The 69,051-nt window shown below is 35.3% G+C and overlaps 2 protein-coding genes across 2 annotated transcripts; both read right to left on the bottom strand.

The window, feature by feature from the left end:
• Positions 1 to 19,423: 19,423 nt before the first annotated feature.
• Positions 19,424 to 24,303, bottom strand: LOC111047875 (histidine-rich glycoprotein-like). The gene is made up of 3 exons (XM_039439419.1): positions 23,999 to 24,303; positions 23,275 to 23,967; positions 19,424 to 19,700 (listed from the first exon to the last, which is right to left on the bottom strand). The coding sequence occupies exons 1-2, from the start codon at positions 24,301 to 24,303 to the stop codon at positions 23,295 to 23,297; spliced, it is 978 nt and encodes a 325-aa protein (XP_039295353.1). The 3' UTR covers positions 19,424 to 19,700; positions 23,275 to 23,294.
• A 15,364-nt stretch (positions 24,304 to 39,667) lies between these two features.
• LOC111047882 (DNA repair protein complementing XP-C cells homolog) lies at positions 39,668 to 66,958 on the bottom strand. Its single transcript, XM_039438646.1, has 7 exons — positions 66,744 to 66,958; positions 60,764 to 64,534; positions 58,724 to 58,974; positions 56,723 to 56,948; positions 53,935 to 54,103; positions 52,120 to 52,274; positions 39,668 to 40,297 (listed from the first exon to the last, which is right to left on the bottom strand). The coding sequence occupies exons 2-7, from the start codon at positions 64,508 to 64,510 to the stop codon at positions 40,106 to 40,108; spliced, it is 4,740 nt and encodes a 1,579-aa protein (XP_039294580.1). The 5' UTR covers positions 64,511 to 64,534; positions 66,744 to 66,958; the 3' UTR covers positions 39,668 to 40,105.
• Between the last annotated feature and the right edge of the window lie 2,093 nt (positions 66,959 to 69,051).

Raw genomic sequence — 69,051 nt, 5'->3', positions numbered from 1 at the left:
TATCTGGTTGAGAATTGAATGTCGTTTCTGGAAATCTATTTTTCCACTAAAGTAATCAATATTTGTTCCAATTTCCAGTATTCTTTTTTCCTGATTTATTCTATTCTTCATTGCTATAGTCTTCTGTAAAGAAGAGTTGGTTCACTCAACATTTATTTATTTCATTTTTATTTATTGTTTATAATTTTACAAAGTAGCACTGAATGGGAGAGAAAACTAAGGATACTCCTTGTACTATTTCTCTCCCAAATTTAGATCACATTTATTTGAGACTCGTTATGTAAGCATAATTATATAACTTATACTCCAAGTAAGATTGAGTTTACTATAAATAAATAAAATGTTTATTTCCCAAAAAAACTAAAACTACAACATCAATTACACAAAAAATTAGATAAATTACAGTATTACATACAATAGTTAGTTACAAAAAAATTTTTATAATGTGTCCTCTACTTGTTTAGTTTTCTGTGTGGAAATTGACCTACTCCACTATGGCGTACCATGTTCTAGAGTGGGTTTTGTTAGTTTTTTTGAGCGTATTATTAATTAGTTAGTGTTTGGTAAGTCATTAGGCGTTAGTTGTTATTTGAAATAATGTTTTTCTATGTTCTGTCTTCCTTTGCTATCAACCAATTGTGCCTATTGTTTTGAACTTCTAGGATGTAATCTGTTTAAAGTTTGCAGGAAGTAGATTATATAATTTCGGTGCTAAATGATTGAAATGTGTCTGGTATAGTGCCTTCCTTGCAACACTGGTGATGAGAAGATTCCTGTATCTGGTGTTGTGGTTGTGGTTTCTGGTTTGAAATGTGACAATACTATAATTTGTTCTTATACCTGAGCAATCAAAACCCTCATCAAATTGGAAAAATATCAAAGTCGATTACAAGTAACCCGTATTAGTGTCGTGCTTAATCATAACTGAACAATCATCTAGAAGTTGGATTTTAGAAGTTAGAAGTCTCAAGCTGAAACCCAAATGCTACACGTTTGAAATCCGAGCTAAATTTGATAACAACTCTAAAATATGAGAACTCAGAGATTTTCCACAGCTGACAAAGAACATGGTGTGTCACTGAAGATCTAATTTGAATGCTGGAAAAACAAGACTCAAAGAGTGAGAGAGAATGAAACGAGAGAGAGAGAGTGTGCAAGGGAGAGTGAGTGTTTGAGAGAAAGTCTTGCTGCCTCAAAGAGAAGGTGAACAGTGAGTACAAGAGAGAAAGAAACAGTGTTAGACGAAGAGAAGTGTCTAATGAGAGCTAAAATGATAAGAAGAGAGTCATGGACGGTGAAAGGAGAGTAGAAAGAGAGAGATATAGAATGAGTGAGAGAGCATGATAGTAAGAGAGATTGAGTCCTGCCATCTCAAAAAGAAAGCAAGACAGTGTGTAAGAGAGAGAGAGGAGAGAGAGAGAGAGAACAGTGCTAGACAGAGTGAAATGTCTAATAAGAGGTAATGTGAAAAAAGAGCCAAGTATGATGGGAGAAGGAAAGAGTGAGATTTGATTGATTGATTGATTGAATACTTTATTTATGTAGATTACAATATACTGGCTTATACACTTATATACAATAGCTTACAATACAGCAAAATTATAGATGAATTTACATAATATAGACTAAGAAAATAATTATTGAACTGTATATGATATGAAAAAGTAATTTGTAATATAATAAGAGAGAGAGAAAACGAGTGGGAATAATAAGTACGTGACAATGAGAACAACTTTTGTCTGGAGATGAGAGAATAGTTATAAGGGTGTGAGAAAGGCTCAACTGCCAAGAGAGTAAGTTGATACAAAAATTGAATTCAACCCTCAAAGCGGAAGGGTTTGTTGTGTTGCAAAGGGGTTGTACTTTGAGAAACAATGTCGTTATGTATTAAGGTTTCATAAGGGTTGAGAGCATCTTATTCACGCAAAGGCATGAAAAGAGCAACATCAACAAAATCATTACTGTCATCATATAGAACAAAATCATCATCAACTTCGTCATCTTCTCCTTATTTATCTTCTTCTTCTTCTTTTTCTTCTTTATCATCGTCATCATCATTATAATCAGCAGCATAAGTTTCCTTTGAGTAATAAATTTTGGGTGAAGAAGATTTTGAAACCTCACGAGATGAAAGACACAGTCTACGTTCGTGAAATAATGGCTTAAGTGTCTGATGAAAATTTTCTTCTTCAAAAATTAGGCATGTTTGAGTCTGAGTACTATAGTGGGGTCCACGTTATAATGGCAGTGAGGAAAGATAGAGGATCAGTGTTGACGATTCTCTGCCTTGCCACTGATTTCTATAGAGGACAGCTGATGCAGATATATCTTATGTAATATTGCGACAGAGGATCGGCAACGTTGTTCTGCTATCTTTCTCCACCGCTATTATAGTAAACCTCACTATAGTAAAATATCGTCAGCATTTTTTATGCTAAATAGAATGATTGCTACCCATCCATCATTTCATTTCATTTCATTTATTTATTGTCACATTACATCAATTTTTGAGTAACACTCATTTGACTGGTGACATGTCAATACTAGAACAAAATTATATCTAAAAGACTTAGTTCTAACTTCTTTAAAAGTAAAATAAATAAATACACTCTATGATGTATCTCATCAAATTCACATGGAAATGAAAGTCACAAAAAGTTAAGTTACATTCTACAGCCCCTTTTCACAAATTAAAATTCGGCAGCAGAGTATAGGGCTTTCTCTACTAGCAATTTTCTGACTGTTAGTTTGAATTTGTTTATTGAATCTAGATTTCTGATGGCTGCAGGTAATTTATTAAAATAACGCATTCCAGAGTAGAATGGAGTTTTTTCTAGAGCTGTGTGCCTATGTACTGGAAAAGCAATGAGACTACTATTACGTGTATTATACCCGTGATTATCTGTGCAGAATTAAAATTTATCTAAATTCTGTTTAACAAAAACCAACAATTGATAGATAAAAATGGATGGTAGCGTAAGAATGTTTAGGTTTTTGAAGAATGCTTTGCAAGAATCTCTTGATCTCAATCCACAAATGACTCTTATTATTTTTTTCTGGGTTATAAAAATTTTACAGCTATCAACAGAATTTCCCCAGAAAATGGTTCCATAGCTTAGATATGAGTAGACATATGCGTAGTAGACGGCCAATAGGGTGCTTTTGTCTAGTGAGTGAGAGAGGGTGAGAATTACAAAATAAGCTTGATTTAGTTTTTTTGCAAGGACCTGAATATGCTCCTTCCAAGTAAAACTCTGATCTATTATAAGTCCCAGGAATTTTGTTGAAGAGGACACTTTAACACTGTCTTCAATTATTGGAAGATGCACACAGTTTGCAGTGAATATCGGTGCTGTTTACAGTAGGGATTTGGAGACGCTTTGCTTTGCCATCTATTGTCAGAAATTTATTAATTGAAAATCGGTTGCCTCTTGCGCTCATATTGTTTTATAATGGTGATTGTATAGTGTCGTGGAGGGGGAGCATTTCATTTCATTCTTCAATATTGCTTTTTTCAATCTCTGATTGGAAATATTTTTTTCTATTTCCCCATTTTTTTTTCTTCTTCTTCTACTCTTTTATCTTCGCCTTCTTCTTCTCTTTTCTTTCTCGCTCCTCCACATTCTCCATTTACTTCCATATACATGTTTCTCTTTTTTCTTCATAATCGTCCTCATTTTAATAAAATATAAATTCTATACTACCACTACCATCGTTCTATTCACTCTCAACTTCACCTTGTCTCTTTTCCTTCTTCTTCTTCTACTTCTCCTTCTTCTTCTTCTTCTACTTCTCCTTCTTCTTCTACTTCTCCTTCATCTTCTACTTCTCCTTCTTCTTCTTCTTCTTCTACTTCTCCTTCTTCTACTTCTCCTTCTTCTTCTTCTACTTCTTCTTCTTCTTCTACTTCTCCTTCTTCTTCTTCCATTTCTCCTTCTCCTTGTTCTACTTCTCCTTCTTCTTCTTCTACTTTTCCTTCTTCTTCTTCTATGTCTCCTTCTCCTTCTTCTACTTCTCCTTCCTCTTCTTCTTCTACTTCTCCTTCTTCTTCTACTTCTCCTTCTTCTTTTATATCCTGACTTTTTTCCTTATTCTTCTCCTTCTTCTTCTATTTCCTTCCCCATTCCATCATATTTCCCACTAATTTTTTTTCTTCCTGTTTTGGATTCACCATCTCGTCCTCCCCTCTCTCTCCCATTCCTCTTACTCCTTCTTTCTTTCATCCCTTCTTGCTCTTTCATTTCCCCTCTTCATCTTATTCTTCTTTTTCGTTTCTCCATCTTCTTCACACCTCTCTACTTCGTCCTATTCACTTCTCTTTCTTCATCATGGAAAGTCTTTACTATGTATAATCATAGAGAAACAATAGCATAAGTAGATATCCCATGGTATAGGGCGTTTATGTCGCAACTTTTACTGTTATCTCAAGCCGATAGTTCATGTAATTCTTTCCCGTGAAGCTTTATGACGCTGGTAGTCTCTCATATTTTGCTGTTCATACACTCTCACCCGGTCAAAACAGTAAATATCGACAATAATCGACAGTAATCGGCTTGAGATAACAGTAAAAGCTGCGACATAATCGCCCTATACCATGGGATATCTACTTACGCTATTGTTTCTCTATGGTATAATCCTACTCGTTGTTCTATTATCACCTTCAACTTATCCTTATCCTCCTGATCATTCCTCTTCTTCTTTTTCTTCTTCTTCTCCCACTCCTTCCATTCCCTTCTCTTTCCGTTCTTCCTCAAATCCTCCTTCTCCTCTACTTCATCTCATTCCAACCTTATCCCTTTTCCTTTCTGTTCTCTACAATTCTATATCTTGTTTCTTACCTCTTCCATTCTTCATCTATGTTTTCTGTTTCTCTTTTTCTCCATCCTCTTCTCCTCCTTCTTCACTCGTCTTCCTTTCAGTCCTATAATACTTTGAACAAACTCATGGAATCTATTCTTCACCTATTAACTGGATTCGCACACAAGAGTCACAGTGAAAATATAATTCCTACAAGTTTCAATAGGACTATTCCCACTGAGCCCGGTCAGTTCAGTATGAATACTCCCATTTGGACTCATGGGAATTATATGTTCACCGTTCACTGACACTGTTGTGTGCGAATCCAGCTTTAATGCTCTCCTTATCTTGTTTCCAAGGCGATAGATGAGGGGTTATTATCGAAATCACAGCGAAAAAATAGGTATTTTTTCCGTTACTCTTCAATATAAAAAATCTGGTGTGGCGCACTCACACAACTTTCCTTGCCGTTATGAAAATTGATCACCTGACGCTAGTGTTCACGCGCATCTCAAGTCTACTATTCAAAGATCTGAGCCAGCTTGTGACAGGGCAATAACGCTAGACACACACGAGGTCTGCTATCTCTTCATAGTGAATCATTCAATAGAATCAACAGTTGCCAACAGTTTGCAATTGGATAATCACATTTTCTCGAATTTCGAGCTTATTTTTAATTTTAGGTGAAAATGTTACTGAACATTAATTGTAGATTTTCTCATGCTCAATCTTTTCCATTTTTTGTTTAAATTGTATCTGAAGCCTGATAATTGAGAATCCAAGATCAAACTTTGAATAGGTGGGGCAAAGCTCCTGAAATTTTTACAGATATAGGACTTGTTGCAGTTGATAGAGCTTATCAATGACTATTCCAGGTATAAAATTTGATCAAAATCGTTGGAGCCGTTTTCGATAAAATCGCGAAAACCCCTGTTTTTGACAACATTTTCGCCATTTTAGCCGCCATCTTGGATTGCATTTGATCGAAATTATTGTTCGTGTCGGATCCTTATAGTGTAAGGACCTTACTTCCAAATTTCAAGTCATTCCGTTAATTGGGAGATGAGATATCGTGTACACAGACGCACATACATTCATACACACCCACACACACACACACACACACCCACACACACACAACACACACACACACACACACCACCACACACACCCACCACCACACACCACCACACACACACACAACACACACACACACACACACACCCACACACACACACACACACCACACACCCACACACACACACACACACACACACACACACACACACACACACACACACACACACACACACACACACACACCACAACACACACACACACCCACACACACACAACAACACACACACACACACACACACCACACACACACACACACACACACACACACACACACACAACACAACACAACCACACACACACACCACACACCACACCACACACAACAACACAACCACACACACACACACACACACACACACCACACACACACCACCACACACACACACACACACACTCACACACACACACACACACACACACACACACACACACCCACACACACACACACACACACACACAACACCACACACACACACACACACACACACACACACACACACACACACACACACACACCACACACACAACACACACACACACACCCACACACACACACACAACACACCAACACACACACACACACCACACACCCACACACACACACACACAACACACACACACACACACACACACCACACACACACACACACACACACACACACACCACACACACACACACACACACACACACACACACACACACACAACACACACAACACACACCACACACACACACACACACACACACACACACAACACACACAAAACACACCACACACACACACACACACACACACACACACACACACACACACACACACACACACACATACACATACAGACCAATACCCAAAAACCACTTTTTTGACTCAGGGGACCTTGAAACGTATAGAAATTTAGAATTGGCCTTTCAGAAGTACATAAAATCTTCAAATTGTTGGTTATAGGTATCTGGTGAGATGTTTGTATTGTTGATGTAAACAATAAAACTTGAAACTTGAAATTATGATCATAGACATTATCATGACTCAATATTGGCATCATCCATATATATAAAAGCGAAATGGCACTCACTCACTGACTGACTGACTGACTCACTCACTCACTCGCAGTACTAAAAATCTACCGGACCAAAAACGTTAAAATTTGGTAGGTATGTTCAGTTGGCCTTTAGAGGCGCACTAAAAAATCTTTTGGCAATATTTTAACTCTAAGGGTGGTTTTTAAGGGTTTAAAGTTCGTCTTCTAGCATGTATATTCTTCTTATTCTCTTAATTATAATTGAAAAATGTCCATACCATATGTTAACATAGAACTATAATCTAGAGAGAGTACCTCTTCGAAACAGTTGTTAATTGGTAACTAAATTAATAATTTTGTCAGGTTGGCATTAATTTGAGTTGACTTTGTTAGGTTGGCACCAAGTTGAAGATTGATATGCATTTATCGCGGAAAAATTGATTGGGCACTGCTACTTCAATCAGAGCTATTCCTTGGAATATTATATTACTAGCAGTCAGGCTCGCTTCGCTCGCCATATCCGTTTAGCCAGACTTTAGTCTGGACCCCCGACTGGATCGTCCTAACATATGATAAAAATGCCCAAATGAAAAATGCAGGCGAGCGAAGCGAGCCTGCTGATCTCATTCTTGGACAATCCAGTCGGGGGCCCAGGGGGCGGAACCCCCTTGCTAGACGGATATGGCGAGCGAAGCGAGCCTGACGGCTAGTAGACTATATAGCCGAAACATTTTGTGAGCGGACAATTTTAAAAAGGGTAGGCCTACTTAGATTCCTATCCTTTTATATCCAAAACATAGGTATATTAACATTTATAGACTAATCATAATCATTATTGAACGATTCAACACTAATCTTGCGAGTATCCGTGGAAGAAAACTCCAGAATAATACTTTCATGACCTCTCGTTGATTCGTGAACTTGACAAAATCATTCCAGGATAATCACAGCTCCAGTAACAAAGCGATACGATAAGTACCAAATTCCACAACAACAAAAGAATTCGCTCCTCATTCATCTGTCGTCATTATCTCACAAAATTCCGACAATTCTCAATTAATTAGTCAAGCCATTCTTCAGGTTTTTAACGCTTGTTGAATTGAGAAGGGATAAAAAACGTTATGGGGGAAAGATATGAAAAAGACTGAATAAAATAAAAAGATTGAAGAGAGAGAGAGATAAAGAGAGAGCGAGAGAGAGAGAGAGAGAGAGAGGAATATGGATAATATAAAGATAGGAGGAGAGAGAAGTACGATTTCGAGAAGAAGAAGAAAGAGAAGAGATTGTAGATTGGGGAAACGTGGTAGAGATAGAATAAAATGAAAAGATGGAAGAGAGAGAGAGAGTGAGTGAGAAAGAGAGAGAGGAATATGAAATGATAGGAATATAGGAGGAGAGAGAAGTACGATTTGAAGAAGAAGAAGAAGAAGGAGAAGAGATTGTAGATTGGGGGAAAACGTGGTAGAGATAAAATAAAATGAAAAGATGAAAGGTTAGAGAGAAGTATGAAAAGAAGGAGAAAAATAGGAGGAGATGGTTGTTAAGAGGAGGAGACGTGGAAGACATACAATAAATAGAAATGGATGAAGGAAAGAGAGAGAAGTATGATACGATGAAGAGACATAAGAAGAGGTGGTAGAAAGTGAAGACATGGATGAATGAAACAAAAAGATGAAATGAGAGAGAGAGAAAAGTATTTGATTGGGAGAATAGAAAAAAGTACAATCGAGAGATAGAGAAAGAGAAGTCTGATTTGAAGAGGAAAGAGAGAAAGAGATTTAGATGGAGAGAAAGTTGAGAGAGGAGAGAAAAATAGAACTGAGAGATAGAAGTATAATTTGGAGGAAAACAAGAGAATGAAATGGTGATAGTTAAAGGTTAAAGACGTGAAAGAGACAGAATAAAATAAAAATTTGTAGAAAAAGAGAGAAATATAATAATTTGAAGGATAGAGAAGAATAGAATATAGATAGAGAGAAAAGAGAAAGAGTGTGAGTGAGAGAGAGATCAGATTAGATTATATTTCTTTATTTATGTATGTTACAATATTTACTGGCTTATACACTAATTTACATTAAATGACGATAATGCCAGTTATTCAACGAATTCCATAAAGTATAGATAATTAATCAATGAGAATAAATATAGAATGCAATTAGAATAACGATAATATAACAATGTGATGTAACTTCATAAATCGGCGGTGTTTCAACCAATAATTTCTGATTCTCTTAGAAGGATATAAAATATCCTTCCCATATCATTCCACAAGACCGGGTAGAGAGATTGATTGATTGATTGATTGATGGATTGAGTACTTTATTTATGTAGATTACAATATATACTGGCTTATACACTTATATACAATAGCTTACAATACAGCAAAATTATAGATGAATTTACATAATATAGACTGAGAAAATAATTATTGAACTGTATATGATATGAAAAAGCAATTTGTAATATAATAACTATAGATAATAATCATATTGTTATGCATCTACATAAATTGGCGGAGCTTTGGACATATCAATGTCCATTCTTCGCAAAGAATATTAAAACTATCCTCCCCACTAACTCAAAAAAAGAGAGAGAGAGAGAGCAGTAAGATACGAAGAAGAAACATAGATGTTAGTTGAGGGTAAATTCGTGAAAGATACAGAATGGGATGGGAGAGAGAGACGTATGATTGAGATAAGAGAAAAGATTAGAATCGAGAGAGAGAGAGGAGAGATAGAAAAAAGGATGAGATGGTATTTGAAGCGTTGAATACTTTTGTTTTCATTGAGAGCGATTTTGTCATCCTACTTAGCGCGGAAGTCATGCATTGTTCATCAGTGCTAAACCGTTTGGAATGGTTGAATTCTTTCAAATCTTCGCATTAATTATTCAATCTCTTGTTACTGGACTGAAACCGTTTTTCACACTAACTTCTTCCTTAGTATAGGTTAGCAATAGTAAACCAAGCTCTGCAAGGATCTATTTAGAAACTTGACAAACTGAAAACTTGACATGATGAAATTTTGAAGAATTGAAAATCGGCCTATAACCATCCTCGGTCAATTCAGAATGTATATGCAAAATTTCAAGTTAATCAGTCCAGTAGTTCAGACGTGATGATGCGTCAAACATGACTTTCCTATCCCGTACGTGTATAAGCCATTTCACTCCTTTATTATAGTATAATAGAAGAAAAGAGTGGATGAAGAAGGAAGAAAAATGAGAGAAGAAAGAAAAAAGAAGAGAGAAGAGAGAGGAGCAGAGAAAAGAAAGAAGATAGAATGATAGAAGATTAAATTTTGTGTTACAAATTTCAATAATTTATTGAGTAAAACATTCAGCGCCAAGGCTTGAAACCTATCTATAGCAAGGTAGTGGAGAAAAGATGGGTAAAAAGCGTGCGTGCTGATTCTCTGCCTTGCCACTGCCTTCTATAAAGGATAGCTGACACCTGTATATCTGATTTAATATTTCAACTGTTTATATTCGTTAAGCTTATTTCGGATCTGGAAAAGGATGGGGCTGTCTACTTTGTCGAATGATAGACAAGGATAGTTGATCAAATGCTGCCATTATAACGTGGACCTCACTATATTAATATTGTTTTCACTAGTAGGTGACTATGTTTCATACCACAGTGAGGTCCACGTTATAATGGCAGTGGAGAAAGTTAGCAGGACAACGATGCCGATCCTCTGTCTTGTCAATGCCTTCTATAGACGGTAGCTGATACAGTTTTATTGATGTAATAAAAACTGTACATTCTCGTTTGAAATAATCAATTACATTTTATTAAGCAGGAGACTATATTTTTTAATAATTTAAAATTTTCACAATTAAGACTAAGTATTTTGTGCTATCTTTTTCTAGCTCCACAACGTTGCCAGATCACTTTCTAACAATGTAGAAATATAACTTATTAACAACAAATTCAATCTAATTCATAAGAATTATTGAAACAAACTTATTTTCTCGACGCATGAAATATTTACTATCAATTAATCTCCAAAAGAATGAACAGTTACTATTACATCAATAAACCTGTATCAGCTACCGTCTATAGATGGCATTTAGAAGACAGAGGATCGGCAATGTTGCTCTCCTATCTTTCTTCACATTAGTTATGTTTCCGTCATTCAAGTTAAGTGTAGAATGAATGAATTTTGCAAATTTGAAGTCCAGTTTGAGAAACTTAAATCCACCATACCAATGTAGGAATATTTATTTTGTTAATTATTTATTAATTCTACTTTGTTGAAAGACGATCTGGCAACAGAGCAAAGCGAGAAACAGATAGCGCTGTCCGCTTTGTTGAATGATAGACAAGGATAGCAATACCATTGCTAATCAAACACTGCCATTATAACGTGGACCTCACGTTATAGAATAGAATAGAATGACTGTCTTTATTTTATACCTGTGAGGGCGGAGTTGCGAGAATACGTCCCCACCATAGCAGATAACCAGTGCTCCGCAAGGGTCAATATGAAAACTTGACGTACTGAAATAGTGAGGTCCTAAAGAGATACGTTTGAGACAGACTCTACTAATGATCCACATGAAAAATATCAACAAGAAATGCACCTAATCAGACTAGTCTCATCAAACTGAAAACCTTAATTAAAAAGCTTATCTTGAGGGCTAATCCGCTGGGAAAACAATGCCATGTTGAAAGAAAAAGGTAGAATGAGTGAGAGGGGAAAGACGGCTGAAAATAGAGCGAAAAGAGACAGAAAACATCTTTAAATTTGTCCTCTGACTTCTGCTGGTGATAGCCGTTCTAATTAACAGTCACATCCAAGAAAATATAGTCTGGATATCTCTGAGGTCCAAGTGGATTCCATCTGGCAAGTTATTAATAGGGTGAGAAGCTCGCTGAATATTCATGATTGTTGAAAAATTATGGATCATGAAGCTAAATAATTCAAAGTTAATTTAGATTGGAATGATTCCATATTATTGACATGGTTACAATTAATAATATAGAGCTGAAGTTGTTTGAACATAGATTAAAATGGAGTCTTGGATTTTGATTTTGAATGAATTAATCTCTTTTTACTTTCTTTGCCCTATTACCATAGGTAAGGAAAGTATTGCTTTCCGAAAAAAATTAAGGTACCCCAATTTCTAAATCTCTATACGTTTTAAGGTCCCCTGAGTCAAAAAATTGTTTTAGGGTATTGGTCTGTAAGTGTGTGTGTGTGTGTGTGTGGTGTGTGTGTGGTGTGTGTGTGTGTGTGTGTGTGTGTTGTGTGTGTGTGTGTGTGTGTGTGTGTGTGTGTGTGTGTGGTGTGTGTGTGTGTGTGTGGTGTGTGTGTGTGTGTGGTGTGTTGTGTGTGTGTGTGTGTGTGTGTGGTGTGTGTGTGTGGTGTGTGTGTGTGTGTGTGTGTGTGTGTGTGTGGTGTGTGTGTGTGTTGTGTGTGTGTATGAGTGTATCAATGTGCGTCTGTGTACACGATATCTCATCTCCCAATTAACGGAATCACTTGAAATTTGCAACTTGAGGTCCTTCCCCTATAAGGATCCGACACGAACAATTTCGAACAAATCCAATTCAAGATGGCGGCTAAAATTGCGGAAATGTTGTCAAAAATGTTGTTGTTTTCTCAAAAACGGCTCCAACGATTTTGATCAAATTTATACCTAAAATAGTCATTGATAAGCTCTATCAACTGCCATAAGTCCCATATCTGTAAAAATTTCAGGAGCTCCGCCCCATCAATGCAAAGTGTGATTTTAGATTCCCAATTATCAGGCTTCAGATAGAATTTAAACAAAAAATTTCAAGTGGAAAAGATTGAGCATAAAAATCTCTACAATTAATGTTCAGTGCCATTTTCACCTAAAATTGGAAATAAGCTCGAAATTCGAGATAATGTTATTATCCAATTGTAAACTGTTGGCAACTGTTGATTCTATTCAATCATTCACTATGAAGAGATAACAGACTTCGTGTGTCTGCAGCGCTATTGTCCTTTCACCATCTGGCTCAGATCTTAGAATTAGAAGACTTGAGATGCGCGTGAACACTAGCGTCAGGTGATCAATTTTCATAACGGCAAGGAAAGTTGTGTGAGTGCGCCACACCAGATTTTTAGACTACATACTAATATGTAAATAACAGATATTTTACAGAACATTGTCATTATTACGTAGACCTCTTTATAGTCTTAAACATTCACAACTCAACATTATTTTCATGATGTCATCTGCCAACAAATACAAGAAAGGTTATGTCACTCTGTCGATCTTCTACCTCCCAAACTTTCTATCAAAAATAATTTTCAACTTACTCCTGAAAAAAATTCTTGGAGCTCTCCCTCTATTCCCTTATTCCTTACAGCTCCTTTATCACATGCTTCAGGCACTTCGAAGATTTTTCATTGGAAAAACTAATTGGCAAAAGTTTCCTTGTTTTTCTTCTCATTGCTCATTTTCCTCTCATGTTTTCTCGTTGTGATCACTCTAAACTAGTCAGACATAATCTAATTTATTCAAATCCTTCACTATTTTCATGAAATACTTCAGACGGAGCACGTTATTTGTATCGTCTCTAATTCTAGAGAATCAGTGTCGTGTACTTGTTACGTTGTTGCTGCAAATTGCAATTATAATTCGAAAATGTTCTTCAGCTTGGAATAAGTTTGTTCTTTAGCTCTAGAGAAGTTATAAGTTTGTTAACAATGGAGTGTTTACTTGTTGAATCTGAGAATAGAACTAGAATTTCTTCTCTTTTATCCAACTCATATTTACTTTCATATAAACTTTAACTAGTTATTTACTAGATATTAACATGGGGAAACAATAGCATAAGTAGATATCCCATGGTATAGGGCATTTATGTCGCAACTTTTACTGTTATCTCAAGCGATAGTTCATGTAATTCTTTCCCGTGAAGCTGTGTGACACTGGTAGTCTCTTATATTGTGCCGTTCATACTCTCTCACCCCAAAAAAACAGTGAAATTAGACAATAATCAACAGTAATCGGCTTGAGATAACAGTAAAAGTTGCGACATGAACGCCCTATACAATGGGATATCTACTTACGCTATTGTTTCTCTATGATATTAACTAGTTATTTAATAGATATTACCTTTGTATTGTCATTGGTTGAGTGACTTCAAGACCTTGAAAAATCTAATTCAGTGTTATAAACTGCAATCAAGTGAACATTTAGCGTCAAGGGTTGAAACCCATTTATAGTGAGGTCCACGTTTCTCTGCCTTGCCACTGCCTTCCATAGAGGATATCTGAAACCTGTATATCTGATGTGATATTTCAACTGTTTATTTCCCTTGAAAGCTTATTGCGGAGCTAGAAAAGGGTAGCGCTATTTGCTTTGTCGAATAACAGACAAGGAAAGCAATACCAATGTTAATCTATAGAAGAGGATCGGCAACGTTGTCCTCCTATCTTTCTCCACTGCCGTTATAACGTGGACCTCACTATAGACACGACTTGACAACAGTGTGAGGAAAACAGTTGTAATCTTGTGATTTTGGAGAGTAGCTCGAAAAAGATAGCGCTATCTGATTTGCCGAATGGTAGACAAGGATAGCAACACCAATGTTGATCAAATACTGTCATTATAACAGGGGTCTCCAACCTTTCTCATCCAAGGGCCACATTGTTAATTCTTGGGAGGCTTAGAGGGCCAATAACAAGGATGTACGTGGAATTTGACTTGTGGGGACGCACACGACGGGGGTGTAGAATTATTATATTTCCATTAAAATGATATGAGGAGTTTCAAGTACGTTTAATTAAAGCACAGGAAAAAACAAACCAATTCATTTCATTTTAATACGAAGTCCAATTTATTGAGTGTAAAAAGGTCATGAGAAAACTTGACAACATACAAATTTACAAAAAGTTATTTTCGATGAGAAGATTGCATGCGTTTTCCACTTAAAATGTCCGCCCATTTAGGATCAAACTTTGTGGTTCCGATCATTAAAATTGATTACAAATGTTCATCTGACAAAGAAGCTCTGCAATTGGATTTAACAAACATCATTTTTGAAAATGTCTGCTCACACTTATAGGTAGATCCAAAAAGCTGCTTGTTCACAGCTAATTTTACACTAATTAAGGAATTTATTTATTTATTTACATACAAAATAATACAAATTACATACAAATGGAGTGGCTAGTGAGAGAAGAGTACTGAACTCACATTTGTTGTCAAAAATGTGGATCTATGTATATAAAAGCGAAATGGCACTCACTCACTGACTGACTGACTCACTCACTCACTCACTCACTCGCAGAACTAAAATCTACCGGACCAAAAACGTTCAAATTTGGTAGGTATGTTCAGTTGGCCCTTTAGAGGCGCACTAAGAAATCTTTTGGCAATATTTTAACTCTAAGGTTATTTTTAAGGGTTTAAAGTTCGTCTTTAGCATGTATATTCTTCTTCTCCCAATCTCTTAATATAATTGAAATTTCCATATCATATGTTACTATAGAACTATAATCTAGATAGAGTACCTCTTCGAAACAGTTGTTACTGGCAACTAAATTAATAATTATTTTGTCAGGTTGGCATTAAGTTGAGTTGACTTTGTTAGGTTGGCACCAAGTTGAAGATTGAAATGCATTTATTGCGGAAAAATTGATTGGGCACTGCTACTTCAATCCTGGGAATATTATATTACTAGCCGTCAGGATCACTTCGCTCGCCATATCCGATTAGCCAGACGTTTAGTCTGGCCCCCGACTAACATATGATAAAAATGCTCAAATGAAAAATGCAGGCGAGCGAAGCGAGCCCGCTGATTTTATTCTTGGTCGATCCAGTCCGGGGTCCAGGGGGCGGAGCCCCCTGGCTAGACGGATATGGCGAGCGAAGCGAGCCTGGCGGCTAGTAAATAATATTTTTTTAAATCTGTTGCTATAACTCTCGGCGGGCCGGACAAAATCCATTCGCGGGCCGGATGTGGCCCGCGGGTCGTAAGTTGGAGAGCCCTGCATTATAACGTGGTCCTAACTATAGATAGACAAAATTTAGACTAGAAACAACTTGACAACAGTGTGAGGAAAACAGTTGTAATCTTGTAATAGTGAAGAATAGCTCCAGGGTATAACCTTAGTTCTTCTCCACTCTGGAGCTGCTCTTACGTTTTTTCAAGACACTCTTTCAGCATTAATTAAGGCGCTTCAAGGGCGTAACACGCACGTACAGAGAGAGAGAGAGAGAAAGAGTGAGAGAGAAAGAGAGAGAGAGAGAGTGAGGAGAGAGAGAGATGAAGAGAGAGAGAGAGAGAGATGAAAAGAGAGTGAGAGTGTGACAACAAAATATAAAAGAAAGAGTAGGAGTGAGACAACAATAGATGAAATAAAAAATGAGATAGTCGAGAGAGTGAAAGAAAAGGAGATGAAAGAAAGGGTAGAAGAGAGAGAAAAATAGATGAAAGAAAGAAAAAGAGACAGTCAACAAAAGAAGAAAAGAGTGATACAACAAAAAATAAAAAAAAAGTAAAGTGTCAGGAGATGGAGAGGTAAGGAGAGAGAAGAAAACAAAAGATGTAAGAGAGGAAGTGTGAGATGAGACAAAAAAGAGAGACTAACCTCAATTGAGTGGACAAAATAAAGAATAGAAAGGCTTGCAAAATTGAATTAGTGCAACGTCGTAATGAAGAGAATAGAGAGACAATGACCAAGAGTGTTGTATTGTTTGGCACCTCTATACGTCTACTTAGACGGTCAATATTGCATTTTTTTCTTTGGGGCTACTCTAGAATATAAAAATATAAATAGAAATCTAAGTACCCTTTTTGAAATTGCCCAGTCACAGCATGTTTCGTCTATATGATGCCATTATCATTATTTTAAAAAAGGGTAGGCTTACTTAGATTTATATTTTTATTTACGGTCAATATTGTATGCTGCACAATATATTTAAGATTAGCAGATACCTGTGCTCCGCCAGTTTCAAATTAAAAATGAGTACTGAAATCTTAAAGAATTTGAAAAAGGATTACAACCATCCTTGAAAAATTAATAAATCAATATGCTGAATTTCAAGTTAATCAGTTGAGTAGTTCAGACGTGATGATGCGTGAATTTCCTATCTTGTATGTGTATAAGCCAATTCTTTCCTTTATTAAATTATAGACTAGCCGTCAGGCTCGCTTCGCTCGCCATATCCGTCTAGCCAGGGGGCTCCGCCCCCTGGACCCCCGACTGGATCGTCCAAGAATGAGATCAGCAGGCTCGCTTCGCACGCCTGCATTTTTCATTTCAGCATTTTTATCATATGTTAGGACAATCCAGTCGGGGGTCCAGACTAAACGGATATGGCGAGCGAAGCGAGCCTGACGGCTAGTAATATAATATTCCCAGGATTGAAGTAGCAGTGCCCAATCAATTTTTCCGCGATAAATGCATTTAAAACTTCAACTTGCTGCCAACATAACAAAGTTAACTCAACTTAATGCCAACCTGACAAAACTATTAATTTAGTTGCCAGTTAACTGTTTCGAAGAGGTACTCTATTTAGATTATAGTTCTATAGTGACATATGATATGGAAATTTCAATATTATAATTAAGATATTAGGAGAAGAAGAATATACACGCTAAAAGACAAACTTTAAACCCTTAAAAACAACCCTTAGAGTTGAAATATTGCCAAAAGATTTCTTAGTGCGCCTCTAAAGGGCCAACTGAACATACCTACCAAATTTGAACGTTTTTGGTCCGATAGATTTTTAGTTATGCGAGTGAGTGAGTGAGTGAGTCAGTCAGTCAGTCAGTCAGTCAGTGAGTGCCATTTCACATTTATATATAGAGACTACCAGATAGCCCGTGCTCTGCAAGGTTCTATTTTATAAATTGACAACCTAATAACTTGGCTTACTGGAATCTTGAGGAATTAGAGATAGGCCTAGAACAATTCTTGATAAATTAAGAATCTATATGCCAAATTTCAAGTTAATGAGTTGAGTAGTTGAGACGTGATGATGCGTCACTCGTGAATTTCCTATCTTGTACGTGTATAAGCCAATTCTTGCCTTTATTATATTATAGACTGGCAGATAACCTGTGCTCTGCAAGGTTCTAATCTAACAACTTTAGCTACTTGACAACCTAAAAACTTGACATACTAAGATCTTGAAGAATTTGAAATAGGCCTATAATCATCCTCAGTGAATTGAGAATCTATAAGCAATATTTCAAGTAATCAGTCCAGTAGCTCAGACGTGATGATGCCTTATTCGTGAATTTTCTATCCAGTACGTGTATAAGCCAATTCTTTCCTTCATTAAATTATAGATTTCACAGCATTCTTCTTGAAGTCTCATATCTTTACATTATATTCGAACGAGCTTTGCGAGTTCCTATTCTTGACTGGAAGCTTGTGTCGTTGTTCCGTTTGTGGGTTTCTATGTTCGACGATAAATTTCGAATACTTCCATAAATAAACTTCAAATATTCAACACAAATTCTTCGAGCCTCCACGTAGATCTTGTTTGTTAGGAAACGATATTGACTTGAAGAATATCAAAAGGTTGTCGGGTGGGATTGTAATTCAGAATGATTAGGCTTAACAAGTGACCACGTCTTTTATATTTATTCATCATTTGTACAAAAACAATTATTTTCAAATATATCCAATTATATAAATGAAATTCAAATTAAAACTTAAATCTCATAACACATACAAATGAGTATAGCATACTACATCTTACCATAGAGAAACAATAGCGTAAGTAGATATCCCATGGTATAGGGCGTTTATGTCGCAACTTTTACTGTTAACTCAAGTCCACGTAGTTCTTTGCTGTGAAACTTCATGACGCTGGTAGTCTCTCAAATTGTGTCGTTCATACACTCTTACCCGGTCAAAACAGTAAAAATCGGCAATAATCGGCTTGAGAAAACAGTAAAAGTTGCGACATAAACGCCCTATACCATGGGATATCTACTTACGCTATTGTTTCTCTATGATCTTACTATCTTGAGTACCTAAGTAAAGTATTTAGGTATAAATACCTGATCACGCATGATCAATTGGGTAATAGGTGTGTAGTCATTATACTAACCTATCCTATTCATCCCCTATTGAATTGAACTCTTACACGTTTTGATGGAAACTTGAAATTCTTATCTTATTTTCTGTGAGACTGAATTCATAATGAATGTAGCCTAGGCCTATTATATTATTTATTTATTTACAATCAACTTAAGGACAAAGAAATAGACTACAGCCCAAAACTTCTTTCCATCCCAATTTCATAAAATAAATTATCCAAATAAGGGTTATGTACGACTTTCCAATTCTTCACTAATTTCCACATTGAAACAATTAATTTTGAATTTAGAAAGATTAAGATCCGAATTGATAATAAAATTCCTTCTATTTAATACTCAAAACTGTAAAATAAATATTAATTTGGAATATTTTGTTCCGAAAATTAAAACAATCTTCTCCACTGGAAGCAACCATACCTAGCACAGAATTCAGTATCACAACATTAATATAAAACTATCTTTGGAATCATATTCGGCAATCTTTTACAAAACCTACAAATAAACAAAGTTACAGATAATGAGTGAGGTGAATGAATGAAACCAGTTTGAAGATTTCGCTTACTCTACGTAATATTGTTTCAAATCCCTCGAATTTGTTCGTTTCTTCAAAATTCCAGGTTATCGGGATGTCATCATTCATCTGTGAAGTCAAGTCTTCGTTGAAGTCATAAAATTTGTCGTCGATTTGAAGCAAGCAAGACACCTGTAAAATTGCATCATTTTCAAAATTATCACAAACTATCTACCAGAGAAAAATCAATATGAATCATATCAGGTTTTCTCATAATGAGGCCCGTGTTCTCAGTCGTCGGTCCCGGCTGTCTAAAGCCCTTCGGTCATGCTTTTTTTGTATAAGTAGAAAAAATCTGAAATTTGGTACTCTAATTATATTATTTTTTTAATGATTTTTGAAAGTGTCAAAAATTTTTTTCCACTAATAGTTATGGAAATATAACATGGTCGTTAAAACGGCCAAAATTACTCAAAGGTAAGAAGTAATTAGTCTTTTCCATAAATTGCACAAATGTTATTATTGGTGAAAAAGATAATTTTAGGCATTTACAAGTCTTATTTGACATAAAATAACATGTTGTAGATATGATAATATATATTACATAAATATGTCAAACATTTGGAGCAATGGAAGTAGAAAATTTGTAAGTTTCAGTTTCAAAAGGTCTTCATTGAAATACCTATGAAAGTAATGGATTGGCGTTCCCATATTGACCACATCCAAAGGAGGTGGTGAATACCAGTCTGCGTTTGTAGTCAAATCTTCTAAATCCTATAAATTTCCATCAAAAAGTAGGTCTTCCACGTCTTCATCACTTAGTTTATTATCGCTCATGATAGAAGGATAAAATATAAAATATCCACAACAGCATAGAGCAAAAGCCACAAGAAAAATCTCTACAAATTTACTTGTTTTATTGTATTTCTCAGCTGATTTGGATATTTGAAATTTGATTTGCGTCAACAGTACACTTCCCACTATGTAATCTTGAACGTTAAAAGCAGTCGTTAGGTCATGTCAGAGACCCTGAAATTGATCAGTTGCGACCTGAAAACTCTGACACCAGACCTGAGCCAGTCAGGTCACTCGATATTATTATTAACAGGCGATAGTTTCTTGATCCATTCCGAACTGCTATTTATTAACACACTTTTTTCTATGTATTTAAACACGACATGCAGTCGAATATCAAGTAAATAATTAAAAACGTCTACTTACTGAATGAAGTACTTTCGAACACCTAGCGATCATTTTCAACACTGTTGAAAGTACTTCAGTTTGTAAGTAGAAGTTTTTAATTATTTACTTAATTCTTGACTGCATGTCGTGTTTAAATACATAGAAAAAACTGTGTTATTAACAGGCCTTTATCCATATTTATCTCCCACTCCACACTAACTCATCGCGCTTTGTTCTAAAAACACTGGAATGTTGTTAGAAATATCACTAATTTATTGCAAAATTATACCTATACTTGTTTCAACACCATTGGTGTCAACTTTACTGTAATATTGGTGTTGGAACATTTATATAATTTTGTTAAAGATTAGTGATATTTCTGACAACATCCCAGAGTTTTAATTATGGGTAGATATCACAACATCTCACCAACAATAGAATCTGAAGGTTATGTTCTCTTCAATCTACTCTTGAATAATGTATTCATTTATTAGTGGATACAATTATTACAAAATATACTAGTAGTTCTGTGAACAGTAGACCTCACGCAGTTTTCTCATCCACAAGTATCTGTTCTAATTGATTCAGTTGAATCACAATTCACAGTTCCATTCAATTCAATTTATTTATTCACACACACACCACACCACACACACACACACACACACCACACACACACACCACACACACACACACACCAACACACACCACACACACACACACACACACACACACACACATAAGATACATCAATATGAAATAAAAACTAATTACATCAATAAAAAAACATTACAGTATAAAGAAATACATAAATATGAGAACACATTACAATATTAGAAGGCAATTTATACATGTTATGTGGTGAAGAAGGGTAGAGGATCAAAAGTTCTTCCAACTATGGCTATCCATGTCATAGGAAGGCTTTTGATCCTTGGAATTTTTGGAAAGGATTGGGAAAGGGATGTGATAGAGCACAAGTAGGGGAAGTGAGCGCACTAATCAGAAAAGTTCTCTGTTAACTTATTAGACTATAGTTCTCAAAGGTAGAAGAAGTAGTTAATTTTGATCCAAGCATTGATATCTGTTTTTACTTGTTTTGTATCTTGGCACAGCTAATAATTGTTCAGGAATTTTATCATAATTTTAGTGCTTAATATAATGAGTTGTCTTCTAATATTTTCAATGTTAGTATGATAGATTAGGTACTTATTTGAGTTGAATCATAATTTACTCTTAAATACTGTTATTTGTTTTCTCCAAGATCAAAAACTCACTTATATGTTAATAAACTCAGTTCACGTTTGAATTTCTATCCCATATGATAATTTATCCAGTTTCGTGATAATTTTTCCATATGATAAAAATATTTCTCAACTATTTTATAATCAATGTTTTCAATCAAGAATTATTAGCATTATTTAGTTCATTTAATCACTTTTAATTTTATTTTCAAACACCTTTTAAATTCGTTTTTCAAATGTGAGAATATTGATACAGATGGGCACGCATCATGAAAAATAATGAAACCCTACCTTATACAAATAGACACGGCCAGACATCTGTGTAATGCATGCAATGAATAATCCACTTGTCAGCTGATTGATTATGGATAATTCCATAGTCTGATTGATCATATCATCTTCAAAGAAGATGATATATATATATTTCCTACAGTTACATTGAAAAGTGGCCATTGCTGCACTGATTACAGAACGCAAGAATCACTTTTCCGCTCTAGTACGGGAAAAATTTTTCTGCACTCCAGATTTGCAACATGGCAACGCAAAATACTTAGTAGGTTATATGGAGCAACAGTGCAGCAAAATCAAAATGAAGTTGGTAACAGTGACTGCTGTGGCTGCTATAGTGAGCAACGAAGCACAACGCGCTAATTATTATTCATTATTATATTATAACCAAGGACAACGAGGTCTTTAGGATTTTACGATTAAGTTTTTTATCAATAATAAAATTACACAGAAATACATTTGATGGATTTCAGGCAATTTTAGCCATAATTACCCACTTTTCATATTCAATGGTAACTGTAGGAAAAACTTAATGTGAAATACGTGCGCAAAGTTCCTCTGCTGCACTCGCCTACGGCTCGGGCGTAAACGTTTCTTTCGGTGCAGCAAACTGTCACTTTGCGCACTAGTTGCACAAATAACTATAGTGATATGAGAGTATGGAGGAGTTCCTTTTCTTTTCATATATTATAAAAAAATTCAAAAAACCTTGTGTATACATCGACGCGCAGTTTAAAAAGGAATATTCCTGCCAAATCTCATAGAATTCTATCAATGCGTTTGGGCGTAATCGCGTTACATACAGACAGAATCTGAGTTAAAACATAGACCTCACTACGTTCGGTCAATAAATATGATCGGGAACGAACAACAGGCTTGGTCCAAAACTATTCTATTCTCAAATTTTGACTATGAATAACATGTCCAAAAAATAATCTTGAAAATTCAAATTCAAATATTCAATTGAGTCCAGCAGTTGGATTGATTGGATAGTATATGATTGAATGATTTTATTATCAAATTTTATAACTAGTTAGATCAATAAAATTACTTACCCCTATCCATTATCCACCTCCTAGTCCTTCTTATGACTGTACCCCCACTTCTTGCCCTCTTTATGACCGCCCTTCTTGCCGTACTCGCTCTTATGGCTGTGGTGCTTCTCATGTCCAGCCGCCTCCTTATGGCCCTTATGGTCCTTATGGTGTCCACCCTTCTTGTGGTGTCCCTTCTTGCCGTGGTGTCCTTCATGGTGTCCCGATTTGTGGTGTCCCGACTTGTGTTTACCACCCTTCTTGTGTCCATGATGAGAATGGAAACCTCCATGTTTTTCATGTTCACCTCCCTCATGATGCTCGTCATAAAACTCGTGTTTCTTCAGGTACTCATCTTTTTTATGAATATTATGTTCCCCCTTTGTGCTGTGCCCCTTTTTGTGTTCACCTGACTCCCCGAATTTCGCCCCTTTTTTACCTTTTTCCGATTTATGATGTGCCCCATAATGTCCCGCTTCTTCCTTGTGTTTCTTTTTCTTCCCCTTTGTATCCTCGTACACCCCTTTATGGGACTCTTTATCGTGATGTCCTTTTTCCCCCTTTTCATGCTTGTGGTACCCTTTGTATCCCTTATCTCCCTTCTTCCCCGAGCTGGATTTATGGTGGGAATGATGCTCTTCACCCCCACCCTTCTCATGTTTCTCCTTGTGGTGTTTCTTTTCCTTATGTTTTGTGTCCTGAAGCTGAAGGACTCTGATCTACCTCACTTGCTTCCCCCTCCAACTCGTCCTGCTCCTCCTCTTCCTCCGCTTCTACCTCCTCCTCTCCAGCCCCACCCCCGTTCCTTCTCCCCCCAGTTTGGTAAGCGAACATCTGAGGCGGCTCTACAACTTTTTCCTCACTTAAATAGTTTTTCTTGGGTCTCTTCAACAACCTTTCACTTCTCTCATTTATCCTTCTGTTATTATCTCTCAATACCTCATCGTGATTCTTCTCGGGTACCTCAGTTTTGGGCAATTTTAAAAAATACTCATCACCCCCATGATGTACACCCCCTAATTCAAACTCACTATCCACCTCTTTCTTCATCACCACACCATCCTCCTCCTCATCCTCCTTCCTCTTCTTCTTCTTCCTCCTCTTCTTCCCCTTTTTCTTCCCTTTCTTCTTTTTTTTCTTCCCCCTACTCTCATCTACATCATACCCTAGTACATCCCCTACAGAATCCACCGTCTCTAACAGGTCTACCAACTCGTCAGACCTGTCTTGCATTGGGGTTTGTAGAGCGGCTGTATCTTTTGTCCCAATTTTTTCATCAGGAATTTGATGTCGCCTACGTTCTTCCAAGTGTTGCTCCACTAATCTATCTACCAGTTTAACCTTTTCTCTCTCTTTCTCCTCATTCTCCACAGATCTATCCCCTACTTTCTCTTTCTCTCTTACACTCCTAGCCTCCCCGGTAGCTCCCAGGATAGAATCATTACTGTTAGAATTTGAAATCCCTACACTACTATCTCCAAAATCCCCGCTGCCAACTGTGGGACTTGACACAATTTTATCTCCAGTTGGATTTATCTCTTTGGAAGGTAGTTTCTTGATGACAATCCTCTTCCTTTTCCTCCTCTTTCTCCTACCCAATTTATCCTCTTCTTTTACACCATTGCCAACTAATGAAGAAGAACCAACACTATTACCAGCCCCAACTAGTGTATCTACAGTACCTGTGGTATCCGGAGAACCCTGGACTGCCAGGTTGGAAGTTTTCGTCGTTGAAATTATAGGTGAAATTGTTGATGACGTCACAAGAGCAATGGGTAACGGAGTGGAAGTTGTGAATCTTCTTGAGAGGAACCTGGGGCGTTGGTGGAGTACATTTGAAGAGGATAACGGGTTGATATCAGTGTCTCCAGGTTTCTGTAGATCTAGGAGAGGTGTCTGAGAAGATGAGAGAGGCCTAGATCGTAGATTTGAAGTGAATACCGGATTGGTATCAGATTCTCCAGGTCTCTGTAGATCTAGTAGAGGTTCCTGAGATGTTTTAGATGTTGAGAGAAGTTTAGGATGTTGCTGTTGTAGATTTAAACTAGATACGAAGTTAATATTTCCTCTAGTTTTCTCTAGATCAAGTGAGGGTTCTTGGTGTGGATTTAAACTAGATACCTGATTGATGTCAGATTCTCCAGGTCTCTGTAGATCTAGTGAGGGTTCCGGAGATATTTTAGATGTTGAGAGTAGTCTAGGACGTTTTTGGTGTAGATTTAAACTAGATACCTGGTTGAAAACTTCCCCAGTCTTTTGTAGATCAATTGAGGGTTCCAGAAGAGTTTTAGATATGGTTTCATCACTATTATTTTCCCGACTGTTCTGAATTCGTTCCTGTATAAACCTCGGCAAAATGTTGAAGATCCCGGTTGTATTAATAGTCGCCACTGGATCAATGACGTCATGATTATCATAATTATGATTACTGTGACGTGAATTATGGTTTCCACTTTCAATTGTACTAAACGTGCTATACGAAGCTGGCAGAGCTATCCTCTGCGATTCTCCGACACCTAACAGACCAAACACTACAGTTACTCGAAGAACGTGATTAGAATGACTTTTTGATGATTCTCCGATCACTAATAGACCGAAAACTACAGTTACTCGAAGAACGTTAAACACGTGATTTGAATGGCTTTTTGATGCCATAGGATTCTGCACTGTTCACTAGCCATTGACTGAATTATCACTGGATAATTAGCTGGGAAGTGCGGGCAATTTATAAACCTGCCTGTTACAAAATAATTGTGTAGAGTTTGCCGGGGAGAAGGAGAGAGTGAGAGAAAGAGAGTGAGAGAGTGAGAGAGTATGATAGTAGGAAGGAATACGGGAACAAGATGGAGAGGTAGTTGGAGGGACAGGGAAAGAAGAGAGAAGGAGAGAGAGAGTGATAGCAGAAAGGAGAGGGATTAAGTAAGAGTGGAACAAGATGGGAGATTGTTGGAGAAAAAAAGAAGAGAGAGAACAGATAGTGTAGAATAGATAGTTGGAGGAGAGAGAAAAATAATGAAACAGAATGGAGAATGTTGAAGAGATGTTAGAAGGAGAGGGGGAAAGAGTGTAACGGAATGGAGAGTGTACATGAGAAATAGTTAGGAAGAGAGGGACTGAGAGAGAAAGAGAGAGAGCGAGGAAGAAGGAGGAGAGTGGAAGAAGAGGAAGACTGCAATAGTGCATCCTGTAAAGAGCATTGAAAACTGTCTTGGAAAATCACAACTGCATTGAAGTGCAACGCTTTTCCACTAGTTTTTATCCAGTTTTTATTATAAGTGAAGTTTTCTCTGCTGATCTTCTGCCATTGGTGAATTGAGGAATAAGATCTGAACGCTCTAGAGAAATGAATGAATTAAACAAATCAGAAGCTCTGTCAATAATTTGTTATCAATAGATTCGTAGATCTGAAGAATTCATTAAAATTCTTAGGCTATTCAATAATGGAAAATTCATCATCATAAACTATGAGATAATGGATTAGCCTTCCCACATTAGAATAGCCTTACATCCTCATCAACTCAAATTCTCGTAGACTGAATCATCATGATTTGGAAAAAGAATATTGGGAAGTGGAAAAATGCTTGCTATAGGGTAAAAGTTATAAAATTTAATCGCTATAGGGTGGGACAGCGAAATCAGCTTCAAACTTGAGAATATTGAATTAATAATTATAATTGAACGAGAATTCAAATTCAATTCTGTGAATCACCCCAAGGCTTCTCCTACTGCAGAATTCCATCGAATTTCCATCTAGTTGTTTACCCGGTTGTCAATATTTGCAGTGGCAGAAGTCTTCGGGGTGAATTACAGCATTTAATATGGATTTTCGTTTAATAATAATATTGTTAATCATTAGCGTTTGAATAGATGCAATAACTCAGCAATTTCCATCTGTGGTGTTGAATTTTTACTATGCATTTATTGAAGTTCACTTCAAACTAATAATTCATTTGCACACTTTATAATGGGATTAATACCTAAAACCAGTCATGTCATCTAAGAAAATAAAAGATTTCTCATGATTTCACAACCATGGAACTATTTTTAATTTGCCGAAAAGATATCCTAAATCCAACTTTGGTTTGAAGAGAGTCTGAATTTCCATAATCATCCAGAAAATCATTTTTGAATGACTATGAATATCTCTATTAGATAAGTACTGTATGTATCAGCACTTCATGGCACTTCAAAAGAAAGAAAATTTGAATTTCTGTATAAAAGAAGAGCATTTCATTGTAGAATTCTCTTGTAGACTTGTATATCAGAATATTGTACAATAGACTTCGAAGCTGAAATTGATAAATCATCGATACTGTTATGTAATATTTTAGAATTCTCTTGTAGACTTGTATATCAAAATATTGTACAATAGACTTCGAAGCTGAAATTGATAAATCATCGATACTGTTATGTAATATGTGTCACTTCATATGCGACTGTCGGCCTCAGTAACTACATTTTAGCGCTAGTTTTGTAATCAATTTTATATCACCATCTCAAACAGGTTAGTACCTCGAGATGCAAATACTCAATTGGCATTGCATTCTATTTTGTAATAGTATTTTTCCATGTTGTAAAATTTGTATTGCTTCTATTATATGTATTTCTAAGATGTTGTAATTTTATATTTCTGCCAATAAAACATTCTCATTTCTTTTTATTTCTGAATGAATAGGAATATTTTTATTATGAAAGTTTCAGACAAGATTAGATTTGAATTTCTGGCTAGAAAAAGAGTATTTTTGAACGAATAAGAATAATTTTTCCATCTGAATTTCAGACAAGAAAGAAAATTTAAATTTCTGGCTATAAGAAAAGCATTTTTAAACTACTATAACATGCTCATTATGTAAGATATTACAGACGTAACTAGACCAGGAAACCAATTGCGTTGGAGATGTTCTAATTGCTCGCGTTGTGTCATCATTTAATTACAGACAGCTTTTCATACATCACTGATCACTGATCGATCATCGCCGTTTTGCATGAATCGATTAGAAATTAACAGTGAATCGAAATAATGAACCGTAATTCATTCAGACATTCAGTGATGGAACCGCCGTGATGAAGAAGAAGAAGAAGAAGAAGAAGAAGAAGAAGAAGAAGAAGAAGAAGAAGAAGAGAAGAGTTGATGAGTTAACAGTCATAATAAGGAAATCGATGAAAGCATGAAAATCATGATTTTTCTTCGGTTCATACAAGAAATCTCCGGATGACCTTTTTCCATGAAGATTTGAATGCATTGAAGCGAATAAATTGTTCAAAGACATCATTTCTAGGGCCAAGCCACATAAAGCGTTTTACAGACGAGTCGGCAAGGCATGAAACTGCTCTCCGATTGGCTGATTATCAGCTGATTCCCGAATGTCAACCCAATCAGTCAAACTGAGAGCTTTCTGCCTTGCCGACTCGTCTAGGAACGCCTGGAAAAACGCTTCATGTGTTTTTTGGCCCTTAGTGGTATTTCTTAGTAGATCCACTTTGGATAAAATAGATTGATACAGCGAGTTGAAAATGGTGAGAACTATTAATGATGCCCGGTTTCTAGGAACCAATGAGATCTAATGAACTATTAAACGTAGATTAATTATCAATTTGATGGTACATTAAATAATAAATTAATAAAATGAGACTTACAATTCTCATAAATTTTTGACTCTCCTTTACTTCAATATATTTTATCTTAACTGGATCAACTATAAGAAATACCACTAAAGATAATGCCTTGAGCAAGCTATCTGCAATATATTGAAGTAAAGAAGAGTCAAAAATTTATGAGAATTGTAAGTTCCATTATAAAGATTACTGATTGAAAGTAATTGGTTTACTAAGTGATCTTTGTTTAAGCTTTCAGTTTACTAGAAATTGATAATTATTATTAAACAAAAATCCAAATTGAATGCTGTAAATTACCCCGAAGATTTCTACTACTGCAAATTTATAGATTAGTGTACTATTTATAGATTATCTCAAGTCTTCAGTGTGATTTACAGCATTTAATTTGGATTTTCGTCTAATAATAATTATTGATTCATTAGCATTTGAATGCAATATCTCAGTTGTTCACCTCTGTAGAAATTGATAACGACTTAACAACCAAGATCAGTATCTCGAATTTTTTTATAGACTAGTGTTTTTGACAATATCAAGTTTTTTTATATCTTTATGAAAAATTTCAGCTTATGTAATTGAAAGTATTAGATATCAAATTTAAATGTTCCTCAATATTATATATTTTAGCCTCAAGATTGTTGTGTTATTTGCTAATAAAAACCAATAGCTAAATGTTTGTGTATTTATTTATTCATTCATTCATTTATTCATTTCATTGGCAATTACAAATCATAATTATAATAAATATAATATGATTGGGAGAAGACAACAGGCATAGCCCAAAACTGTCTTCTCCCAAATTTTTACATTATTTTAAATTATAATATTTAATTATACATAATTTTAAATTATTAGACTACAGTAATGAATTAATTAAAGAACATAGAACACAAACATGAACAGAAAGAAAATATAGAAGTACAAAAAAACATTAATTAATGAAGTTCTATTCTACAGGTATTTAGATCAACCATTGTATAATCTTTGAAAAAAATTATTATTATTATTATTATTTTATTATTATTATTTTATTATTATTATTATTATATTATTATAAGATTGATTTATTTATGAAATAGAATTATACATTTTATAGAATTATTGTAGTACCCTTTTTTGAAATTGATTCAATAATAATGATAGATTAAAAATACAAATTATATATCAACAAGTTTCAGTGATTCACACCATCTTCAGGTTAAAAAAAGTATTTTTAATTAGCCCTGAATTCATACATTTTAAAAAGATTGTTATTTATATTGCAATTATATATGATAATATTTCATATTATAAAAACCACATTATTATCACATTGTTGCATCAATAAGCCATTCCAAGCAATGCAATATTGATTCTTTATTATTGATTGATACAATAAGTACATTATCAATATGATAGGGCGAGAGAAATTAAGGTATAACCTTGTGCTATTCCTCTACCAAATTTAGATAAGGTTACACATAGTCAGAAATAGGTTGAGTCTTGTAGTTGTTCACTTCACAAAATTTTCAGTCTTTAATCATTTTCACAAAGTATATTTTTGAATTTATAGATGCTTCAAAACCAAACATAGAAGAAATATTTCACATTAGGCCCATTATCACTAAAATAGTAAATATTCACATCACATTATTGAAGAAATAATTTTGAAGGTCTATAGTGAGATGGACGTCAGTGGAAATAGAATAGAAAGACTGCCTTTATTTTATATCTAGGAGGGCGAAGTTAGGGCGCAGTCGGCCCTCTCTTACACTTGACCCTCGAATGGGTGGAAAATGTGTGGAAATGATAGAAAGGCGCTGTTGTCACTTTTCAATGAACCACCCATGGATAAGACACAAAATTGAAACGACAAATTTCGCCAGGATTTGACAGATTTGCAGCACTGAAACATTTAGCTAAACAAGCAAACTAGATATGAAACGACAAAAGAATTTCGCCATTTTTTGATAGACTTGTAGACTGAAAAATAGCTGCAAAAACATACAATATACGAACAGGCTGTAGGCTTGACTTGGTTTAACCAGGAAGAGCTGCTTGCAAAAATACCGGTGTAGTTTTCATCAAGCAAAAGCCAGACATTTTCTGTCAGATCAGAGATGTAGAACGGTTATTTGACAGTAACAAAACCATTGGAGCGCATATTACTGTGTAACAGGATATCAGTATGAACCAATTTTCCTCATAAAGGTTTTGGGTTTTCATTATTTTGTTATTATAGTTTGGTGTTATTTGTTTTCTCTAAATTCAAAATGTTTAGCTTATATATTTTTTTGGACGAAAATTGAACTTAAACGTTTACAGTAGAAAACATAGAAACATAACCTATTTTTTGGACATTTTATAAATTTATCAAAATTTGGGAATGGAATAGATTTGGGCCAAGCCTGTTGTTCCTTCCTAATCATATTCATATGATTTGTGATTCTGCCCACGAATGAATAAATAAATAAATGGATAAATAAATACAACGACTAGCAGCCAAATTTCTTCAAGGAATGAATTTATTCATTGAGATTGTGATATCAGCCGAAAGATCTCGTTTAGCTAAGTCAATTTATTGAAGAAATTTGACTGCTACAGTGAGGTCCACGTTATAATGGCAGTGGAGAAAGATAGAAGAACAACGATGCCGAACCTCCGTCTTGTCAATGCCTTCTATTGACGGTAGCTGATACAGGTCTATTGATGTTATATCAACTGATCATTCTTGTTCAAAATAATAAATAATATTTTATCAAGCAAGAAATTAGATTTTTGAATAATTTCATGATGAATTTACATAATTGAAATGAAATATTTTGTTAATTAATGATTCACTTCAATTTACTGGCAATTTACTAATCTTCTATAAAACTGTTTAATAAACTTCCTCTACAGACTAGGCATCTAGAAATCAAAGAATTTAAAAGATCTATCAAAGCCATTCTTCTACAAAAATGCCTCTTTTCAGTTGAGGTATTCTTAGTATCGCCTTAATACAATATTTGTTAAGTAGCACGCCTTCAATACTCACCTGTATAAGTGTTTTATGACTTTAGACATTTTGACTGGTGTAAATGTTTGTTTGACGATTGTTTTAACATGTGAAAGTGTTCCTGACAATAAAAGTGATTTGATTTGATTAATTCAACACATTGTTAAAAGACGATCTGGCAACAGAGCAAAGCGAGAAAGAGATAGTGCTATCTGCTTTGTTGAATGATAGACAAGGATAGCAATCGAACTCTGCCACAATAACGTGGACCTCACTAAAGTACGGTAGTCAAAATTCTTCAATAAATGGATTTTTATTCATTGAGATTGTGACAATGGAAACTTCTCCTAAAGATCTCGTTTAGCTAAGTCAATTTATTGAAGATATTTGACTGCTTGCTGTTTTTTTTAATAACAGGGAAGTGAGTTAATAGTAGCCTACTTGAGGAGAGGAAATGAAAAAATGAAATGAAATGAAAAAATCTTTATTTTAGACTTTTAGTAGAGGAACAATATAATGACATCACATAGGCGAAATTCATTCCTATTCTTGAGTTATAAGCATTTGAAGATGAGTGATTTCTCTGATATGAGATTGGAGAAAGATTTCATGTTTGGATGAATAACTCACCCTGTATTGTAGCGAAACGTCTCATATTATAGCACAACACTTGTTAGGTCAACCTCTATCCATAGCCCCAATATCAACCAAATCTGGGAGATGATTCTAACATTTTTATGCTAGGCAACATTACCTACAAACAATCTCGAACTAAACTTAAAATCAATAAGGAACCTTTTTAGAAGAGAAATTTGCAATAATTCTCATGAAATCCTTGAATAAAACATCATGGATTTTTGTAAAAATGGTAACAAATTAAAACCGCTCAAACTCTCAGGAATAATATTGTACCATAGAGAAACAATAGCGTAAGTAGATATCCCATGGTATAGGACGTTTATGTCGCAACTTTTACTGTTATCTCAAGCCGATTACTGTCGATTTTTACTGTTTTGACTGGGTAAGAGTATATGAACGGCACAATATGAGAGACTACCAGTGTAATAGTGTGAATATTGAGTGGGTATTATTGTAGTTTGTTTTTGTGTATCTTATATTATTTTACAGGTTTTTGATCTGAATGAACTTTGATTCTAACTGTATGTTGAACCCTGCGTTTTTTAGTGTGAGAATTGACTCTGTCTTGTTTGAATTCCCTAACTTGTTGCTTAGTTGTCAAAATTAAAGCAATTTTCGTGCATTTTTCAAATGCAGTTTCAATTTCATGTCGAAAAAGCCACTGCATTTGAAAATTGTACGAGCATTGACCTTTTTGCAGCTTTGGCTTTTCCACTGGAAGTTATGCTCAACGCTCGTGGAGGGGGAATAATTTTCAGTGAAAGGGCCACAGTTCGAATTGAGACGTAACTGGGAAAACATGTAACGGTGTGCGAGCCTCGGTCCTCTGATTGGGCCCATTTCCCATTCAGAGGGACAAATTGTCAAGTTTCCAGTTATCAGTAATCTAGTTGAATAGGAAACCAAATTTTATAGAGTTAGTAGAGTAGAATCAAGATATTATTTGTGCGTGTGTGAATATAGTTTTCAAATATAGTTTTATTAAAGCGTATGTGAGTGTTTCTGAAGAGTCCAAGTTCGAATATTGTTAAAATGGTGAGTGCCGAACTTTTATTGTTTTTCTTATCAAGCTAAAAATTTAATTTCATAGAATGACCGAGGCCCAAATTTAAATGCAGCAAGTTAGCAGGTTCCCAAAATGTACAGATTAAAAATTGAGTAGGCTATGTCCTCTTGACCTGAATCGATTGCTGAATAACTTTGTTCTGTTTGAAAATTTGACATGTTACCTGACTTTTATTAATTCGTTCTATATATTTAGAGTTCAATAAACCTGAAGTTGAATTTTATTAGTATTTTTCATTGAAGTTCCTGACTCGTAGTTGCTAAAATAGGTGACAATTAGTTAACGATGATAATCTGTGCTTTTGAATGAACGAATCCATTAAAAGCTCTCAACCAATCAAGGATTCAAATAGAGATTTGATAGCATAATTTTGGTAAATATTATTGAAGAGAAGAAACAACCCCCCTCCGTTTACACCAGCGTCATAAAGCTTCACGGGAAAGAACTACGTGGACTATCGGCTTGAGATAACAGTTAAAGTTGCGACATAAACGCCCTATACCATGGAATATCTATTCATGCTATTGTTTCTCTATGATTGTACCTACCTACTTGACAAGAGGAATAACAATATGTCATCAAATCGGTAATCAATCAAATACCATTGAGATATCAATTTTAGCACTCTACTATAACTTTAAAAGATCCCTTCTTCAATCAATTAAATATTACTAGGCTAGAGCTGAACAATTATGAATCTTTATTTTCCCATCATCTGAATGTGATTGAAATATTTATCCGTTTAATACTTGAATATCTCAATAATTGAGATATTTCATCTTCCTTAGTTAATTGAATATTACTTGACACAGCTAGTCTATTATGAGCTTTCAATGCATATTTCTTGAAAATCCTCAACGGATCTGAGCTCTAAAACTTCTAGTACGGTATATCATTAAATGAATGGAATGCAATTTTCCAAAGGCTTGATAATGAACATCATGGATTTTTGCAAAAGTGGTCAAAAATTAAAATCAATTTCTCTAATTAATCAAATACCATTGAGATATAATTTTTAGCACTCTATTACTTTGAAAGATCCCTTCTTCAATCAATTAAATATTACTAGGCTAGAGCTGAACAATTATAAATCTTTCTTTTCCCATTATCTGAATGTGATTGAAATATTTATCCGTTTATTACTCGAATACCTCAATTCAGATATTTCATCTTCCTTAGTTAATTGAATATTACTTGACAACAGCTAGTCTATTATAAGCTTTCACAATGCATATTTCTTGAAAATCCTCAACGGACTTAGCTCTAAAACTTCTAGTTTATCAATAAATGAATGGAATGCAATTTTCCAAAGGCTTGATAATGAACATCATGGATTTTTGCAAAAGTGGTCAAAAATTAAAATCAATTTCTCTAATTAATCAAATACCATTGAGATATGATTTTTAGCACTCTATTACTTTGAAAGATCCCTTCTTCAATCAATTAAATATTACTAGGCTAGAGCTGAACAATTATGAATCTTTATTTTCCCATCATTTGAATGTGATTGAAATATTTATTCGTTTATTACTCGAATACCTCAATTGAGATAAATATTTCATCTTACTTAGTTAATTGAATATTACTTGACAACAGCTAGTCTAAGCTTTCAATGCATATTTCTTGAAAATATTCAACGGATCAGAGCTCTGAATCTTCCAGTTTATTATTAAATGAATGGAATGCAATTTTCCAAAGGCTTGATAATGTCTGAAGATATAATTGGATTTCCCAGGCTATCTTAGGAAATATTTCCCTGCCTAATCTGAGAAGAAAATTATTATCATCGACTACCGTACTCTATGATATTCACGTTAAAACGTGAGCAGTTGAATGGACAACACTGATGTTTTATTTATAAGAAAATCTGACATTTTCAAGTGAATAAATCACTATAGTAAAGTCCACGTTATAATGGTAGTGGAGAAAGATAGCAGAACAACGTTGCCGATCCTCTGTGTTGTCAATCCCTTCTATAGACTGTAGCTGATACAGGTTTATTGGTGTAATATTAACTGTTCATTCTCATTTAAAATAACCAATTATATTTCAATAAGCAAGAGATTTTATTTTTCAATAATTTCATAATGAATTTTTATAATTGAGATGAAATATTTGGTAATTAATTATTTCTACATTGTTGAAAGACGATCTGACAACAGAGCAAAGCAAGAAAGAGATAGCGCTATCCGCTTTGTTGAATGATAGACAAGGATAGCAATACCATTGCCAATCAAACACTGTCATTATAACGTGGACCTCACTAAATATTATAATATTTTGCACTAAGGTATTTCTCTGTCTTGGAATTCAGAGTTTATTAGAGAATATTGCCAGATATCTTTTCACAAGAAAGGGGAAAATATTTAATTACTAAGGAATATAGGAACAATAAAACGCTTAAACTAATAGAAAAATGCGAGTTTATTTCAATCCTTGGTAAACAGAACGATATATTAGAGAATATCATCAGATTCCTGTTTTTCACAACAAAGGAAAAATACTCAATTACTAAGGAATAAAGAACAATGAAACGCTTAAACTAATAGACAAATGCGAGTTTATTTCAATCCTTGGCTATAACAAAATAGTTTATTGGAGAATATTGTCAGATTCCTGTTTTTCACAAGAAAGGGGAAAATATTTAATTACTAAGGAATATGGGAACAATAATATGCTTCAAATAATAGAAAAATGCGAGTTTATTTCAATCCTTGGTAAACAAAACACAAATATTAGTAATGAATGAATATTTGGCTTCAACAATACTTCATGACTTAAAACTAATAAATTCAAGGATTTCCAATCCTGATCAATGTTTTACAATGAAACATAGGAAAGAAAATTATGAGAGTGAATGCAATAGGCTAGAAATAATATTTCCATTACAACTAATTTTTCCATAGAAATAATATTGCAAACAAAACAATTTTTTCTCATTGTAATTATATATTGTGGTAATACAAACAAGAACTACATTATTTTAAAAAAGACTGAAAAATATGCAAACAAGTAGTATAATAGAAATTTGAACAAATAATAAGAATAAAAAGTATGACCACAGGGAAAAGATAGTTTAATGACATGACCATGAAGCTCTATGGCATGACAAATTATTATTCATTTCTTATTATACCTTTATTTGATTTATTTGTATTAATATGGTACTTTATTTGATTTTTTACCTGAACTCAATACAAAATATTAATGAAAATAGTGTATCAAACAAAGATCATTCTAATTAAAAAGAGTACACAATTTATGAATAAAAATTTTTTAGTTATAATAATATAGCCATGAAAATGCACGTATCTTTATTCCTAGATACCTCAATTAATAATGATAATTCATAGAATAAGATCTTTATAAATGAATTAAGACTGTCTTAAGCTGGGTTTACACCAAAGTTATAAACAAAATGTTAATAACTTAATCCTTATAAATTCTATTGCATTGAACGGAACTTGACAAACACATATGTTCATCATGTGTATGATAAGTTATGTTCAATCTAATAGAATCTATAAGGATTAAGTTGTTAATAACTTTGGTGTAAGATCTTTATAAATGAATTAAGACTGTCTTAAAAAGACAGTTTTAGTGATAAGAAGCTTTAGTGATAAGGTCTAATTTCAACTTATTGAAGCTTAAAACTATTGATGAGGAAATGCAACTTAGGACTAACAGCTTATAACTAGAATGACAACAATAACATGATTAATATAATTGATAACAAAACATGTATAGATCTAATAATGTAAAGAAATTAATACTGAAATATTACATGCATTCAAAAGAGCAAAATTATATCAGATAAACTTCTTACAAGAATAGCAGCAAAATAGTTCTTGCCTAATTATTATAACAATAAGTGATGAAAAAGACAATTGTGGGCCGAAAAAAACACGAGAAAAAATAAAAGGTAAAAAAGTATCAAAAAACCTATACTACAGTAGTAAACAAGTAATTAATAGCAATCATGAGGTAGATTCAGATGTAATTTTATTGCTTTATTACATTATGAGGTTCACATCAATGAGAAATAAAACGTATCAATATGTTTTAAACGTGTATACTCAATTAAATAGTTTTGAACTGGGTGAAAAAAGGTATAATTCAGTATAAATGATTGATAATGTAGGCTTGTAGGCCCAGAGGTAAGTAATACGATCTTGTAGATATATTGAAATAATATTCAGAAACGATTTCAAACTGTAATTAAAATAGATTAACTTTCAACTATTTAAAGGTTGGAGATTTTTTTGTAAAATTATCCTTCCTCATATTATGCTTGAAACCGATGTTTATAATATTCATTCATATTCTTTAAAAATGTATAAATGTATCAGGGCTACTTTCTTGTATTTATAAAATAGAATTATAGTACCCTTTAAAATTAATAAAATATTTTATTCACAAGTTTATTTTATTCATTCATTTACAATGCAAATGACACTAATGTAATAACATTGGCAGATAAAATAATAAGGTAGTCCTTGTGCTATTTTTCTTTCATCCAAATTTATAGGTGACAAAGTCCAAGATAAGGTAGGAATTTCACGTATAATAATGTTACAATTTGTTTTATTATTTTATTAATATTTTAAAGGGTACTATCATTCATATTCATTTATTGATTAATTTTATAAACAATTCATAAAAATGAATTATGTTCAGTTTCAGATGAAATTGGCAGTGAGTGTTCCATCTACAGTAAATGCAGCCTTGAAAACTTCTTAGTGCTTATTATAAATCATTATTATATTATTTGAAACGATTCTCAAGTACGTTATTAGCCAAGCACACTTCATTTACCTGACAACCAATGACAGGAGCCAAATACCAATAAGAAAGATTCTAGTTTCTGGTTCCTAGACAACCAAACTTTATTAGGCTAAGAACGTTCTTGAGAATCCTTTAAAAACGGTCCTGCAATAATTCGAAAAGAACGAGAAAGATTGGCTAAAGGTTATGTCTACATTTTGATTATTTTACATTCTTCATTTCAATGGAACCAACCAGCTTCAAGATTTGTTTAGATATATTATAAATATCAACAATTAGCTCCTGATAATATAAGACCCCCTACAACACTCCCTATAATACAAGAACAATAAATTGCATTAGTAATGGCATTGTACCAAATACCCGTTACATTTTACGTGGGAAAAAATACTTGAGCTTAAAATATAAAAATGAGGAACTACTAAGCGAGGAATTTAAATCATGACATTCGTATACTTCAAATTATTTTTGTCAACAAATCTTTAAATCTCAATGATTTTTTAGAAGTTTTCCAACTTGATATTACAATTTTTCATTATTTTATTTGTTGTTGATTATTCAAAAAACGTTTAACAAATGATACACTCAATATATTAAATTATTATTACTCTACACACGCATTTATTTAATCATCCAAAACATTTTGCTGTTTTACTATATTATTTTTCTACAATTTATGAAAATATTTTTCACTTAAAACATAAAAGTTTAGATTAACAATCCATGCAAATTGTTCAACATTTTTCAGAAGATTTGAACCAATCATTGTTCAAAAAATAATCAAATTTATAAGTTCAACTTTATAATTCAATATTAAAGTTTTATTTAGGTTGAATAGTGTTTATTTATTCTAACAATATAGTTTAATTTAGGAATCATTGTTTAGAAAATAAGTTTAAAAGCTTGAATTTATAATATTGTTTCATCCAACTATATAGTTTAATTTAGATTAAATTCTTCATTTTTTGTGCAACATAAAAAGGTACTTTTACATAACTATATATTATCTTCACATGAATTTCCCAATCATTGTTCAAAAAATAAGTTTGAAAGCTTGACTTTATAATAATTATTTATCCAACTGTATAGTTTCATTCAAATTATATTCTTCATTTTTTGTGCAACTCAAAAACATAACTACATCTAAGCATAGACAAATAATACACTCAATATATTCTATTAATAGGCTACACACGTATTTATTTAATCATCCAAAACATTTTGCTGTTTTACTAATATTATTTTTCTACAATTTATGAAAATATTTTTCCCTTGAAACATAAAAGTTTAGATTTACAAATTCTTTCATGCAAATTCTTCAACAAATGAATTCACATGAATTTATCAGCTCTCATCAACTGTAAATCTTAGACCCGGTTGCACAAAAGCCGGTTAAATTTTAACCGTGATCAACTTTACGAGAACCAATCAGAGAAGGCAGTTTTGAAAAGACGGCTTCTCTGATTGTTTCTTGTGGAATTAATCACGGTTAAAATTTAACCGGCTTTTATGCAACCGGCACTTAATCTAGTTATCTTAATCTATGTAAATCTTAATTTTAAATTTATTTTGGGAAAAAAATCTTCAACCTTAACCTACATCTAGTTTTATATCCCAACGACATTTCTACACAAATGTCTCCGAGATTTTTGTACATTTATTCATGGTACTAATAAGAATATATTCTTCTACATATACCGTACATTTAATCACTTTTTGTCTTCAATGTTTTTGCTTGTAAGGAATTCTTATTTTTGTTAACTACTTTGGTTTTACTTTTTCGCTGTTTTCTTGTTCTTGTGACCCTTACCAGAGGTGCCAGCTACCACCTCTTCCTCGATTTCAAAGCCATATTTCAGTTTGAGTTTTTCGCGAATGAGCAGACCTTTAATCAACCTCTTCCAATTTCCGTAGACCTTCTGCTCCATCTTCTCCCGGGCACGTTTTTCGGCTTCTTGTTGTTCCTGAAAAATTACAAACGATCCAAATTTATGAAATATGTAGTTCATATAAAATATTCAAATATGAAATTAATTGAAAATATTGGTAAGGAATGGTAATTGAGTGAGTTAGATACATGAATGCTTGGAAGGTTTGTAAAAATAGTTACTGAAAAATAATGAAATATTTAAATATGAAATGAATGTTGAATAAGGAGGGAATTATCTATTACAGAAATGGCTTCAACGGTTCGAGTCTACGGCCAGCCACGGTCGAGGTAGGATGAAAACCGAGTTAGCGGTTATCTAATAGATATCGGTTCGCTCGTCCCAGCCGGCCGGCTCATGCTTGTTCAGTACAGTTCCGAAACTGCAACGAGTTATTAGTTAATAGTATACGAGGATCGTAAAGTGATTTATATTAATTTTCGATAGGCTGTTTTCTGTGGTGACTTTGATTTATTCTATTCCACTATGCCAAAGTGTAAAGCGTGTTCTAACCCAGATGTAAAAGACATGATACAATGTTCTGTTTGCGCGAATAATTTTCATGCAATCTGTACGCGAATAGGTGATCCGGATAAGTTTAAGAAAATGAGTGCTGCTAACAAAAACTCCTGGAAATGCGATGCCTGTGTTCAAAATAAAAACAAAATCGTCGGTTCGCCAGACCCCGATAATGTAACCCTAAATAGCGACTCCACGATACTGATAGCAATTCGTGAACTAAGATCGGAATTGAAAAAGGACATAGCTACAGTTGCTTCAGATCTTGGTCTCAAATTCGATACTCTTTCAAAGTCGTTTGAGGAGGCGTCGCGGGGCTATGACGAACTAAAAGCGGAATGTGTGAATCTCAAAAGTGAAAACGAAAACTTGAAATGTGCCGTGAAGAAACTAGAACTGCAAGTGAGTGACCTGCAACAATATAGCCGAAAAAGTAACGTTGAAATAGTGGGAATTCCTGAGACGAAGGGCGAGGACGTCTACGAGTTGCTTTCCGTACTGGCGAGGTGTCTTCGGGTCGAGTACAACAAAGACGATATTTCAATCGCTCACAGACTTCCAAAATCTAGGAGGACTGGTCTCTCTTCAATTGTGGTCAAATTCATCTCAAGACGAAAAAGAGAATTGTGGATAGCCGCAGGTAAGGCGGCCAAGTTGAACGCATCGGATATCCATCAGTCATTTCCTAGGGACCTCCAGGTATTTATAAACTCTCATTTAACACCAGAAAATAAATCCACGCTCTACCATGCTAAGGCGGCTGTGAAAAAAGGCGAGATTGCAGCAGCCTGGCTCTCAGGAACCAGCATACAAATAAAAGTGAAGGAGGGAGACAGAAAGATACGTGTGCAGAATGAAAATCATCTTCTAGAAATAGTGGAATCGAATCAAAAGAGAAGTGGCTAATATAACTACTTTGTCACTCCTATACATACGAAATTAGATTTTGGTTCAACTTTCGCTCAAACATGTAGGAAAATAAGAAAATTTGATTATTTATTCATTCTCTTAAATTCAAGCCAGAAGGTATTTTGTTGTTGTTTTGAGCAAACTTATTTCCAAATAATTTATAAAAATTATAAAATTTTATGAAGGATTGTGAAATTAATAAGGGATATCTTTATTACGGCTTTTTTATTCGTTTTATTAATTATGTTCTAATATAGTTCAATGGACCACTCACAGAGGAAGTATTATGAACTAATTATTTACTTGTTCTCTTTAATTCAAGCCATAAGGTGTTGAAGTTTTTTTTTGAGCAAACTTATTTCCAAATCAAAGGTGTAAAAATATTTTTTTTTTTCTCTTCGTTTGTTTTATTATGTTCTTATTTAGTTCAATGGACCATCCACAGAGTATTATTAACATTATCATTCACAGTAGTATTATTAATATTATTGGAACCGAAATGTATTTTTTTATAGACCTATAGTGAAACAGATTGTGAAGCATTTTTTAATACCATAAATTTAATAGGCTCATGATATAATATGGGATACTAAGCTGCTCTATATTAATTTATATCTTAAAATCATGTTCTCTTTTTTTATAAATTTCAGTAGTTGATTATAGTTTCCTTATATCAACTTATGTTTTCAGTCAAGAGATTTACCGACATGAACACTCAATTTGTCTGGCAGAAATGAATGTGTATTCTAAAATGATACGTTTTCCATATTGAACAATCCACAAACATATCACTACCTAATTAACACTTAGGTCTAGCAGACATGGAGTTAAAATGATGTATGAATCAAGTTCTCGAAGTCAATCTGATATGTCATTAACAATTATGATGTGATTTAAAAATGTATATCTTTAGTCTACTGTATATTCTGATATCTATTCCGTTTGGATTGCTCTTCATGATATCTGTAAATATATTTTGTTCAGCCGATAAGCGATAAGTAAGTTAATGATTAGGTAGTGTTCCCAATCGTTGCCATGACCTGTGTTCGAAAATAATAAACATTATCATTATAAAACCCATTGTAATGGACTGCTTAGTTGTTAACCATATTAAATATATCCACGTTCATCATTACATTATTTATCATGCAATTTACTATTCTGCAATCATATAATCAGTATTGCATGGTTGTTGTTCGAACTACACAGATTGATAAACAGATTATCTTGCTAGCTTACTGTATTTTTATCCTGGCATAATAATATCGATGAAATTTTCTTAGGTTGGCTCAAGCACAGACAGTTACATGAACATTGATTAGCTATATGCTTATAAGACATGTCACATAGTTATTGAATATTAGGCTACTTACATAAATTTAAATTATTGGATGTTTAAAACTAAAAACTGAAAATAATGGATTGGTTCACTATTTATGGATTACTTATTCCTAAAAATGGATTCTGATATCTATTCCGTTTGGATTGCTCTTCATGAGATCTGTAAAATGTAACTATATTGTTTGTCCTGTGACGTAAGCGACCAGATGAAAACCAAGACCCACTACTACAAAACAAAAATTTTCGATTCTAAAAATAATCCAAAACTATTCTGGCAGACTGTGAACGAATTGTCTGGTAAAAGAAAAAACAAAGACCCCTTTCCACTGGACCAGTACACGGCAGGAAAGACATATCCGGGGAATAAAAGAATGCATGTAGCTGAAGAATTCAATGAATATTTTTCCAATGTGGGAAGCAACTTAGCTGATAAAATAAACCCTATAGGCCCACCGGTAGTAAATGACTCAGATTACGCAGTAGACTCTAGATTGATCCTACACACTATCGACAAGACAGAGTTGCTTACTTATGTGAATTCCCTGCGCGGCGGTTCGGCTCCTGGGTATGATTGTATTTCTGCTGATATCCTGAAATCCCACTTTCAAAGCCTATCTGATCCACTTCTGCATATCATCAACTTGAGCATCGCTTCGGGCGAGTTTCCTGACGCCCTCAAAATTGCAAAGGTGATTCCATTGTTCAAATCAGGAGACATAACTGAGAGTTCAAACTTTCGTCCAATCAGCCTACTTAGCGTATTTTCCAAAATTCTTGAAAAAGTAATAAAAGACCAATTAACAACATACCTTGAAAATAATAGACTACTAACTAATTCTCAATATGGTTTTAGAAAATCAAAAAATATTTCAGATGCTCTCTTCGCTATAACCAGAGATGTGAATTTTGCCTTGGGAGGTAATGAAAAATGTGCATTGATATTCTTGGATCTGGCCAAGGCATTCGATTCTGTGGATAGGGAAAAGTTGCTCAAGAAAATGAAACTGATTGGAATAGAGGGAGACTCATTTAATTGGTTTAAATCGTATTTCAGTAACCGTAAACAGTTTACTGTTATAAATGGAGGAAATAGCCAGCTGAAACAAGTAGAATATGGGGTAATTCAAGGAAGCACCCTAGGTCCATTATTATTCTTGATTTATGTAAATAACCTTGCAAGATTGAACTTGAATAGCAGGATCTATCTCTTTGCAGATGACGCTGCTGTTCTGGTTAGGGGGCCTGACTGGGAATCCGTACTAATTAGGGCAAAGAGAGACTTGGCGTCATTAAAAACATGGTTTGACCATAATTTATTGACACTCAATGTCAGTAAGACAAAGTTCATGCCGGTCTCCCTGAGAGATGCTAGCGACACCTCAGTTGAAGGGGTCAAGCTGCATACATGTGGTAACATTAACAATACCTCTTGTAACTGTGAGTCAATTGCAAGGGTAGACTCTTATAAATATCTAGGTGTGATTATTGATAATAGATTCAATGGTCTGCACACGTTGCTTATCAGAACAGCAGACTAAGAAAAATGATTTATGTTTTTAGGAAACTTAGAGAATATTGAACAAGAACGAAATCCTAACAATTTATTACGCATTTGTTCAATCAATTATTGAAGGAGGGATCCTAGCTTATGGAGGAGGATTCAGATCTATTTTGAATCCTCTATTCATTACACAAAAACTGATTCTAAAGGCTGCACTTGGGAGGCGTTGGGACTACTCGACTGAGGCGGTTTTCGCGGAGATGGAGGTGCTTGATGTCAGGCAATTATACATTAGAACTTTGGCAACATACATATTCAAAAACTATTCTGACATATTCAATACTATCACTCATAATTATACAACAAGGAGAGTAATTCATAACAATATCCAAATGCCAAGGGTAAATAAAACCATCTTCACTACTAATTCATACTACATAGCCCATGTTCTGTTAAAAAACTTACCTATAGCTGCAACAGACTTCATTAACTATAAAACATCTGCATTCAAAATAGCAATTAAAAGGTGGATTCGGGGTATCGGTAGAGGCGAGAGTTGTGAAAGATTGATTACTTCAGAGTTTAGATTCTAGGGCTGGATTCAAATGAGCTAAAAAACTAATAAAATCATAAGTCTTTACACATTCTATCACCGGTCACTATTACGAATTTTAATCATTATACTGGCTATTTTTCTGAATCTCCTGATTCTCTCTTTTTGAGGTGTGTGTGTGTGTGTGTGTGTGTGTGTGTGTGTGTGTGTGTGTGTGTGTGTGTGTGTGTGTGTGTGTGTGTGTGTGTGTGTGTGTGTGTATGTGTGTGTGTATGTGTGTGTGTGTGTGTATGTGTGTGTGTTGGCGTTTTCACGCCTTTGTGGGTGATCTGTTTCTTCGTCTGTTTGTTGGGTTTGGATGGGGGAACGACACTTATGGGGGCGGGAAGGGGTTTCTTGGGTTCCTAGGGGGTGGCATAGGAATAGGGGGGAGAAATTTACATTTACATTTAATGTAGTTTCATTCTCAGGGGGGGGGGTTTAGTGTCACTATTATTGAAATGTCAACAAGCTTAACCGATCTGTCAAGTACTGCGAAATATTTATATTATGCCTATTCCTACCTTAGACTCATTCTCGCACACAGGCAGTAATGCCTCTGCGAGAGTAAATATTTCTTAATATATATTTGTATTTCGCTGTCATTTCTGTGGTGCTTACATTGTCTTATTTTTATTGTAAAGTGTATTCTTATTTTATGATGTAGGCTACCACTGTGATTGCTTGTAAGACTTGTGAAATAAATAACTTTTTGAATTGAATTGAATTGAATTTTGGTTAGTTGATTTTATTTTAAATTATCTATATCCATCACGTAGTGTTTCATTCTCATGTTATAAATTTTAAAAAATATTATTGTCATGGCTTCCTTGAATTGATCTTTTTGAGTTTGTCACTTGCTTGTGATTTTGTTACTTTGTCTTATCGTTTGTAAGTATTGAGATGTGACCTGGTCTCCATAATTTTAGTTATTCTAGAGGTTTAAATAACCTCTTTTTCTTTCTATTGACATGTTTGCTGTACCTAGTTGTTCGAACTCACTGCCGGCGCACAAGTTTTCTTTGCCGGTAGTGCCATTTTGTAAGTTAGAATATTTATTTTATCAATCTGTATTATTTTATGGCAAATAAATGAATTTGAATATTTGTTATGTTCGTTACTGATCAAACAATCAAACAAAATCAAACATCATCTTCATTCAATCAAACACCATCTTCATCCTTCCATCAACCATGCACAAGCCCACGAATTATATGGGAATCACCCTCAAGAAAGACATTGATATTCTTCACAAACTGAGCTTCAACTGAGCGGAATCGATCTACAAACAGCGGAGTTATGATAGTTCAAAGACATAGGACCAGTTGCACAGAAGCCGGTTGAATTTTAACCGTGATTAATTTTACGAGAACCAATCAGAAAAGGCGTTTTTGAAAAGACGATTTCTCTGATTGGTTCTCGTGGAATTAATCACAGTTAAAATTAACCGGCTGTTGTGCAACCGGCACATAAATTATCAGGAACACAAGAGTGTATATCAAACATTCAGCTCAAGTTTAATTGAAAAAGGTAGATTTTACAAGAAAATCTATGTGAAATCCGAAGATAGACATTCAAATGCTCCAAAAACGTATATTTGAGTGAGAAAAATCGATCCACAAACGGCAGAGTTATGATAGTTCAAAGACATATATTATGAGGAAGACAAGAGTGGATACTGATAAAACAGAACACACCAAAGACCTTAAAGAGATATAGACCCACAATGCCTATGCCTTCCCAATGATAGCTCTTACTTGAAATTGAAGGCCGCCATTGGGGTATTTTAGCACGAGATATTATATCTATATATTTGTAATACTATAGATTACAAAGGCATTGGTATGTAATAATCTTATAGGAGGTTGCCCCCTCAATGGCCGATTTCAATTCCAAGTACGACACTAGCGCTGCATGTGAGTCTATGCATCTTTAAGGCCGGTTACAGAGCTCGACCGACCGTCAGTGCGTATGTACCATCCTGACCGTACGCATCGATGAATCAGTTTTACACATTCAGAGCTCGACCGACCGTCAGTGCGTATGTACCATCCTGACCGTACGCATCGATGAATCAGTTTTACACATTCAGAGCTCGACCGACCGTCAGTGCGTATGTACCATCCTGACCGTACGCATCGATGAATCAGTTTTACACATTCAGAGCTCGACCGACCGTCAGTGCGTATGCACCATCCTGACCGTACGCATCGATGAATCAGTTGTGTGTGTGTGTGTGTGTATGTGTGTGTGTGTGTGTGTGTGTGTGTGTGTATGTGTGTGTGTTGGCGTTTTCACGCCTTTGTGGGTGATCTGTTTCTTCGTCTGTTGTTGGGTTGGATGGGGGGAACGACACTTATGGGGGCGGGAAGGGGTTTCTTGGGTTCCTAGGGGGTGGCATAGGAATAGGGGGGAGAAATTTACATTTACATTTAATGTAGTTTCATTCTCAGGGGGGGGGTTTAGTGTCACTATTATTGAAATGTCAACAAGCTTAACCGATCTGTCAAGTACTGCGAAATATTTATATTATGCCTATTCCTACCTTAGACTCATTCTCGCACACAGGCAGTAATGCCTCTGCGAGAGTAAATATTTCTTAATATATATTTGTATTTCGCTGTCATTTCTGTGGTGCTTACATTGTCTTATTTTTATTGTAAAGTGTATTCTTATTTTATGATGTAGGCTACCACTGTGATTGCTTGTAAGACTTGTGAAATAAATAACTTTTTGAATTGAATTGAATTTTGGTTAGTTGATTTTATTTTAAATTATCTATATCCATCACGTAGTGTTTCATTCTCATGTTATAAATTTAAAAAATATTATTGTCATGGCTTCCTTGAATTGATCTTTTGAGTTTGTCACTTGCTTGTGATTTTGTTACTTTGTCTTATCGTTTGTAAGTATTGAGATGTGACCTGGTCTCCATAATTTTAGTTATTCTAGAGGTTTAAATAACCTCTTTTTCTTTCTATTGACATGTTTGCTGTACCTAGTTGTTCGAACTCACAGCCGGCGCACAAGTTTTCTTTGCCGGTAGTGCCATTTTGTAAGTTAGAATATTATATTATATCAATCTGTATTATTTTATGGCAAATAAATGAATTTGAATTATTTGTTATGTTCGTTTACTGATCAAACAATCAAACAAAATCAAACATCATCTTCATTCAATCAAACACCATCTTCATCCTTCCATCAACCATGCACAAGCCCACGAATTATATGGGAATCACCCTCAAGAAAGACATTGATATTCTTCACAAACTGAGCTTCAACTGAGCGGAATCGATCTACAAACAGCGGAGTTATGATAGTTCAAAGACATAGGACCAGTTGCACAGAAGCCGGTTGAATTTTAACCGTGATTAATTTTACGAGAACCAATCAGAAAAGGCGTTTTTGAAAAGACGATTTCTCTGATTGGTTCTCGTGGAATTAATCACAGTTAAAATTAACCGGCTGTTGTGCAACCGGCACATAAATTATCAGGAACACAAGAGTGTATATCAAACATTCAGCTCAAGTTTAATTGAAAAAGGTAGATTTTACAAGAAAATCTATGTGAAATCCGAAGATAGACATTCAAATGCTCCAAAAACGTATATTTGAGTGAGAAAAATCGATCCACAAACGGCAGAGTTATGATAGTTCAAAGACATATATATGAGGAAGACAAGAGTGGATACTGATAAAACAGAACACACCAAAGACCTTAAAGAGATATAGACCCACAATGCCTATGCCTTCCCAATGATAGCTCTTACTTGAAATTGAAGGCCGCCATTGGGGTATTTTAGCACGAGATATTATATCTATATATTTGTAATACTATAGATTACAAAGGCATTGGTATGTAATAATCTTATAGGAGGTTGCCCCCTCAATGGCCGATTTCAATTCCAAGTACGACACTAGCGCTGCATGTGAGTCTATGCATCTTTAAGGCCGGTTACAGAGCTCGACCGACCGTCAGTGCGTATGTACCATCCTGACCGTACGCATCGATGAATCAGTTTTACACATTCAGAGCTCGACCGACCGTCAGTGCGTATGTACCATCCTGACCGTACGCATCGATGAATCAGTTTTACACATTCAGAGCTCGACCGACCGTCAGTGCGTATGTACCATCCTGACCGTACGCATCGATGAATCAGTTTTACACATTCAGAGCTCGACCGACCGTCAGTGCGTATGCACCATCCTGACCGTACGCATCGATGAATCAGTTTTACACATTCAGAGCTCGACCGAACGTCAGTGCGTATGCACCATCCTGACCGTACGCATCGATGAATTAGTTTTACACATTCAGAGCTCGACCGACCGTCAGTGCGTATGTACCATCCTGACCGTACGCATCGATGAATCAGTTTCTTGGGTTCCTAGGGGGTGGCATAGGAATAGGGGGGAGAATTTACATTTACATTTAATGTAGTTTCATTCTCAGGGGGGGGGGTTTAGTGTCACTATTATTGAAATGTCAACAAGCTTAACCGATCTGTCAAGTACTGCGAAATATTTATATTATGCCTATTCCTACCTTAGACTCATTCTCGCACACAGGCAGTAATGCCTCTGCGAGAGTAAATATTTCTTAATATATATTTGTATTTCGCTGTCATTTCTGTGGTGCTTACATTGTCTTATTTTTATTGTAAAGTGTATTCTTATTTTATGATGTAGGCTACCACTGTGATTGCTTGTAAGACTTGTGAAATAAATAACTTTTTGAATTGAATTGAATTGAATTTTGGTTAGTTGATTTTATTTTAAATTATCTATATCCATCACGTAGTGTTTCATTCTCATGTTATAATTTTAAAAAATATTATTGTCATGGCTTCCTTGAATTGATCTTTTTGAGTTTGTCACTTGCTTGTGATTTTGTTACTTTGTCTTATCGTTTGTAAGTATTGAGATGTGACCTGGTCTCCATAATTTTAGTTATTCTAGAGGTTTAAATAACCTCTTTTTCTTTCTATTGACATGTTTGCTGTACCTAGTTGTTCGAACTCACTGCCGGCGCACAAGTTTTCTTTGCCGGTAGTGCCATTTTGTAAGTTAGAATATTTATTTTATCAATCTGTATTATTTTATGGCAAATAAATGAATTTGAATTATTTGTTATGTTCGTTTACTGATCAAACAATCAAACAAAATCAAACATCATCTTCATTCAATCAAACACCATCTTCATCCTTCCATCAACCATGCACAAGCCCACGAATATATGGGAATCACCCTCAAGAAAGACATTGATATTCTTCACAAACTGAGCTTCAACTGAGCGGAATCGATCTACAAACAGCGGAGTTATGATAGTTCAAAGACATAGGACCAGTTGCACAGAAGCCGGTTGAATTTTAACCGTGATTAATTTTACGAGAACCAATCAGAAAAGGCGTTTTTGAAAAGACGATTTCTCTGATTGGTTCTCGTGGAATTAATCACAGTTAAAATTAACCGGCTGTTGTGCAACCGGCACATAAATTATCAGGAACACAAGAGTGTATATCAAACATTCAGCTCAAGTTTAATTGAAAAAGGTAGATTTTACAAGAAAATCTATGTGAAATCCGAAGATAGACATTCAAATGCTCCAAAAACGTATATTTGAGTGAGAAAAATCGATCCACAAACGGCAGAGTTATGATAGTTCAAAGACATATATTATGAGGAAGACAAGAGTGGATACTGATAAAACAGAACACACCAAAGACCTTAAAGAGATATAGACCCACAATGCCTATGCCTTCCCAATGATAGCTCTTACTTGAAATTGAAGGCCGCCATTGGGGTATTTTAGCACGAGATATTATATCTATATATTTGTAATACTATAGATTACAAAGGCATTGGTATGTAATAATCTTATAGGAGGTTGCCCCCTCAATGGCCGATTTCAATTCCAAGTACGACACTAGCGCTGCATGTGAGTCTATGCATCTTTAAGGCCGGTTACAGAGCTCGACCGACCGTCAGTGCGTATGTACCATCCTGACCGTACGCATCGATGAATCAGTTTTACACATTCAGAGCTCGACCGACCGTCAGTGCGTATGTACCATCCTGACCGTACGCATCGATGAATCAGTTTTACACATTCAGAGCTCGACCGACCGTCAGTGCGTATGAACCATCTGACCGTACGCATCGATGAATCAGTTTTACACATTCAGAGCTCGACCGACCGTCAGTGCGTATGCACCATCCTGACCGTACGCATCGATGAATCAGTTTTACACATTCAGAGCTCGACCGACCGTCAGTGCGTATGTACCATCCTGACCGTACGCATCGATGAATCAGTTTTACACATTCAGAAATGATTGAATAAAAATAGAAAAACTCTGAATTCAAATATGACACTATTAATTGAATTCACTCATTATGCTATTCAATTCAATATCAGCTGATTGTCGGGCAGAGGTGTCAGCACATTGGTTATGTTACGATCGGGCTACTGATCAGTACAGCTTTGAAAGCTTCAATTTGTTTCAATAGCGCGTCAGTCGACCGATGGAACGGATGCGCACGAGCTCGACCGATGGTCTTCGTACGCTGTATAAAACGCATGGTCCTGACCGTGCGCAAGCGTGCCGTCAGTCCTGCTCTGTATGGATACATGGAATATCTATGGAAAAGACAAGCGCGACCGCCGTACGCACTGACGGTCGGTCGAGCTCTGTGACCGGCCTAAGGTCTTTGGTGCGTACTGCAGTGACAGACAGTGCCTGCTTGATTCTTTTCATCACATGACCTGATATAACAAAACCTGGTAATAAAATTATTTGAGTTTTGAAACGCATGAACTAACCTGATGGCAACCTTTGTTTAAGATGGAATTTAACTTTGAAAGAGTTTTAATAATCGAGAATAAATTGAAATAAACAAACTAACCTTTTGCCAAACTTTACAGTTAAGATGAAATATATTTATTCAACTATTTCAATAATCGAGAATAAATTGAAAGCCTGGACTAACCTGATGCCAAGCTTCGGTGAGCGTCTCTTCGAACTCCTCGCAGACGACAAACCCATCCATGACCACGTGACTGGAGCCTCCATGGAAGTCCCACCCCACCACTGCCTGGGCGCAGTCTATCTGCAACTTCCTCGCCACTCGGTTCAGACCGGGCACTAGAACACATCATCACAATAACATATAAGATTCAAGAATGAAATAAAAACACAAATATTTTGTCGATTCCACATTACAATACTATAATAGCGTTGACACATAGGTCGCATCTTGAAAAGTGAGAATTAAGCATTTTTAAGATAAGATAAGATTCTTTATTTCGCAACCAATTTACAACAGTACAGCGCACAAAACTAAAAAAAAGATAGCAAATAAGAATAATAAAACAATACTTAAGACAACTTTTCAACCGAATAAATATGGAATTTGCTGATAATACTAATTGTATTAATTCTCATTATAGGATGATGAAATGTAATCTAGCACAGCTACACTGTTTTACAAGCTCGATTTGCACACAAAGGTGACAGTGAACAGCGAAAATATAATTCTAATTAGACTATTCTCACGTCTTACCCAGTGAGTAAGAATAATACCATTAAAACTAATGGGAATAAGATTTTCACTTTTCACTGTCACCTTTGTGTGCAAATCCAGCCTTAGTCAGTTTGATGATGTGAAACTATGGTTTTGTATCATAAATAGATCTACAATCGACTAAATCTGCGGTTTTTTTCCACATTACGGAACGGTTCTAAATTATCAATCAATACTCTATTACTATTAATTACCAAGAAGGAAATAATTATGTTTATATAATAGTAGCTACTTTAATCTACAGTATAGTGGCCAATCTTGAACTTATTATAAGGACTGTTGAAGGATGAGAACTTCAAGTGTACTGGGAGCCAATTACTATGTTCATCCACTCACTCACACAATAATAATGATGATGATAACAATCTTAGTCTAAATATAAACTGAATCTGATATTAGATGAAAAACACAAATACAATATTGAAAATTAATTGAAAACGAGAATTATTAAAAATTATGAAATTGATAATATAACTGGGGTGGGGCTTTCGAAAGTCATTTAAATAACTTATTTATCACTCAAAAGTGTATTATTAAAACAATATTGAATAAACCTCGATTGCATCCAACGAATCTGCTATTTGAAGAATTTAATGTGATGACTGTAAGGCTATTGTACTTGAAAAATTTAGCAAAATATATTATAAAGTATAAAAACAAATTTTTATGATATAGTTCAATGATATAGTTCAATATGATTTAAGACCAAATACAACCTATAAATATAAAATTTATAAAACAAAACTAACAGTAGTTAGAAGACAGCTCATTTATATAAGTACAAGATTCATAAATGAATTGCCTTTTGATATGGAAGCAAAAATTAATTACAAAATACTAAAAAATTGGATAAGAGAAAACTATTTCTTTTCAATTGAAGGCATAATCTAATTTTTTTGAAACATATTTTAAAGCGTGGATTATTTTTTTTCTCTAATATTATATAAAACTAGGAAACAACCAATGTAACTAGCTGATTGCAACTCTCACCAGCGGGCAAGGCTTGATTCCTTTTGCTGGTGATGCCGGATTACCATTGAGAATCTAATTATGATTATGGTATTATTTATGCTTAATTTTTGTTTTAATTATTTTATGCTTTTGATTATAGAATTATGTATTTTCTTTTATTATGTTTTGAATATGTATTTATTGTATGGCAAATAAATTATTTGATTTGATAGAATATACAGAATTTGAATGAATGTTTTTGAAACGCACATTTGAGGTGTACAGTCCCGGCAGGAAGCATGCTGGGTTGAAACAGTTCAACGTTGCCATACTCGTTACGAGGCACCTTGCCGTCTTTTGCAGGTGGTGGTACATAGTCGTCCACTTGCCAGGGGCCAAATAGAGGCAGCGGTAGATCGCTCCTAAATTCACCTGTCATCTGAAATAATCAACATAATGAGAAAAATATATTGATATCTATGTTTCTTTCCAACTCTGAAGTAGGGTTTACATTAGTCACGTTAACACGAACTCGGTTTTTTTAGCGTTTAATTAAAATGAGTGATTTTGAAAATATGAAAGTCAGATGAGAAGTCAAGTTTTCATAACCTCAAAAGTATATAATTATGGACTGAAAAATCGTATTAATCTCAAAGTATTCTTCTTACTTCTCATACTTTTCTTGAATTATACTTTTACTTTCCTTGCCCTATTACGATAGGTAAGGAAAGTATTGCTTTCCGAAAAAAATTAAGGTACCCCAATTTCCAAATTTCTATACGTTTCAAGGTCCCCTGAGTCCAAAAAACTGGTTTTTGGGTATTGGTCTGTATGTATGTGTGTGTGTGTGTGTGTGTGTGTGTGTGTGTGTGTATGAGTGTATGTGCGTCTGTGTACACGATATCTCATCTCCCAATTAACGGAATGACTTGAAATTTGGAACTTAAGGTCCTTTCACTATAAGGATCCGACACGAACAATTTCGATCGAATGCAATTCAAGATGGCGGCTAAAATGGCGACGATGTTGTCAAAAACAGGGTTTTTCGTGATTTTCTCGGAAACGGCTCCAACGATTTTGATCAAATTCATACCTAAAATAGTCATCGATAAGCTCTATCAACTGCCACAAGTCCCATATCTGTAAAAATTTCAGGAGCTCTGCCCCATCAATGCAGATAGATTCCCAATTATCAGGCTTCAGATACAATTGAAACAAAAAAATCAAGTGGAGTAGATTGAGCATGAAAATCTCTACAATTAATGTTCAGTAACATTTTCACCTAAAATTGAAAATAAGCTTTAATTCGAGAAAATGTGATTATTCAATTGCACATTATTGATGATTCTATTAAATCATTCACTATGAAGAGATAGCAGACCTCATGTATGTCTCCAGCGTTATTGCCCTGTCACCAGCTGGCTCAAATATTTGAATAGTAGACTTGAGATGCGCGGGAACACTAGCGTCAGTGATCAATTTTCATAACGGCAAGGAAAGTTGTGTGAGTGCGCCACACCAGATTTTTTTATTTAGTTGTTTTATGCACTCTACATTAACTGACCATTTTCATCGCATTTTCTCATTTGCAGATCGAATTGTACCTTCTAGATTCAAGTTGAAAACTTGACTCTACAGAAATTGAAGATAAGTTAACTTTGGTATAGTGAATTCAAGCTTATGTTCTTGACTTCAAAATTTCAAAATACATTCATTCTATACAAAACTTGAATTCAAGTAAATTTGACTAATGTAAACGTCCCTTGAGTGGAGACTGTAGACGTGCTGTATTAACGGCTGCAGTCAATTACTGTATGTATATTGAATATAATGTAAACGGCCCTCAAGGAATTGGACCCTGACTTACCTTGTCAAACTTGGGCCTGGCCTTGATCACCTTGTAAGGCTCCTCTCCGGCTCGCACCACCTTGGCGAACTTAATCCAGGACTCGCGACAATGCAGCTCGGCCACACATGACCAATGTAAACTCACCTTCAGGGAAATGGACCTTACACTTGACTAATGTGAACCCTACTTGAGGAATTTATTAATGTCAACAAAAAATTAACATACAATTCATACTTACAAACATAAAATACAAATTATTTATAAAATAATGAATATTTACATAAAATATCATATTCTAAATAATATTGTTGCATCCCTCTTTAAGCAAAGCTTGTGATGAGGGATGGTGTATCTCTAGAATGTTGGATAGCATAAGATACTAATATACATCGTAATATTAATAACATAATTAGATTTTATAATTTTACATTACAATATCAAGAAAAAAAGAAAAAAGAAAATTCCATTCTCTTATGCTATTTTCATACAAATGTTGCTCTTGTAATCAGTATAGGCCTAATTGAGATTCAACTATAATATGTTCTACATCAAAGATAAAGATCACCAATATTTAAAAATAAAACAACAAATTCTCTTCTGCTCTGTTATACTAAGTAAGATATGTATTTTAAGAATAGAATTGAGATTTACAAACAGATTTGAGAAATAAATCAAAATTAGTCTTCATTTTGTCTCCCTAATAAGTAGTGTCGAAGATACTGTCTAAAAGTTTTGAAAGTGAAAGAATAATAACAAATTGGTATACATGGGGATGCTCCAGAAACTTCAAGCAACAGACGGTTTAAAAGTCTAGGACCATAATACGCTGCATGAGCACTGGCAGCCGCTGTTCTACAAGGTGGTTCTAGCAAAAATCTCTCATATTGTCTACGAGTAACATAGCCGCCATGAGGGGCTATAGGGAATCTATTGGGCCACGAATAGACAAAACTAGCTAGGTCAAGATCATACAAGTGCTCAATACTGAGAACATTAAATTCTTTATACAGCAAATTTGTTGGATATCTAACCGGTTTTTTCAAGCATATTTTAATAATTTTCTTATACAATACTATAAGAGGCTTAAGAACGGTAACACCACAACCACCCCAGCCAATTATACCATATCGCACAACTGATTGCACAAGCGCAAAGAAAACCATTTTAATTTGCTCAACTGTAAAAATTGAACCTTGACTTATCACTTACCTTGTCAAACTTGGGCCTGGCCTTGACCACCTTGTAAGGCTCCTCGCCGGCTCGCACCACCTTGGCGAACTTGATCCAGGACTCGCGACAGTGCAGCTCGGCCACACACGCTCGTGAGTAGACCGGCTCGTTGCGAATGAAGCCGAGGGTCGGCGCATCAGGCGGGTAGATCGCCTGGAACTTCAACAGGTGCCGTTGCAGGGCGTAGAGTGGGTGGTTCTTGTACCTGAAACAAGTAACAATTCATCACTTGTTTCCGAGTTGCGCCCGACGCCGTGAGGCACTAAGGGTTAGGGAAAGTTGATTTATTTGACAATAGTATTTAAAAACACATCGTAGTCCTTATATTACTTGTACAGAGCAAAGAACCTGTCATAAGTCACTATCATAATATATTATAATCGAATCCTTCAGTTTTACTTTACAAGACAGTAACAATTCATCAATAATTATCACTTGTTTCCGAGTTGCGCCCGACGCCGTGAGGCATTAAGGGTGGGGAAAGATGATTTATTTGACAATAGTATTTAAAAACACATCGTAGTTCTTATATTACTTGTACAGAGTAAAGAACCTGTCATAAGTCACTATCATAATATATTATAATCGAATCCTTCAGTTTTACTTTACAAGACAGTAACAATTCATCAATAATTATCACTTGTTTCCGAGTTGCGCCCGACGCCGTGAGGCATTAAGGGTTGGGGAAAGATGATTTATTTGACAATAGTATTTAAAAACACATCGTAGTTCTTATATTACTTGTACAGAGTAAAGAACCTGTCATAAGTCACTATCATAATATATTATAATCGAATCCTTCAGTTTTACTTTTTGTGTAGTTGAGAAGTTGATATTGTGGTAATTATTCATATTGAATGAAAAAGACTAAGAAATTGTCAAAAAACACTGATTTCAGTAATTCACACATAATCTCACTGAAATCAGTGGTTTTTTGACAATTTCTTAGTCTTTTTCATTCAATCCTTCAGTTTTTATGATATGAATATAATTTTTGAATTTCATCACAAGTTGTGTATTTTATCACTCAAAATAAACCCCTAATCGTGGAAGATGAAGAAAAAGTGTTCTTATTATGCTACTCTGGCCCGGTTGCACAAAAGCTGGTTAAATTTTAACAGTGATTGATTTCACGAGAACCAATCAGAGAAGGCTTTTTTGAAGAGACAGCTTATCTGATTGGTTCTCGTGGAATTGATCAAGGTAAACATTTAATCGGCTTTTGTGCAACCGGCATTGTGACTCATCGCTTGTCTGCTTGTCAGATGTTTATGGGACGATTAATTTGAGCTGTTTCATTAATTGAACTGTTGATTATCCAAAGTATTAGATTGAAGTCAAATTACATCAAAAGGAAAATATGTCTAAGGGATTTTATTATACTAACAGGTAACCCGAACTAAACAAATGTAAACATTACATGAATTTTTGTTCTATTTTGAAGAAAATGAACTTATTATTAGTTGTACCGTAGAGAAACAATAGCGTAAGTAGATATCCCATGGTACATAGGGCGTTTATGTCGCAACTTTTACTGTTATCTCAAGCCGATTACTGCCGATTTTTACTGTTTTGACCGGGTAAGAGTGTATGAACGGCACAATATGAGAGACTACCAATGTCATAAAGCTTCACAGGAAAGAACTACGTGGACTATAAGCTTGAGATAACAGTAAAAGTTGTGACATAAACGCCCTATGTACCATGGGATATCTATTTATGCTATTGTTTCTCTATGGTTGTACTGACTCAGAGAGACAGAAGTAGGCAGCGGTTGATCCTCTATCTCCATATCAAAGTCCATTAATTGAGGAATTAATAAATAATTAACCAATAATTTATTCTACTCACTAAGTAGCTAATTTTCTTTACTAATTTCAGCAAATGTTTCTTTCTGGATTCGGTTGATCCTCTATCTCTGTCTGTCCAAATCCATTTATTTATAAATTAATTATTAGCTAATTAATTGATTGTACTCACTCAGAAATAGAAGTAGGCAGCGGTTGGTCCTCCATCTGTCTGTCCAGATCCTCATCCTCCTCACGATTGCGCGCGTTCCGGGGAGGGGCAAACGGACGGAGGGCTTCCCGCCACCACTCCTCACCATCCACCCCGCCGCGCTGTTTGCGAGTCACCGTCATGAAGTGCGGCACATACCTCCGGGTCACGTCCTTGACGAACCGGCCGTTCTCCCAGCCCAACACATGGGTTACTGGTTGACTAGCTGACGACTGCAACAAAACCACAAACGACTTTAAATTATATTTATTCATAAAATTTATGAATTCAGGGCTAATTTCTTGTTTTTAATATAATTAAATATATTTGTATTTGGTATAATTTATATTCTTATTCTATTAGTTTCAAAGGGTACTATTTTTATTTTTAGCTTATGGCAGATACACAGCACATATAAAGCTCATGAGTCTCAAATGTCTACATTATTTATCTATATATATAAAAGCGAAATGGCACTCACTGACTGACTGACTGACTGACCGGACCAAAAACGTTCAAATTTGGTAGGTATGTTCAGTTGGCCCTTTAGAGGCGCACTAAGAAATCTTTTGGCAATATTTCAACACTAAGGGTGGTTTTTAAGGGTTTAAAGTTCGTCTTTTAGCATGTATATTCTTCTTATTCTATTAATTATAATTGAAAAAAGGCCATACCATATGTTAATATAGAACTATAATCTAGAGAGAGAGTACCTCTTCGAAACAGTTTTTAACTGGTAACTAAATTAATAATTCTGTCAGGTTGGCATTAAGTTGAGTTGATTTTGTTAGGATGGCGCCAAGTTGAAGATTGAAATGCATTTATCGCGGAAAAATTGATTGGGCACTGCTACTTCAATCCTGGGAATATTATATTACTAGCAGTCAGGCTCGCTTCGCTCGCCATATCCGTTTAGCCAGACGTTTAGTCTGGACCCCCGACTGGGTCGTCCTAACATAATGATAAAAATGCTCAAATGAAAAATGCAGGCGAGCGAAGCGAGCCTGCTGATCTCATTCTTGGACGATCCAGTCAGGGGTCCAGGAGGCGGAGCCCCCTGGCTAGACGGATATGGCGAGCGAAGCGAGCCTGACGGCTAGTACACTATATTTTTTCAATTTCTTCAAGATGTTGTGTAGTTTTTGGTCAGGAGAATATAAGTTTGTCTGACTGCATTATAAGCTATTCCATTTAGCGTTTCCCAATGGAGGCGAACTAGGGTACTATAAAGGGTAGGCTACTTCTATATGAATATTATAGATATTTATTCAATTAATTTCATTTCAATAATTATTCAGTATTAAACAACTTTCAGAAAAGTCCCACAGGCTCAAGCCTTTTAACGTATTCACAATAAGATGACAGTAGAAATGATAGGATTGCACAGTTGCCAATAATTCTGTTATCACCACCATCATTTCTATTTAGTAGAAATAGTGAGGTTCACGTTATAAAGGCAGTGTTTGATTAGCAATGGTATTGCTATCCTTTTCTATCATTCAACAAAGCGGATAGCGCTATCTCTTTCCCGCTTTGCTCAGTTGCCAGATCGTCTTTCAACAATGTAAAATTAATAATTAATCAACAAAATATATCATCACAATTATGAAATTGATGGATAATATCGTTTCTTGGTCAATAGAATAGAATTGATTATTGTAAACGGAATGAACAGTTAATATTACGGTGCGTACAGATATACGTGCCGCGAACATTAGCAATTCACTTTTAATCAGCTGATGCCAAGCTTTTTATATCTATATCTTATACCGTTTCTTTAAAAATACAAATGAGCAATTCACTTTTAATCAGCTGATGCCAAGCTTTTTATATCTATATCTTATATCGTTTCTGTAAAAATACAGATATAGTCAGCTGATTAAAAGTGGATTGCTCATGTTCGCGGCGCGTATATCTGTACGCACCTTTACATTAATAAACCTGTCAGCTACCGTCTATAGAAGGTTTTAAATCTATAGAATATTCTCAATATTATTCAAATAAATACGGAAAAATACTCACATATAACTGCTGCACACAGTGAATCATGCCCTTGGTGAGGTCCACACAGATCCACTTCTCCTCAGCCTCCAAAAACACCTCAGCCCACTCATCTGTCGCGTTTTTCTTCCTCATTTTCTTATTCGCCTCATTCTTCGCCTCATCGTCACTAGACAAAACCCTACGATCTATCTTACTGCTCTTACTTTTAAAATAGGACGACTCCATCTCGAATTCTTCATCACTTTCATTCTTTTTCTCATTTTTCTTCTTCTTTCCTCCCACTGAAACCCTTCTCTTCTTCTTCTTCTTTTCCTCCTCATCTTCGTCGCTGGATTCCTTCAAATCCTCCACCAGTTTCTTGGATTGTCGTTTTCCTCTACCTCTTTCTTCCTCCTTGAGTCCATTCTTCTTCGGTTCCTCTTTGTTTTCGAAATACTTCGATGTACCTCCCACCGATTTCTTACCGATTTTCTTCTCCTTTTCCATCTCTTCTTCTTCTTTCTCCTTCAATTTATCTCCCTTTTTAGTAGCTTTCTTCTCCTTCTCTTCTTCTACTTTCTCCTTCAATTTACCTCCCATTTTAGTAGCTTTCTCCTCCTTCCCCACTTCTTCCACTTTATCTCCCACATTCTTCCCAGCCAACGATTTACTCCTTGATCCTCTCCCAACATTTTTATCACCTGTTTTCTTTGACACACTACTTCTTCCATCTTTCTTTTCATCGGGCACCTCTTTACTTTTCGGTGTATTATCATCATCTTTCTTCAACACACTTCTTCCTCTACCCATCTTCTCTCCAACATCTTCATCAGGAAAGTTTTTAGGTTTTGGTGTAACAATATCTTTGCCAGCCAGTTTAGTACTGCTTCGGGAAACTCTAGAGATTTCCGATTTATCCACAATATTAGCCCGTTGTCTAGAGTTGCAACATACGAATTCTTCGACGATATCTTCGTCTAGATTGGATTTTGCAGCTGTTTTTGAGCGGGTTCTACCTTGGTTTGCCTTGACTTGAGATTTATCTTCTTGATTATCTTCATTTTCCTTAGACTTCAAATCTTTCCCTTCAGATTTATCTCCACTTTCCTTTGTATTTAAATCTTTTACTTCATTTTTATCCTCAATTTCCTTTGTATTTAAATCGTTCAGTAGATTTTGATCCTCAATTTCCTTTGTCTTTAAATCTTCAACTTGATTTTGATCCTCAATTTCCTTTGTATTTAAATCTTTCACTAGATTTTCATCTTCACTTTCCTTAATCTCAACATTTTTTCCTCCTTTCTTCACATTCCTCTTTGAACTACGTTTGTTAACTTCAGATCTGAGACTCTCTTCCTTTTTAGCTACATCCTTATTATTCTGATTCCTCTTTGAAGTCCTTCTGATTATTTCAGGACTACTTTCAGGACTACTAATTCTCCCATTCTCTTTCAATTCTCCATCCTTTTCCTTCATATTCTTAGCTGCTATCTCCTTCTCACTCCCCTCTCCTTTAGTATCCTTCTTCAAGCTCTTTCTTGTCACTTTCTTTACACTTGGTTCATCCTTTTCATTTGCTTTCTCCAGGTTATCTTCACACACTTCTTTCTTATCATTATCAATTTCAAATTTCTCACCACTTGGTGTATCATTCTCATTTTCTTCATCACTATCCATAACTTCTACCTTCATAGCGCTCTTTCTTGTAGTTTTCTTTGCATTTGATGAGTTTTCACAAATTTTCACAAATTTTTCCACAGTGGTTTCCTTTACATCTTCTTCTTCTTCGTCTTCCTCCTCCATTTCTTCAACCTCCTTCTCTTTCTTCCCCTTGGTTACCTTCCTAGATTCTGAATTTTGCGAGCCTGCATCACTGTCTTTCTTTGTGATTTTCTTCACAATATTTTCACCCTCCTTTTCTTCTTCTTCTTCACCCTCCTCCTTTTCTTCTTCTTCTTCACCCTCCTCCATTTCTTCAACCTTCTCTCTCTTTCCCTTGATTGCCTTCTTAGATATAAAATTTTCCAAGCCTATATTGTCTTTCTCTGTGATTTTCTTTCCACTTGTTAGACCCTCCTCCTTCTCTTCCTCGTTTTCTTCTTCCTCCTCTTTGACCTCTTTCTTCACCTTATTCTCTCCCTCTTTTTCTTTCTTTTTCTTCAAATTATCAGTATCTTTCTTAGATTTTCCGTCCTTTTCTCCCTTTTTCTCAACATTGACCTCTTTCTTAACCTTATTTTCTCCCTCCTCTTTCTTCGATTTATCAGCATCTTTCTTGGATTTTCCATTCTCTCCTCCCTCTCTCTTCACCTTATCAACTTCCTGTTTAGATTTTCCCCCGCCACTTTTCGAATCAGCATCCTTCTTGTTAGATTTTCCCCCACCACCACTACCTCTCGAGCTAATCACCGGTTCCTGTGGACTCTTAAATGTGAACAACTCCTTGACCGGCGGTTTCAGCGGCACAGGTCTCAGGTTAATAACGAGCCTCACCATCAAGCCTAACGCACGAAGTGTAGCAATGAAAAGCATCAGCTGATCGAGCCTCGAATCCGCCATCTTTTTATTGAACTGCACCTGTAAGCTCTGACTTGTCACGATTTTGTCAGGTCTCAACTTGTCTTTCCCCAGAACTGGGTCAATCTTTACCTTCTCCCTGAACCATTTCACGAAATTCTCGAGGTAGGTTAAGTCACACCTTTTAGGAGGGTAACAGTAGTTGGAAGGGATGATAGATAGGGCAACCCCCATCAAATCCTCACAATTTAGAACAGAGTTTAAGTAGTTCCCATGAGCTATCCAACATAGAAGGTGTACCTTATGTGCGAAAACTTGGTTCTCTTTTTTGACAAGGTTGAACCTTCTTTTCAGGGCTGCCTCTACGTCACACGATTTTTTCTCCTTTTTCTTCTGTGAAGGGAACGCGATTGTTACTTCCACCCCTTTCGAATTTCTCTCCACTCGATTTGTTTCCTCATACTCATCTTCATCATCAGATGATGACTGGTTGTTCTTCTTCATCCCCCCAAATTCCACACCCTCGCCCATAGCTAACAACTCCATAACATCAACGTTATCATCCCCACTATTTTTCACCTTTTTTCTACCAGAACTGGGTACCTTCACACGTTTACCACCTCCCAACCCTCCACCATCTCTCTCTTTCTTGATCGCCGCAGCTTTCAACACCTCCTGGTTTTGGATAATTTGCGAAAAATCAAAGTACTCCACCTCCTTCCCGTCATTTTCCATCTCTCCGTCACTGTCTTCAGATTTGACATCCTTGTTCAACCTCTGGAACCCTCCCAGATCGTCCAACGAATCAGGAACTCGTTCGAATTCGTCACTACTGCTGTCGCTGTCCAATAGGGTGCGCTGTTTCTGCGCGGGAGATTTGAAATTTGTCGATGTACCCAGTTTGAAATTGGAGGGAGATTTAAAACTGGCGGGAGATTTGAAATTAGTCGACGTTCCCGGTTTAGCCATGTACCAGGGTGGTTTCTTGCGTGCTCCTGACGAATTTGGTTTGAAAAACTTCGATTCTCCTTCTTCTCCCTCTTCTTCTTCATCTTCGCTAGAACTAGATTTGGTTTTCTCTTTAGTGGGATTGTAGTCGCTGTCTTCATCTGTGTTGTCCATTGGTGAAAACTCATCTTCATCTTCGTCTTCTTCTTCAAATTCTTCTTCACTCTCGTCTTCTTTGGTAGTTTTCTTCCTCTTTGAACTGACTGCATCTTTTTCCTCAGGTTTGTTGAGGGAGCGGCGCTTGGGTCTTGCCCTCAGCATGGTTTTGAAGGTGATAGGTGTATCCTGAAATTGAATAAAATATTAAGACTGTTGAAAGAGATTAAAAAATATTATATTATGTGTTGATACTTAGAAGTATTCAAGTGAGTTTAAGATTGTTGTAGAAGATGATGATATTAATATTATTTGTTTATATGATGATGTTAATATTATTTGATAATATAATTTGTGTTTTCATTAATATTATTTGTTTATAAGTTATGATACTTATGAGTAAGTATTCAAGTAAATGCCACAAGTAAGTGGCACAGTGTGCCACCTCATTATCTTAAAATGTGCTATTTTGGCTTTTTTCAGAGCGTGATTTTATATGGCCTCCCCCTCTGGGGTGGAGCCACAGATGTCGCCCGAGTCCTTCGTCTCCAAAAGAGGGCCCTGAGGATTATTTGTGGGGCTGGTAGATTAGCCCACTGTCGCCCACTCTTTATCAAAGAGAGGATCCTCACCGTCTTCTCCCTCTATGTTCTCCATACCAGAGGCTGAGCAGAACTCGGACTGGTCTGGCTCATATGTCTATCAGCCTCTATAATAGGCTGCCTCTGTTGGCCAGGGATCTGCCTGCGGTGCGGTTTCGAGGGGCTCTGAGGAGCCTGCTGACGGATCACCCTCTGTACTCACTCCGTGAGTTCTGTATGTTGGAGAGCAGTGTGGTGAGTACCTATTTTCGTATTTGATTTCTGCCTCTGAGCAGTTGTTTTTTTTACATTTTTGACGTGTCTCAGTGGGCTTCACTTTAGTGATCCCTTTTATGGACTTATTTAAATAAATACTAAATACTAAATACTAAAATTAAATTTTATGACACGATCGATCCCACAAGTGTGGGTAATAGACGAAGCAGAAGGAGGTACGGTATAGAAGTTATTAGGCTAATTTAAACATGTTGAGAAACTAGTTTCGGTTGTTATACCACTATCAATATTTCAAGCTTTCAGTTTAGGCTACTAGGGATAGATAATGTAGAGTAACAACAGATGCTAGTTTATCATCAATATGTTTTGGTAAATAATCAGTGTGAAAATCTCAAGTAGTTTTTAATCAATATTACAATATCATTTTAACGACTAGGACCAGGTAACACAAAAGCCGGTTAAATTATAGCCGTGATTAATTTCACTAGAACCAATCATAGAAGGTGTTCTTGGAAAGACGGCTTTTCAAATTTGTTCTTGTAGAATTAATATTACGGTTTTAAATATTTAACCAGCTTTTGTGCAACCGGCTAAGTACTGCAATATTACATGATTAAATAATCTACTGAAATATTAGGTTTCATGATTATAATTTATTGTGTTGAATTTAAATATCAAGTGGGCCTAGATGAAACTAATGCTAATAACTTATCAATTAAGGTGACTATTATTAGTTAAATACATGTTAATTCAGTGTTATTTAACACTGTTGACCTTTTTTAGGAACACCCCCAAGATTGGATTCTCAGCCTCCCCCAATAATTTCAAGGACGTAGTCTGCGTCCAAGTCTCCCCCTATGGGCACCCATGGTTAGTTGTTAAAATATTATAAAACTATTATCCATTTTATTTAATAAAAAACTAAGGACTATATTATTTCAACTTCATGCCGACTAAGACATCAAACTGATAAGTAGGCCTATGAGGTTTTCTAATAATAAATTAAAAAAGGTAAAGATGTTACATCGAATTTATTCACTTTAGAAATTTATATATTTGTCAATAAGATTGTTTGGACATGTTTTGGCATACCTAGACAGAATTATCAAGAAAAAATAAAAATCTATTCCTCTCATAATAGCTTCAGAGGAATTTTCAGAAGTAGAACAAAGAGAATTAGTAATTCATTATGTAACAGAGTATGTGACCTTCATAATTCCCTCCAAAATTTGCTCAAGATATTTGCAAAACTTGAAAATAGTCATGAGTTCTTATAAAAAAATTTAGGATGAATGATACTGCGTGAAGATAAAATAGCCATGACTGACAACGATAATATAAATCGATAATAATTATTATTGATTCCGTTCCGTAGTTTTGAAAGCATGCTGCTCTAAGTGCTCTTATAAATTATTCTGCCTTATCCAATTGATTAAGTAGCTTGCTCACTCTTTAAAAATAATAATCACAAAAGAGTATTAGTGAGAATATAAAGAAAAGCATAATTTTTAATATTTGAATATCACAACACAATGAATATAATAAAATTATGCAACAAAAAATAATTACTCTCTACTAACCTGTTTGTAAATACCGTGACTGGCTTGATGGAATTAAAAAATATTCTATTTTATTTCACTTGATAACCAGTAATTGGAAAAAAACAAGAGATAATGAGTGAACAGTTGATTATGATCTTAATGACTGTCAATTCATTATAAATTTATAATTTTGAAATACATTATTTGAAGCGCCGAAAACATAACCTTGTTTGTATTGAACGGAATGTGACTTCTCAAGAGGACCAGTTTGTCTTTCGAGTGGATTAGGCAAACAGATACAACGACAATTTGTTTTGTAGCTGGGACGATTTTTTCACCCATATTTTATAAAAAATAATCACTCATATTTTAAATATGAGTAATATTTAGAATCAATCATTTTTTTAAATAAAAAATTTCAGGATGAGAATCCCAAATTGATGGCCTCAAGTCTACCCAATCTTCAATCTTCATTTGTAGGACCATTAACCAGCCAGATGATCTGGGTAGGTCATCACATCAATATACAATTTCACACAAAAGTTTTTGACATCACTGTCATGTCAAAAAATGAAACATAATAGCATAGATGGCTAAACACGGTAATGGCCGCTAAATGTCAACTCCTGAAAAAATTCACTCAAGGAGTAGTATGGTCTGGCATACAGCCAGGACTTGAGTCTCCTCTTAAACTCACTGTCACTCAAATGACGCACAGATGGAGGTAGCATATTAAAAATTTTAAAGCGATATTCGGATAACAGTTTTGAGCCTTACTTAGCCTACATCGAGGAACATTGAAGTCGAGAGCATTTCGGAGTGAGTAGGCACTCTGCAACCCCCTCAAATTCACTGTCAGATTGGTATTCCTAATACCAACCAGGGAAGCAAAGATAAACTGGCTAAAAACTGTGAAAATCCAAGCCTGGCAAAGAGTGGCCTACTGTGCTCCAGGTGACCACTGGATGACAATACCCAAACTGCTTTCTTCTGCAGCAGAAGAATACTCTCACAGTGTGAAGAGTGTCCCCACAGCAGTATTCCATAGATAATGTGGCTATGAAACAGTGAATAATACGTCATAATCAAATGTTCCTCAATCAGCAAGCACCTAAGTCTTCTTAACAGGTAGATCACACAAGACAATCTCCTGTATACAGCATCCACATGAGCACTCCATCATGTTAACTTTGGATCAATGTTAAATCCCAGAAGCTTCACCGGTTCATTCAATGAATGATTGAAGTGGTTTCTCAGAGTGCACATGATATTCTGTGTCTTGCCGACATTGAGTAACAGCTTGTTCTCCTGAAACCAGTATTCTGCACCAGCAAAGGACTCCTCCAACTCAAGTGTGGCAGCTGCAGGCGAGGATCCTCTCCCAACAAGGGTTGTGTTGTCTGCAAACAGCAGCTCACTTCAGCCGACTCTAAAATCGTTCATATGCAGGATGAACAGGACCAGCACCAGGACAGAGCCCTGCAGTACCCCATGCCATACATGCAGCTCGCCAGATGATGCACCCCGAACATTCACTATCTGCCTTCTGTCGGAAAGATAGGACTTGAAAGTGTCAGCAACATTGTCTGTTATACCATACTGACTAAACTTTCCAAGGAGAAGCTCATGAGACACACAGTCAAAAGCACGTGACAGGTCACACAGTCTCACTGACACAGAATCTCCACTCTCAAATGCATCAATGACTTCGTTGATCAGGGCCAGCAGGACGGTTTGTGTGGACTTGAACTTTCTAAAGCCATATTGTCTATTAGACAGCAAATTAACTATTCCTCTCAAGATGGTCCATTAGCTGATCCATCATGGCAACCTCTAAGATTTTTCCGAGTAAGGGGGTAACAGTAATAATTGGTCGAAAGTTATTCTTGTCATTCTCATCTCCTTTTTTGTATATAGGTACAGTTTTAAATTAGAAGTTGAGCCAGCTCATCCAGTATTCTGTGGTCCCTATCTATGACCAGCCCATGTTGGGAAGATTGCTTTAAAATATGAAAACCTTATAAAATAACTCAGATCAAGATGGGAGGTCAGCAATAGAGCTCAAAAAATACTACTGTATTGCCTCTTCATCCAGGGATGAGTGAAGTGCTTGTAGACTTACAAGCTTCTCACAATGTACCTTCTCAAAGATCTCACCCTGCTCATGGACAGTGTGAAGAACTTGGACGACAGGAGCTTCAGAACAAAAATAAAAATCTGGTTGATAGAGTGTCCATTCTATTCAGTGGAGGAATACTTCGAGGCAACTAGAAACATCAGCTAACGTTGAGTGATAATTAATGTAATGCATACAGGCAAGACCATCTTGAAAAAGTTTAAATATTAC

Source organism: Nilaparvata lugens, chromosome 12 (genome assembly GCF_014356525.2).
Source record: "Nilaparvata lugens isolate BPH chromosome 12, ASM1435652v1, whole genome shotgun sequence".
Lineage (NCBI taxonomy): Eukaryota > Metazoa > Arthropoda > Insecta > Hemiptera > Delphacidae > Nilaparvata > Nilaparvata lugens.
Note: the sequence above shows the minus strand (reverse complement) of the source record. Positions and strands in the feature narration are given on the sequence as shown.

What these genes read in the sequence shown, in the direction of transcription:
- LOC111047875 (XM_039439419.1), bottom strand. Translation starts at nt 24,303, where the DNA reads ATGAAGAAAGAGGTGGATAGTGAGTTTGAATTAGGGGGTGTACATCAT. An exon ending in GAAGAGGAGGAGCAGGACGA is followed by an intron (nt 23,968 to 23,998) that starts GTTGGAGGGGGA and finishes GAGGTAGATCAG; the next exon opens with AGTCCTTCAGCTTCAGGACA.
- LOC111047882 (XM_039438646.1), bottom strand. Translation starts at nt 64,510, where the DNA reads ATGCTGAGGGCAAGACCCAAGCGCCGCTCCCTCAACAAACCTGAGGAA. An exon ending in CTGCCTACTTCTATTTCTGA is followed by an intron (nt 56,949 to 58,723) that starts GTGAGTACAATC and finishes TACTTGTTTCAG; the next exon opens with GTACAAGAACCACCCACTCT. An exon ending in TCACCGAAGCTTGGCATCAG is followed by an intron (nt 40,298 to 52,119) that starts GTTAGTCCAGGC and finishes GTAATTTTTCAG; the next exon opens with GAACAACAAGAAGCCGAAAA.